Source organism: Falco cherrug, chromosome 3 (assembly GCF_023634085.1).
Source record: "Falco cherrug isolate bFalChe1 chromosome 3, bFalChe1.pri, whole genome shotgun sequence".
Lineage (NCBI taxonomy): Eukaryota > Metazoa > Chordata > Aves > Falconiformes > Falconidae > Falco > Falco cherrug.
Window position 1 is genome coordinate 11,541,495 of NC_073699.1, and position 72,089 is coordinate 11,613,583.

General features: G+C 43.4%; 1 protein-coding gene and 1 long non-coding RNA gene across 5 annotated transcripts; one reads left to right on the forward strand and one right to left on the reverse strand.

The window, feature by feature from the left end:
• Positions 1-3,070: 3,070 nt before the first annotated feature.
• Positions 3,071-55,444, reverse strand: BASP1 (brain abundant membrane attached signal protein 1). 4 transcript variants are annotated; one of them, XM_014284375.3, is made up of 2 exons: positions 55,220-55,444; positions 3,071-4,694 (listed from the first exon to the last, which is right to left on the reverse strand). In XM_014284375.3, exon 2 carries the CDS (start codon positions 4,683-4,685, stop codon positions 3,954-3,956), a length of 732 nt encoding a protein of 243 aa, XP_014139850.1. In that variant the 5' UTR covers positions 4,686-4,694; positions 55,220-55,444; the 3' UTR covers positions 3,071-3,953. The 4 variants fall into 4 exon arrangements, with proteins under 4 accessions (XP_014139850.1, XP_027668793.1, XP_055559538.1 ...); XM_027812992.2 differs by lacking the exon at positions 55,220-55,444 and adding an exon at positions 49,159-49,284; XM_055703563.1 differs by lacking the exon at positions 55,220-55,444 and adding an exon at positions 15,076-15,097.
• On the forward strand, positions 8,110-9,541 carry LOC129735486 (uncharacterized). Its single transcript, XR_008731178.1, has 2 exons — positions 8,110-8,444; positions 8,878-9,541. It is a non-coding gene; the product is annotated as an uncharacterized LOC129735486 (long non-coding RNA).
• Positions 55,445-72,089: the final 16,645 nt, after the last annotated feature.

Below are 72,089 nucleotides of genomic sequence, written 5' to 3' on the forward strand. Positions count from 1 at the left end.
TTGGGAGCCACTGTTTAGATCCTGGCAGTCACGCAGTCACATACCTAGAAGTGCTGCCACATAACACACCAACACATTCTATAATGTTTTATATTACTGTTTCTTCATGGAAGTGTCTGTCCTGGACAGACACATAAGTAAGTGTACAGAAACTAGCTACAGGGCAACTGGTAAGCATCGCTCCTAGGAAGCTATTTCATTATGAATATTTTAGCATAACTTTAGTTGTTTTTTTCATCTCAAAATGTCAGTATAAAAATACCAGCAGATACATTTCAAGTACAGGGGAGAAAAAAAAATAATAACAAAAAAACAGAGGTTAAGCTGCTGTACATTTAACAGCAGCTGCATTTCTCCTTGCTGTGAAAGTGAGAGCAAAGTGTGAGCAAAGCCAGCAGCATTGACCTTCCTGTTGTCAAAGGGGGAGCAACAGATTCTTGACAGTCTCCAAGGCAAAACAAGGGAGACCTTGCAAACATCTCTCTGCAGGGGCTCTAAATAATAGCAAAGGTTCTTTCCCAGGGTTGAATTTCTCTGTTCCTTTGGCACGCTTTCACCAAAGGTCTGGGTCCTTTGAGGTTATCTGCAATGTGCTTATGCTCAAAGCATTAACATGCCTGTTAGCTCTGTACCCTTAGCATAATTTTGCTGTTGTTAAAGAGTGATCATAACTCAGAAAAAGGATCTTGGAGATGAGATACTGGACTGAGGTGAAGAAAAGCAGGGCTCTAGGCTCTAACTCCTTCTCATGCTACTTCAGGCAAGCAATATGCTTCACATTTCTATTAACCATATACATTTAGTTCATAAACTGTCTGAACAGAGATGATTTCTTACCTTGCGTATGTAGGTATACAATAACAGCACCATCAAGCAACAGCCTAAGCCAGAATGCCTTGGCACTACCAGTTACACACTAAGCATTGTAACTGCTATGACAAGGCTAATTTTGCAGCCCCCTCTATTAATAAAAGAATTAAGAACATTATATGGCAACCTTCCTTTTTATATTTTGAGAATACTGAACACTTATTTAAGTGCATCAATCTTCGGCTACACTGCCTTTCGGCTTCCCAGATGCAAGCACATATTTCTTTGGCCACATGCTACTCATTTCCAGCCACATGGGGCACAACATTCCCTTGAACCGTCAACACTGTCGGGAAGAAACTACCATCAGGAAGCAGGTCGTGAGAGCTCCAGCACGTGTGTAAAGTTTGTTGTCAACCACTACAGAGGCTGCTGGGTTTGTATACAGCTGTGGAGCACAGGGGTATTTTTAATTGCCTCAAAGAATTAAAGTAAGACTGCATTCAAGATCTTCTCACCAGCTTTAAGTATGCCAGCTGAAGAAAGTTCGGGGGAAAACAAGGCATGTGTTAGTTATCAAACTACTTTAGTAATAAAGATAAAACACTATTTTGAACATTATATTGCAAGTGAATGGGCATGATACCAGCCGAGGTGTGATATCGTTAATAGGCACATTTGCATACCATCCTAGTAAACAAATTACATACCTATCGTCCATTGGCAGCAACTTCCAGCCCAAAAGCACAGCACAGATTTAATCCCATCAGCTTCGGGTTGATTCGGTACTACATCACCATGAAGTACTGCCAAGACCCCTGCGTTCCTCCTCTCAGTCCTGGACTTGTCTCATGACAATTCATGGGGGAGCTGTGGACAGAAGTACTCCCTTTCCAGGACACATCTACACTGGGTATCGATGGCAGAGGGCTCTCACAGATTTGCAGGAAAGATGCTGTAGATGGTGACAGCTATATATGCACAAAGCTTGGTAAATTACTGCAAATGTGTTATCTGCCTAACCCCTTGCAGTGCTTTAGATATTTAATCGAAAAAAGCCTGCGTTCTTTTTTAGCCATAGTACTTAGCTGACCTTTATCTGAGCAAAAGAATCCACTTTATTTTGACATGTTATGCGTGAAATTGACTCCTTCCCATTAAGGACACAAAAGCCTGATGGTGGTGCAAGATTCATGTAAGTGGATGACCTGATCTAAACCCAACAGAACTACTCCTGCCTGTTCCAATAAGCTTTCCACGGGCGCATGACTGCATGTCAGTACCCCCAGGACGGTGTAGGAGCCTTGTATTTCTGAGTAAAATAAAGGATAAGAATTAGGGAAGTCTGTAGGGTGAATCACCCGCAGTGCATGGAGAGAGAGTATGTGAAATAATTTATATCATTTTAAAACACCATTTTCCTTATTTACTAAATACAAGTCCACTCACCCCTTTGGTATGTGTACATGCTGTGTTTCTATTTACCTTTGCCCACTTCTCTCAGAACTTCTGCTCAGCCTAAGAGCTTACTCATGGGCAGACCAAATACGCTTCTTTAACCAGTTTTGGGAATCCTGGGCTCTGCACTGAAATCGTTTTCTGTATCCAGCAAGGGCAGCACTCAGCAGAAATTGCAATTATTCAGCAGTTCTGCTGAATAAAAATGGGGCAAACGGGCAAAACTATTGAAAAATGTTGTTTATGCTAGGCTAAACTATGCTCAGCTACACAAGGTTACCCATATTTGAAATACACAGAATTAGCCTTTTGTTGCAGCTGCATTTCATCTCCTTCACAATGGCAATGGGGAAAAGAACAAAGTGTATCCGCACTAGGAATTTTAACAGGAATAGGATTAAATTTAGTTGCCTCATTTTAAAAGATCACTTTATCAAATCCACTGCCTTACTCCCAGTTAAAACCCAGTCAGCATGCCTCTGGCTCTTTAAAATAGCAAGAGAGCATTTTTTTTTTCACATGTTTAAGACAGGCAAAAGTCATTTCTACTTTGCCTGGGATAAGACATACATGAGATGTACTGTTCATTCACTTCTTCCAGCCTCACCTGTGAATGCCTGTGCCTGTTGAAGTAGGAGTTTATAGCAGCATAATTCCAGGATCACAAGGTGGATGGTTCTTTCTTTGCCTCTACTTCACTATAAATAGGAAACACGCCCCGATGTAACGCTTCCTCAAGTGTAAGAATCTCCTTTGCCTAGTTCCCAAGGGGTAAAAGTGAAGATTTAATCAGTCTTTACGCTTTTATATTTTTTAAATTATTTAACTTTTATTACTGTTGCACCATTTATACAATTACATATAATTTCAATGCATCCATTGTACATTTTGTTTTTTCATTTGTTTTCCAATGAGTGTGTGTTGGTGTCTGTGACACAGAATGGAAGAGAAACTGGAACTGCAATGAACGCAGACTTTTTCATTTCCACTGACCAATAAACAGAACTACAGGTGCACCCAACCACGGACATGCATTAACTCGTCATGAGAAATCTAGGTAGGCTAAGTAGGATGAGAATGCTTTTTACTCCCAAAAAATATTTGGAGAGGAAGAATTGGAGGATTGGCATTGAGAAATATGTGGACAGCTAAGTGGGTTTTGTCTGAAAGTTGGCATTCATCCACTGCATAAAAAAAATATCAAAATAAGAAAGGCTGTAAATAAAAAAACCACAGAAAATACTGCTTTCATAAAGATCTGATTGCCTTGGCACAAACCTAGTGGGCAGAATCAAACGCATCACTCCCAAACCCCATTACAGAACAAAAAGAAGATTTTGATACATTGGTGGAGTGCATTTACAGCAGTTCAGATACAAAAGATGTGCTGTACTTTCAGACATCCATTTATTTTACTTTTTTTTTTTTTTAATCCAGGACTTGTGTCAAGTTGGCAGAAAGTATATTAGATATTTCCCCACAAAAATACTATTTGGATTCTCCCCCCTCCCTCCCTCCCAACTTGATGGGACATCCTTTTCATTTTTTCTTTTTTATTTTTTTTCTCCTTTTCTTTCTGGGCAATACATATTTGTTATTTCAGATCTGAAACGAGTTAGTATAGCTGAAAAAATAAAAAAAAGACACAGGTTGTTTTAAGTGGTTGTTTCAACAGGCTGTCCAATTTAATCTTGCACTGCTATGGTTTGATCCGAGTTAGTCGCTGGAACTTCAGAAGGTTTCACTTCCTCTGGTGGGGCTGCAGGGTCCGAGGCCTTAGCAGTGGAACTAGGTGCTGCTGTTGCCGCGGGCTCCTTGGAAGAAGGCGCAGCCTCGCTGCTGCTAGGTTTTGAGTCTGAAGCTGGGGCCACTTCACTTTTAGTTTCTTGGGCTGCAGGCGTTGCGGGAGCCTCAGTCTTTTTGGCTTCCCCTTCCTCTTTGCTCTTGTCATCTGCTTTACTGGGAGCTGTGGCTTCTGAAGGCTGGGAAGCTTTCGCATCGTTGCTAGGCTCAGAAGTTTTGGGGGCTTCGCTACTGGCAGCAGGAGCTGAGGCTGCAGTCGGCTCCTCTTGCTTGGGTGCCTGTTCATTGTTCTTCTGTGGCTCTACTTTCCCATCAACAACAGACTCTGACTTCTCTGGTTCTGCTTTCTGGGTTTCTTCCTGGGTCACTGTTTTCTCCTTCTCTCCTTCTTTTTCTTCCGTCTTATTGGCAGCGACCTGAGTATCCTTTTCGCCCTTCTCCTCCTTGTTGTTCTCCTTCACTTCTGTGGTCTCTGTGGTTTGCTGGGCATCCTCAGCCTCCTTTGGAGTCTCCTCTTCCTCAGTTGCTGCTCCTTCAGCCTTCTTGTCTTTGTCTTTAGCTTTTTCATCATTGACACTGTACCCCTTCTTCTTCTTGCTCAATTTGCCTCCCATGTTGGAGCTCTGTAACAGAAAAAAGAAGGAGGCGGTTACCCAATGCCCAGCATTTACCACTGAGAGAATCAAAATCACATCAGCTGAGGCGCAAGAGAAAAATTAATGCTGGCTCCTGAAAAGGAGACTACATCAGGTTTGGTCAGACACTACCAGCTGAACACAGTGATGATGCTGAGTACCACTGCTGCTGAGCTTACGTTCTGGTCAGCCCTGCAGCATTTCAGCCAGCAAACCCCCTTCTGCCACATTCCCCTACGAACAGTCCTTCTCCAAACCCCTCTAACCCTCCTTACTTTGCAGGGAGGGGAGGGAGAAACAAGGTGATGGAGGACTAACCTCCTGTGTCCTGAGAGAGGGATGTAAAGGGTGGAAGTAGAAAAAAGCTGTATTTATATTCAGATTGGGCACAAACTGAATCCACCCCTGCTTAACACGAAGTCCACTATCACTCTAGCAAAGTCTATGAACAAGCTTTTCATTAAGGTTTGGAAAAACCAAAGCAAGCCTAGACACAGTGAGAAGGCTGATGCAGAAGACCACATCTACTGATCCTGCTGTCACCACCTGTTACCCACATGGCCAGCTCCCACTGTAGGTACAGCCCGTGCGCAGGGCTGATGGTACCCCGAGGCCAGGGGCATGTGCCTCCCTCACCCGGAGGGGTGCGGGTACCAAACTCCAGCAATCCCAGAAGCAGGAGCAGCTCCAGAGTGGGGACATCCCCACACACAAAGCCCCACTCAGCCCCTTCCCACCCCGCAGCTCCCACAGGGATCACCCGCCAGGAGCCCCTCATTCCTGCACAGAGCAGCGCCTCACCGTCCCCCACAGCGGGATGGGAAACAGAGCTTGAAACACAGCAAGCCTATGACCATTCCTTAAGGCAACAGAAGCAAAGACAGGCACTCCTAACAACAAGCTTACATGTGGCACGAGGCATAACGCAATAAAAAATGGGGGGGGGGGGCAGAGGGGTGCATGTTTTGTAGCCTCTGCTCACAATGTTCAAGCATTACAAGCGATCAAGTACACCTTTTGTGTGGGAGTCTTAACTAAGAATATACAAAATATTTCACAGTACTGCAAAGCAAACTTTGTCTATTAAAACAGTAGGAGACACTTACAGATACATTGGATCATTAATGAACCTCTATGACTGGCTAAAAATTACACTTCTGGTATTACAACAAACATATCATTCATAATCAGTTAAAGGTTAAGGAAAAAAACAACTTCCTAGTTTTGTACTATTTGAAAATACAAGAAGGTGATTGTTTTTCACAGTACTATCAAACAAATGTTTAATTTAAGACCTTCTTCAGGAGAGATGAATCATTCCAATTTTCTGTTTTGCAAAGTTAGATAGACTTACAGGCCCTCTATTTTTCACACACTGGCCAAAGCTGTGAATAAAAACCAGTAAAAATTCATAGGAGGGCTGAATATTAAATAATTTTAAGTACCACTAAGAACTAGCTGCCTCTCAGCAGAATTTCTGGTAACACAGACAGAAGGCGCAGGCCCAGCCCAAGAGCAGGCTTTCCACAAGTTCGGCAAAAATGAGATATTACGGTCAGCAGAGACCTTTCCGATCTCAGCTTTCAGAGAGAATAACAATTTGCAAATACTGTTGAAGGGTTAGCACACAGCACTGCAAAATGGTAATGTTACTGAAACACTACTTTGCTGTCTGAATTTTTATGGGGAACAGCAATAAAAGGATTAACTTCCACAGAGCCACAGCTGAGCAATCTAATCTCTACCTTTATGGCAGAGACACCAGCTTTTTAGGTATTTAGGGCAGGCTGTGGACATTAGTTTGTTATCTGACAAATTTACAGGCTTTTTGATACTCCATAAATATTGTGCCAGCTTATCGTTTATGTACAGTTAACACCAAACACTTTGAAAGGGCTTTTGCAAGTCAGCAGGATCAGATTTATAGTGAAATAATGTGTGTATCCCAATTTGCAATCCCTAATTAAGCCTGCATTTGTTTCCCAGCAAAGCCCAGGTGCCGACAGCCTAGTTTCATTTGCTATGTCTTCTGTATTTTTCCAGATTTTTCTATTTCATGGATAGTGGTAACTCACCACAGTTCATATTTTCTTCCACAAAAAGCTTTTAACCTCAGATTCAGCTGGCCACAGAATGAGTATGCCAAAGGACCTTTAATTAGCAGAGAAGCATGCATATGAAAAATGTGCTCCCAAACTATGAAAAGAAACATGCACTGTCTTTGCTCAGAGGTATACTGTGAAATCGCTGTGTCTTAATTTGCATCACAGCCAGCTGGCTCAAGATACTGGAGCAGAAGATGGGGAAGAGGTTCAGAGACTATCATCACGCTCTATTAGTAAATATTTACTATTACAAATGGACTGCCACCTTCCAGCATAGTTTCATCTACTTTATAACAGAATTGCTCTTTGTGAGACCAAATCTCACATCTCCTTATCTGAAAGCCACCTAGATCATCATCATAACAGCTATGCCAGGCTATCATGCGAAAGCACAGCAATCATCAGGGTCATCGCACAGCACTGCAGGTAGCAACCTTAGGATGTTCCTTTCCCCCCACCTCTGAATTACAAATACTCCTCGCCTCCCCACCCTCCTGATAACATATCTGGGCTCCCCTGTCACATTCTCCAGGAACAGCCCCTACGTGCTCCACTGCCTCAGACAGATGCTGATCTAGTAGTCCCTGTCTCAACTGTGCAGCAGACACAAAGCAGACCTTTAAGAGTATTTTGAAATTACAGCCAGCTATACCTGGAAGAAAAGCAGCATGTTGATCAAGTCACTTAAACACCTCTGTGACTATGCTGGATATTGTTGCAGAGATAACCCTGCCTGGTGCCACAGGAAAGCGAATCGCAGTGAAATGTCTCAGGAGTGAAACAGACAGCAAAGCGCGTGAAGGCCCTGAGGTATCTATTCATACGGTGCTAAATCCACTCTGTATTACTACCCACATAGTAACACTTGCAAGAGTACAGACCTTTTTGCTCCCTGCCACCAAAGGGCTAAAGCCTAACAAAAAGGAGACACCCTGTCCGTCTCAGTGAGACTGATGGCCCTGGCTCTGTTGCTCAGCCTCTCCCACCTTCCCTGCCTCTCTCATAACCCCCATAACCACTGCATCTACCTCGTGTGAATGACAGACCCAGGAAAAAAAAAATTGCCTACAACTGTTTACCACACAGGCTAAAACCCAGTATGGCTTCAGTTATTTGCACTACTACTGACAGTAGTAGTTTTGAACTAGCTCTAGCAGCTACCAGCTGACTGCAAAGCACTTTGTAGCAAGCATATCCAAAACAGAGATCCTTCAAATTTACGGTGCTGAGCATCATTTCTGCAAAATGGCACAGCACTTGATGGCTGTGCCTCTTCACTACCGGACAGAAAAGGGTCTAGAGGCAGACAGTCTAGAAGCAGATTTTATACAAGAAGTTGCAAAATATCAGTTATTTTCACAGAACTTTGATGAACCAGCCAGTGCATCAGAAAAGCAAGGTTAAATGTAATGCTCCGAAGTTATGATAGACTTCATCTACTTCTCAGCATGCTCAGTGTCCTTTGACAATTGCTCTTGTCATGGAAGAAGAAACAGACTCAGAGACCACTGTGGAGAATACTACAACAGGAGCAATGATTTCTGCAGTTTCTAAGAGCTGCTGTTCCTCGTGCTCATCCTAAAGTTTCCATTCTCCTGCAGAAAGCACAAAGAGAACTGGAGAGCTTGAACAGGTATCTTTTTTTATTGTATAAAAGAAATAATCTGACAATATTTGTACTGCAAAATATCACATCTACAGGTCAGCTAGAGCACATTAAGCATTTTGAAAACTGAATATTCATGATAATCAGAATTTATTGGGATAACAAGTGTCAAAAAAAGATTTAATGTCCATAAGACCATAATACAGCAGGAAAAAGAACTCACAGAACATTTCAGATTTTACACCTGAAGACTGAGTTGACTTGATGGCGATGAGTCCCTGCAACACGGGCAGCATATACTTTTGTACAGTTTGGGAAAAGTACTATTGCAAAGATTTATATTTCAAATTGTGCTTCTATATTGAAAAAGATCCTAGAATTAGACTCTTACTATTTCTCTCTTTTGTCAGTAAAGATTTGTCTGCCCCATTAGATTTCTTATGTGCTTATAAATTTCTAGGTGTTTCATTTAGCATACGCTTTCACACCCCATGAAAGGGTCTGACTGTTACAAGAATGGACTTGCTATCACCCTCATTCTCAGCACAGAGAACAGCGCATCAGGAAAGGACAAAACCACAGGTATCACCTGGATATTACAACAGCCTGACTGCCAAAGCTAAACTTCCAAAGCTCCTGTTCAACTTCATGCAAAGTGTGGGGGGAGCCTGCTCCGCCTCCAGAAAAACGAGTTCAGGAAGACAATAGGCATCTTCTGAAATTCCACTGCCTTCAGTGCAAGGTAGGCACGTGTGGTGGGTCAGGCCAGAGTAGCCTTTGCACAAGCCTGTTCCCACGCAGGAGTTATCTCACATCGCCTGCAGACAAGTGCTGTAAAATGCACATCTCTCCCAGGGCAGGGTTTCAACACTCCCAATCAAAGGAAATACCAATCCCAGAAACCACCCCACTCTCCAGCTGCTCAAAATAAATAAAAAGATCTTGAAGAAGCCATTACATCTCTGAACGTCATTGATTCACCCTGCACGTCCTTTTAAAAACAAAAAACAAGAACAAAACCAAGTTAATAAGGGACATATATAGGAACTTAAGGAAACAAGGAATTTTCAGCCATGATTTTCAAAAGATTTTCTGAAACTTTTATGAAAGAAAAAAAAAAAGAACTTACTACTTCTCAAAATATGCAATTTCACACTTCCCATTATGCACACACACACACTCAGAGACCTCCTATCTCACCAGCCCAGGTCAATCAGTTTACCATGTTAATGTTAGAAGGTGTCTGTAGCATACCCCTAGGTAGAATTAAGACTTGCTAGTCTTGTCTTGTAGCAACAAAATCATGTTTTTCTGTTCTTTCTCAATTATCCTTGCACATCTTCCTTTTCTTCTGATGTTACTTGTAATTAACAGAACAGAAATGGCTAGGTCTCACTCATGTTCAAGCCTCTTCACACTTCAGTAGTAGTGACCTCCCCTCTCCCCTCCCCTCCCCTCCCCTCCCCTCCCCTCCCCTCTCCTCTCCCCTCCCTTCCCTTCCCCTTTCCCTTTCCCTTTCCCTTTCCCTTTCCCTTTCCCTCTCCTTTTCCCCTTCCCTCTCCCTTTCCCTCTCCCTCTCCCTTTCCCTTTCCCTCTCCCTTTCCCTTTCCCTTTCCCTTTCCCTCTCCCTCTCCCTTTCCCTTTCCCTCTCCCTTTCCCTTTCCCTTTCCCTTTCCCTTTCCCTTTCCCTTTCCCTTTCCCTTTCCCCTTCCCTCTCCCTTTCCCTTTCCCCTACCCCTTCCCTCTCCCTCTCACTTTCCCTTTCTTTTTTTCCCTTTCCCTTTCTTCTTTGCCCTTTCCCTTTCGTCTTTGCCCTTTCTCCTTCCCTCTTTCCTGCCCTACCCTATCCTCCTGTTCCGTGTTCCCTATGTTTCAGAGCAGCAATGGGAACCAGCTCTCCCACAGCCGGGCGGGCTGCGGTGCTGGTGGGCGAGAGGCAGCAGGAGGCACACACCTGACACATCTCTCTTCGGCAGAGATGGCAGGGGGTGGCACACAGCTGTGCCTTGAGGGGTCGAGCACCTCCTGCAACGCCACGTGTGGGCTCTGAGCAGCACACCACCTTCACACGGTAGTTACATCCAGGAGTAACAAAATTGCTAGTTCATTAGATGCTCACAACAACACACAATCTGTGGTCTCCCCATGCCCTTGGTTGTTCAAGCCGAGTCCTCAACACTGAACAATTTAGCCCGTTTATTGCTATGAGACACACGATAATAAACTGGGAACATCTCAGCTTGGCATTTGTGCTGTTTTCTTCATGGAATACAAGTAGTTTTTTCTCTTTCCCTCAGCATGTGGACAGCCCTGTAACTACTGTTCATCCTCTTCTTCCCCAAAGCCTCATGAATCTCAGGATTTAATGAAGGAGTGTAGAGTGAAAGAACAGTGAATGCTTCAAACACAGAAATTGGGCTCACTTGATTTTCTAACCTTGGTCTTTAAAAGAAGCCAATTCCAGTTTTGGTACTGTCTCGTTTTCTTTTAATATGCAGCCAATAAAGGGATTCTAAGAAATAATATTACCAAGTAAGCGTTAACTCTCAGACAAATTTCAGATCTATTTTCCTTTGGTAAGAAGTAGAATACTTTTGATGAAAATTTCTTTGAAAGAAAAAGAAAAAAGGAACTTAAATTTTTATATTACTTTAAAATTCCTAGGGACATGTACACCACACAAAAATGGGAATGATTATGTTCTTTTTTTAATAGGGTAAAATGATATTTGGCATTTTTGTCATCATTTCATTACTATATCTAAATTATGATCATTGATGATAGACTCCAATTATGAGAGTTACAATAACCTAAGCACACTGCAGGCTGATATAAAATTCTACCTGGCTATTTAAGAGCTTGTACATGAGTAAGTACTCGAGAAGCAAAACTACTAATAATACAGGAAGTTATCAGAAAAGTTAATAATCACATGACAATTATTTTGAGAGGAAATTAAAAAATTGTACCTGAGCTATTACTATGATTCATGTGAAATACTTGAGCTCTGAGGTAAGTATTAATTAATTTTCCAAGAACAGCACAGGAATGAAGACCAGCAGTTTCATTACAGGCAAAGGTTTTGCCAAAATTATCCATTCAATTACCATTAACCTGAAACCACAGGTACTTCACATGTGTAATTCATCTTCGTACCCTGTGTGGCAAAAAGCTACCTAGCCAGGCAGAATCCTTGCATAAATGTAATCCATTTTTTTATCAAAGAGTGATGAAGATTTTGCAGGTTGCATTGAAAGGAACTGTGAGACTTTGGACTTGCAGCCGCCTGACTTGGAGAACTGTACAGCTAAAGAACCGTGAGACACGTAGTGACTGAAGGTCCACTACCCAGTCTGACTGTGGTCAGACACCAGCACTACTGTAGCTGTAGTGAGAGCTTTAGGAGAGTCTGCAGAAACAAATACATCAAGATATTGCCTCATGCAGTCTGTGTGTGTGTGTCACCTTATATTAAAGACACTTCAGTGAAGCACTGACCTGTGTGCTGCTGCAGAGCTGCTCTGTAGGAGCATGCTCCCAACTGTATTACACCTCACTTCTTTAAGCCAATACGCCTTAGCTTCTCCAGCTACAAAGCCATCTTGCAGAAAACATGAGCAGAACATGGACCAGTTCTTGCCTTCCCGAGTCAATGAACAGCATGGCAGAAATGCTCTGCTCTGTGCATCTCCCCACTCAGCCTGGGTAAGGCTGCGCTTTGTAGGCAGATACATCTTTTATTAGATGAGCTCATATGGATAGAAATAACATCACCCCTGTTCTCCTTAGATGATTTTCTATAGCTGATCCATTTTCATGTTAGCTTTATTTGATACTTCCTTATTGCTGGTTGCAAATCAGAATCATACTGTTTTGCCACAATTATTTTTTTCCCCCAGTGATCCAACACAACACTACATTGCCCAGCTGCATTAGATACAACTGCCAGTGCCTCCAGTTTCATCCAAGGCAGCTCTTGCAAGGCTGTTTTGCACTGTTCGTAGCAGAAACACAAGCCATATTAAAAACTGAACAACACAGAAGAAGCATAACATAGATTATTCTTACAGTGCAGTGTATGTGTTTCTCAGCTTGTGTTCAGTTCATCCAGCGCTCTGATTGCTTAAATGAAAAATGTTGCCATCAATTTCTGTTCGCCTCATCTGCCCCGTTCGGTCTCCCTGGTTGAGACCCAGTTCATGTTCAAAGCATTCCTCCTATATTCAGACTAACTGCATATGTTCTTTTTGTTGAATAATAAAAGCAGCTTGCAGACTTGCTCATGCAGGTACACACATGCAGCCAAAAGTCAGCCTGCCCCAAACTGAGATCTTAATCACGCTATTGTTAGGCACATGGTTGGAAGGGGAAACTCTGCTGTAAACACCTGCTTTGCAGAGACTGAGATTAATTTTAGAAGAATGCCTCTTGTAGAAACAGTTTGAAGGCTACAAAATAACCTGAAAGTCTCAGCCAAAAATATAAGCATGTACCTCCTCCTTTATTCTTTCTTAAGTTGCCACATCACTTTGGGGTTTGTGCATGACTCCCAGGGAAGCAGTTTAATAAATATTTTACACTAGCCAAAAGCTTTCTAATCTGTATCCTAGAATTAACTTCCTAAATAGGGAATTACGTAAATTTCAGAGGTGGTTACTACCCACATCTTTCAGACTGTTCAGGTCCCAGGAACATGCACAGCCAAGGGAGAGTCGAGATACCACACATATTATTCCAATCACGGCCAGCCACTTTTTGCCTCCCTCAAATTCTTAAGACACCACCACCATCTCTAATTACAAAAACATGAAAGGTGATAAAAGCCTAGATAATGGGACAATTTCCTTCTAATTCGCATTTTGCTTGACTTTCGTCCCTCCAGCGCTATCTCTGTCATGGATCTCAATACCACGAACATGCTTGGCTTGCAGACCCCTGAGCTGTTTTATGTGCCTCCAAAAAAGACACTCCAAAAATGTAACAGTCAGATGCTAGAAAGCGATGAAAAACATTAGCCTCCTCCATGCTGCAGTCCTAGTGAAGAGCAGATGTGGGAAGACCTCATTCCTGTACACTGGAAAGTGAATTTTTTCAAGCTTAACACCTGCGGCTTGCATTTCGCTAGCCTCTTCCTGAACAAAAACCGTAACAGTATGAGGCACGTGAAAAGATTTCAAATTCTTTTTTTCTATTCGGAAAAAAAATATTACTGTACAATCCTCATTTACATTTTTTCTTCAGGAGCAAAGGTTCTCGGTTACTGTTTGCATAAATAGAAAATTCACCTGCCATTTCCTTAACAATGACATGGAGAGCCACATTCACTTTTTGAAACAGGTCTTAGGGTATTTAACTAGGGAACTGTCACTGGGGACAATTATTTATGGAGATCTACGTTTACATTATATCTGTTCAACATTCCACACTTAAAAAAAAAAAAAAAAGTATTACTTTAACACCCATTTAACAGGTCAAACGAGTTTTAACCAAAGTTGTGACTGTCCTTTGAATATAAATTAGAGTATGCTGTAAGAAATGGATACATTAACTTTGAGATCTTGGAACTACCAGTTTTACTTTGAAAATGGGTTCTCCACGTGACTGCTAAATTCTTCAACATTTTCTTCCCCATCTCTAGGCTGCTTATGGTGCTGCTCACTGGAAAAAGCACTGGGCATATACCCCAGCTGTAAGAAATGTCCTGTAGCTAGGAACACGACTTTTAACAGACAGCTCAGACCTATGATAGATCATGGCAATCCTTAAGACTATGTATTTTCTTTCTTCTGTTTGCATGACGTCCTCACTACAGGCAATGAAACCACATTTATAATTATGAACCAAATCCAATTCTAAATTTTGGGTTTCTTTTTTAAATGCAAGCCACATGCACTGTAACACACCATTTCTGACTGCAACACATGACTCCGCAATTATACCACAGAAAGGAAGAAAACAGGGAAGCCTTCCACATAACGCAGCACTTTCCAGTGCAGTGTGTGTTGTGGTGTTCACGAGAACATTGCAGGAGCTTCCTTCCAAAATATATAGTATCTAGTTTGCTCAGCAAAACAAAAGATAAGCAATTTAAGTATTTGTTGTTGATTCCTTTATTCCATTACCTATCTAAGTAACGGATCTAATTAACACATTGTCTATCTGCATTTATCAGTTTCAGCTCTATAGGAAGGTGCAGCAATAGCTTTTCCCTGTTTTTTCTCAAAACAAAATGACTGCACATCCCCTTGATGTTCCAGGAGGTACCGCAACTTCAGGTTTTGGACATTAGAAAGGGTTGATTGATTTTAAAAGAATAACCACAGTCCTCTTCTCACAAATGTCCATCACAGAACATGCAGCTTCTTCAGTTACTGGCGATGTGCCCACCTTCCCAGCAACCTCAGCCCTGAACACAGCAACAGCATTCCTCAGAAATGAAGGTATATGCAACAGTCACGGGATTAAACCAATTTCATCCTCCAGTTTATTAACTGCTAATGACAGTCAAATTAGTAATTTGAATATTATTCTGAAAATACCTACAAGTTTAACATTGCATTAGAAAGTTGAGTACGCTTACATCTTCAGGACAGTATTACACATCATGCCTCTGGTGGAATTTAAGCTCCTGCAAGCAACCAACACAAAACCTACTTACCACCTCAGCAGCACGTACAGGGTATTTTAGGCTGATTTCCTGAAGAGCTGTTGCATTTCTCCTTGAAATAACAACTTTTGACTTTTAGTCTTGTGTAGGAAGTTTCACTTCAAATGAAAAATTCTGTACTGAAGTCAACGTATACAAGCCCAGTCATGTTTTGGATAACGTCAAAACTACCTGTAATTAAACCTGCAAGACTTTGGGCTGAATTACAAGTATTTTTCATTTTGTTAAGAAAAAAACTCCTTCATGACCACAGTATCAGTGTCAGCACCTTATCAGCTCTCAGCTTCTCACAGCTCTGTCGCAATAATGTCTTGCAGTAAAGACACGCTCAGAAGAAATGACAGAAATGCAAGCCTGAAAGATCAACATCCTGATAAAGGTTTTACATTCATGTTCCCTGACGCTCATTTGTGCCATATACATTTTCCACCAGGCCGTAGCTTGGTCTATTACACCAAATTTGTCACTTTGGTCATTCCTGCTTCTCACACTAGCACAATACGTGGGGTTTGAAAACAGCATACATTTAACACAAAAGAAAATCTCATGTTCCAGACTTTCTTTTTTGATCTTATTTAGAATGCATGTTTATACTGGATTTTGACTTTTTTTTTTCCTTCCTCCCTCCATTTTTTAAACAAAGCATTACATTCACACTGCTAGGCCTACCAGCCTACCAGTCTCACTTTAGTCACTGCGGGAGGATTATCGAACGAGAACACAACAATCACTGGCAAGCAAAGAGCATTAAGCAGCTGATTTCTATTTGTATCTTTGTGGAGATACCTATCTCCATCTTTTTAACCACTACTCGTTTACACTCCTTTAATGGCTGTTCAAGATACCAAGACATCTTAGGCACTATTTCATTAAGACCGGCAGTATTCTCCAAAACTTGAGAAATGACAGCTATATTTCTTGACCCAGAAGAACCATAGGTATGCATCAATGACTGCTGTCACATGGAGCCTACTGCACTCCTTCGGTGCCGTATTTCGGTAATCAGCTAACACAGGTTCAGAATGTGTCATAGATGGTTGACAGGGAAGAGGCAGAGTTTGCTTTCTGGTGTCAGTGGTGCAAGGTCACAGAGGGGGCTGCAGAATAAAACCAGTCTCTATTGCAGAGTTTTGTCTTGTGTGCCAACACGATAATGGTTTACTTTGAAAAAGCTTTCCACTTTGAAAATGTAAAGTGGTTCTAATAATCCCAAAGTAAGAGCTATGCCAGGCAATAAGCCATACCATGCCATGTGTTAAGCTGTTGGATGTGTCACCATGGATTCAGGACTCCCAGATCTAGAGGGATTGCCCAAGTTTCTTTCTGACATCTTCACTGACTGTACTTTCTCTTTTCTACTTTCTCTTTTCTTTTACTTGGTTTTGGTTCAGGTTATATTGTGTTGGCTGACCAGCTCTGCCAGAGGGAAGGTTACCTAAGACTGGAGGCCAAGTCCATTTGGCAAGACATAAGGTGAGCAACTAGTGCCATCCACGAAATGCACTAAAAGATTTATATTCAAACTAGGAAAGGCAGAAATCTGATTTAATAATTACTCAGCCAGAACCATTCGAAGCCAGCAGCTACCCAAAAAGGAAAACAAACAATGCAGCAGGAATGAAATGAAAACTAGAAAACAAGAAAGGTGATCAGGTGCCTATCTCCATTCAATAAAATAACTTGTTTTTCTTTTCCGTTTAAGTATCAGTAGGAAATCTGTCCATCTTAGAGCTATCAAATTTAAACTCACTAAATAAAAGCAAAAGAAAAATAACTTTACAGGGATAGCTGTGGAGTTGGATGTAGTCTCTTTCCCTCCACCTCACCTAAGCACTGACTTCCATTTTGTGTCAATGAATGCAATTAATACCTAGTATGACCAAAATTAAATTTCTGCAGTTCAGAATGCATATCAATTGCCTTAGCTTATATGACTTTCAATGTAGAGTAGCCCTATACTAAGGCTATATGTATGCCCACGTGCAGTTCTGGTCAGCTCAGACCGCTCAGAAAAGAGATTACTTTCCAAGGCCCACATGCTGTATAGAAAGCTATTTATATAGAACTCTTACAGTCACTCCTTCAGTTTAAAGAGCTTTCAGCCCATTTATTCTAACCAAAGAAGGCAGGCAGACATCAATATAAAGTATAATTGATTAATCCTATTTCAGGATTAAAATGAGAGAAGTCTACCAAAGCAATGAAGACTTGAGAAATATGGGAAATGGGCTCTCATTTCTCAAGACAGAGCCAGAAATAAAAAGAAAAATATCACTAGCAAGGTTCTGTTAGCTCTTTCAGCACTAATGCCTGTCAGCAGTACCCCATATTTCAAACCAGCACTGGGGTCCCATTTTGCTGTCCCCCATATTAGCACATAGAATTAAAGAATCATTCAGGTTGGAAAAGACCTTTAAGATCATCCAGTCACACGTGGAATCTATCCATGCCACAGTACATTCACATTCTAGAAGAGGAGGGTATAAATGCATTTTAATGCTGTTAACAGAGCACGGCTACCAAGACTCCTGACAATAACTGGCTTTTCCAGAGGGCTTGTTTTGTAATCAGTTCTCCTGGCCAGTGAGGTAGCAATGGTCAGACCCAGCAGCACGTCCGTCTGGGGGTTTTCCCCCTGCCTGCACTAGCAGGTTAGCCGGTGGGGCAGGTCGCCTGCATTCCCCCACGGCATCTCACCAGGGAATGAGAAGCAAGTACGTGCCTCAGCCCCCCTGCCTCGGCTCTGGCTCCCGGGGACTGGCAGTTCATTTGCCTGGGGGGTGGGGAGAGGGAGCTGCACGTCATGAACTTTAAGATGTTGGCTGTCACGAGCCAAGAGACATTCAGCCCTGCAGAAATCATGTACACAGTTCTGCTCACTGCAGTTTTCTGGGTAATCCCCCCCACATGCACAGGTTGACCACCAAACTCACAAGTGCCAAGCAAGGGGCCAGGTCTAAACATGCCAGTGTAAAGCCTCATACCCATACGTGGAAATACCACTTTCAAAGGTCTCAGGCTATTTCAGAAAATGCTAAGGGAGGCAGTACCAAGAAATAAGTCTCAAGAAACACATAACTACTTTAAGAGTATTCGCAACCCCAGATCTTCATTTAAGTCTCTCACCTACCACAGTCTCTTACTTTCCTGTACTACTACTATTTTTAATCACAGGTAACTGGGTAAGCAATACCACAGTTAAGTTTATTCTCTGGTTTACACATAAAACAGAATAAAAAACTTTTCTCCATAATTGGCCGGTTTCACTGCCCCCTTTCATTTCAGCAATTCTTCACTATAAAAGGGCAAGTCTTCTATTTAAGCATTTATTATCTTTTTGCAAAGGAATGATTAAAAAAAAGGTTTCTTATCAAAGTCTATTATGTGTGAATATATGGGGCTAAAAAGACTGGTCCTTTCATGCTGTTGCCAGTGACTGCAAACTTCCGTCATGTCACACACTTCTCCTGACAGAATCGAACACAAGCCACTTCATTCAAACACAGAAGGAATTATTCCCTTTATTCAGGACAACCTAGACAAATAATGCAAAACTACCATCACACTTACATTTTGTCATACCCTGCCATTCACACTTAGCTTCATGTGTGAAGCCTGTCCCAGCTCTGCATCTTCCTGCAAATCTAAAGAACCAGCCTCATATCCCTAAAACCACAACATGCCCATTTGGAGCAGGAGTCACCTTTTCAAGGGGAAATTGCCATCTCAGAGCAGTGAGACAATACCCCTTGGTTTAAGCTTTTGGGAGCTGTCAATAGTACAAAGCATATCGTGGTAAAAATGACAGATGAGATATTCCCTTCCCAAGCCCGAAGGCAGACACATACTGCTGCAATAACACTGTTAACAAAGCGCAAAATGATGAGACTCTCTCTCTCCCTGTTTCCAGGGGTCCACAGCAGTCTGGGGTCTGAGGAGACAAGGGCCCCAAACCTGCTCAGTCTCTTCCAGTCACTGTTGTGTGGAAGGCCACCTCACCTGCAGCCCAACTCCACCGTCTGCAAAATGGGACAGTATCATTTCGCATCCTCGCCAAAGCTCAGCCTGATGCCAACAGGTGCTATAAAGGAGATACTTCTCCTCGTTTCAAAAAGCAAACCTATTCGTATGACTTCTTACCCCAAATCTGTTACAGAAGGCTGTTTTTCTGCATATTGGCACTGTACTGAATTGTATCAGACATACTGGAATAGCCTAAGGAGCAAGTCACTCATCTAGATTGTACGGTACTGTGCTAATATTGTAATATGGACCCATAAAGCATCTCTGAACATTTTCAGGTATTGCTGAAAGCTCCTTCTGGAACCAAGCTCCTTTGCTTTTATGCCTCTAGGCTGAGAACATCTGTACATGGACATTTTGATTTATAGTTCCAAATATGCACATTTCACTCAGTTTTGGTTCACTTGAGAAGGATTTTTTCTCAAGCTAAGAAAGCTCAGGTGTATCCAGCTGGATAAAGATGAAGCTACTGCTTGGCAGCCATTTAGTGCTTTATTAAAGACAGATGTAAGAATACAAAGCGATTTTGCTTAAATAGAACTTTTAAATGCTTAAAAAACTACGATAAACCCCTTTTAACCTGCTTTCATTAGGTTTTCAGGTGTTGGACTGAAATGTCATCGTCAGTGCTATGTTTAATCTATGTTTATTAATTAGATGCAAGTCTTTGTTAAAACAGCATCCATTTTAGGAGTAATTATACAAATGTGAACAGATCCAAGAGAAAGCTCTAAATGGGTTCACTACCTTTCCAAGACCTTTTTAAAGTTCACACAAGTCTGAAAATTCTGAGTTATATTTGTCACGTCCTGCAGAAGCTGCCTTTCCTACCTGTGGATCTGAGCTGCAGCAACTCCATTATCACAGTCACAGAAAGTAATGAAAATTAGAAGTGTCTTCCTTTAATGTGTGACTAAATATCAACTAGACGTAGCAGCACGGCACTACTGGAGATGATGCTCAACAGAGCAGGAACAAAAGGATCATCTGCAAGGAAGAGCAGGAATTAGGCATTTGAGGGGTGACAAGTTTCAGTAAATTCCCCTCTGTAGCAGCATTTTCACACTGTCTACTCAAACTAGTCTGTATTCTGGAGTTTCAGAAGCCTTGATAAGTAAATTAAGACCAGCAGAGCAAACCTGGCTAGGTAAATAATATCAGGGGAATGAAGAACAGCTGTGTAGGTCTCAGTACTGGCACCGAGGGGCAAGTGGCTACGAAGTTGTAGACTGCACTGCGGGCTCGAAGTCACAGGCTAAATTTGTGAACTTCTAACTTTGTACCCATTTACTCTGATGTTATTTTTTTTTTAATATTTTGATGTAATTGTTTTTTTCATTATAAGTAGACAAAGGGCATACACACGTTGCTGCACAGACTTCTGCTTCCACGCAGGTTACATCGTGGCAATTATGTAAACATGAGGCTTTTGAAAAAATCTCGTGTCAGTATCTGTTGAGCAGGTTCACCACCTATTTTGTAGTCACTGGTTGGAAACTAAATTTATCTTAAAAGCAAAAAAAGGTTTTGGATTAATTTCAAAAATAAGCACAAGTTCCATGTCAAAAGTTCAAATAACTGTCAAAGAGGAAAAAAAAAAAGAATATTTTAAGCTCATAGAAAACTGCTTTCATTATCATATCTGTCAGAGACCAGTCAGGAAAAATGTTATGTGTGCAAAATGATCTTAAAGTTCCTAGCCTGAGAAAGAAGTGAGGCTAAATTAACTAAATAATATGGGATCATAACCATATGACACTCAGTTTCAAATTAATTCAGTTTCTATGAACTCCTGTATTTTATCATAACTTTAGAGTACTTGGAATATTTTTTAAAGCATCAGCTCTAGTATTTATTACAAAAATAATCTAAGATTTCATTCCTAATCCTCATTTTAGCATGAAAAGTCCTGAAAGAGTCCTAAATCCAGAAGGCATTTTTTGTCTCATGGTTTCTTCCAACATCATTAATTTTAAATGCTTAAGGCTGGGAACACTGCGCACTTGCAAAGAGAGAAAGGTATCTGAAACATTCATTTAAAAAATGAATATCAATTTATTTCAGTCATTCATACCTGTTAGCCTGGTATTCAGTTAAATTAAAAAACCACAAGAGTCCTTTAATTTTTTTTTTAAATTTGTGGGAGTGTTTCTCCTTAGCATGTTTTATTCTGACAAGTTAACCTTACATATTCAGAAATCAAGACATCTAGCACCATGTGAAATAAATCTGATACAGGAGTGTACAATAAGGCCACAAGGAGGACAGAAGAATTGTGGATAGAAAAGAACAGTCTCTAGCAACTGGTACGTTATGAGTGCAGAGCCTGCCAAAATCAGTACAGACAGAGAAAGGAGGCACTCCCAACAATTCTTCGATTTCAAACCTACACGGAGAATCCAAAATTGCCCTAAAAAAAATAATTAACTTTAAAATGAAAAAGTCAAGAACAATTTCATTGTCTACAAGCTAACTAAAGTGCATCACTGCAAGATGATCTATGCTATTAGCTCTCCATCGACTAAGCTTCTGGAGTGTTTTGACATGAATTCCTTTCCTCATTTGCACTTAACTGGTATTTTTGGTGCTCTGAGTGGTTTTCCAGCTGAAGCACTATAACAATAATTTGATTTTTTTAAAATGTTATTTATAGCATAGAATTAATCCACAAATGAAACCATGGGAATTTGAAATTGGCTGCCTGTTAAGCCATTTCAACTGTTTTGCCTGGATGGTTTTGGCCATTTTTTTTTCCTATCTCATTCCTATTTTTAGTGACTGGCAAATAACTATTTGCTCTCAGGCTAGATTAAAATAAAAGTGGCTCTGAAATTTGTTTGGTGTAATGTGGTGATATATCTGCTATACCAAGTAATTCATACACAAAACAATGTGAAAATTCAGTATTGCTGAAGAGATTCCTTCATTAATTTTTAGTTCCAATTTCTATTTTCATGAGTTATATTTTCAAAATTAAGTGCTGTTGAGAGTTCTTCCTTATAAGCTTTCCCTCAAAGATAACTACAGATAACAGTGCAAAGCAACAACTCAGGCTTTACAAAATGCCATCATCATTAAGAATAATTTTGCAGTTTCACTCGAAGAACTACAAAGGAATGTTAAGGAATGCTAAACAAAAGTTAATCTGCAATGACCGCCTGTAATTTGGTACTTTCAAATAAGTATTAAAATACTACATTTTATATTTAGGAGAGTGAAATTTAGCCGGGATCTTTGATCACATCCCTAGCATTTGCCAGTACAATTCTCTTTCAATAAAAAATAAGAAGAAAGACAGAAAGGCTCCAGCACTGTTTGCTAGCCCTATGAATGAAGTCAGGAGCTGGATCAAAGAATTCTGAACCAGAGGCCCTGAAGCCAGTTGGCTTTACTGAACCTCACATTCAACAATTTATTTTTTTTTTCCAAAATCAAGTGGTTTATATGCAGCCCAAATGTATGAAATCTACAGTTACTCAAACATGATCCTCAGTTACCAGAAATACGCTCATACTAGCAAGCAGCAGCTGGAAAACATTAGTATCAACGGTAAACCTGGATGGATATCAATATCTGTGAGCTAATAGCCAGAGAAAAGAACTATTACAGTTGCACATGGCCACCTGCCTGTACAGCCTGAAAGTTATTAACTCTCTTCTCAACGGAGTGTCCCCCTCCTCAGACTGCATTAATCACTTTAAAACATTGTTTAGAAGGTTACTGAAAGCATATTCTTTGCATTTGCAAGGTGCAATGCCATTTCCCAACTGTAAATTGCTGAGACTGACAGCCTCTCCAGACGAGCCCCTCAGCGCAATGCTGTGGAGCAGAACGTACCACCGGGCTTATGAAGATTTGGCACGTGTGATTAAGCATATGGAACAAAAGTCTTAATGCTCAGCTGCAAAAACACGGGACACGTAATTAAATATTTCACTACAGCAGGAAGAAATTAAAAGCCCAACTATCCATTAGCACTTTACCTCTATCTTGGACTAATGTCTAAGAAAACATGAAGTCCTGTCTTCCCTCATGTGACATTATCAAGCAGTTGACGGTTCTGTTAACTAATGGACAGGAGAAGAGAGCAACAAGAAAGCAACTTTGTGCATGTATACATTCTTGTGTTAAAGAGAGATTAGACCACGACTACAATTAAATTTACCAGGAAACAAAGTACAGATCTTGTAAAAAGATAATGATATCTGAGAAAAGGGTATTCTTTCCCCTTATTTGGTACTGGAAAGGTACAGAGGAAAAAAAGAAAAAAGAAACAAGAATAAATGTCACTCTATGTTCCCATTCAGCTGTGGGGACTTCATTGGGCCTGTCAGCCTGTGCTTATTTCCAATCAATGATTATCCACAGAAAATGGGAATGCATCACAGAGCTGTTTATTTTCCATTTAACACCCCACCTGGAAAGATCAGCAATCTTGCAGCTCTGAAAGGCCCTGTGCTCCATTGCTGATCTTGCTAAGATTTGTGAGATGACCAGCACTCAAGGAAAGGCGCGATGCAGATTTACAGGCACTGTGGTCAGAACAACCAGTCACAGCCTGAAACATTAATATCGAGGTGAAGACACTTCCACAGAATTATTGTATCAACACTTCCAAGCTGTACCTTTGTTCTTGAAGCATGATATGGCAGGAAGGTTTCTGTAGCGCTAGCAAGACTTGCTCTCCGATCAGAGACTAGCATAAATTTGGTACAATAGGTTCATGGAAGTTATTATGCCTGTCCACCTAAATCCTCCCAAAATGTAAATTTTCACCTTGACTTTAACGCAAAAAGAAAAAAAAAAAAGAAAAAAAGTAAAAAAAGTAAAAAAAAGTAAAAAAACCCCAAGCAATCCTACCATCTTTTTCCCCTGAGATGCTACACAATTTTGCACCTCCACTGTACATAACTATTCGGTACCACTGGATCACAGCATGTAGCAGACCTAGGAGCCTGAACAACCTGTACTTCCCAATACCATTCCATGGAAAAGGGGCATAAAAATTGTTAAATAGTTCTTTCATTCTAGGCTATGTTTTAATTCTTTTCTACAGTGGTGGTTTAGATCTCAAAAATATTAAAGCATTAGGGAACCAATCTGGACATTACAAGCATAGTTGCCAAGAAAAGCTCATGTATAGAATCTGAGAGTTTAAGTACCAAGGAAAGTTGAAACACAGACTTAAATAAGACCACTAGCCAGAACATGAGCTACTGAAGTGTGAGTAATTATCGTGATTCAGTAAATTAAGTTACTCACTGCCATTGTCCATACTGAACACAGTCTAACAGCAAATGTGTAACAAGCAATGCCAGGAAAATGTTACTAAATTGGCTAAATTGGTCCTTACGCTTTTTCTTATTATTCAAATGTTGTGTAAGTATTTGACAAATGGTAGACATCTTTGCAGCCCCCAGAATTAGCAGTCATTTCAGAATGCCACTAATTATTTCTGAGGTCAATCTATGTCGATGTTAAAGAGTAAAACTGCTTTTATGTCCAACAGAGTTTGCAAGAGAAGGAGAAAGGATGAAAGGGCAACCTTTTCCCTTTCGAACATTTCTGAAGAAAGGATGTTTGTTATCTACTGCTTTGACAGGTACTGGCACATGGCAGATCACCTCCCTCGCACTGTCTTCTCTTTGTTTTTTCCCATGTTCCTCACCGAAGTATTGTCCAGTAAATTATCCTGGCATGCAGGGTAGTGTGGACCATCACACAGAGAAGGCGAGATGCCCTCTGTTCTAACCAAGACACTAAAGCAACTTATCTAGAGGGTCAGTATGGTCCATATTGCTGCTTAGCTCTCCATTGCCATGACAGAGCACCTTGGCTCCAAGCTGTCCTATGACTCCTCAGCATGGGAAGTTGCCTGTTCTCCTTTTCCTGGCACCAGTTAGTGTCATCTTCCTGTTTCCTCTGAACTGGCATGAAGCAAAAGACCCCACAAAAAAAGCTGGAGTTACTAGATGAAAACATAAAGAGGAGGAGATTCACTTTTACACTGTGAGGGAGGGGAGGAGAGGGACAGGAGAGAACAGAAAAATAGGTAAAAGGAAATATAGGAAATCTGTCCTCCTGTTCAAAAGGAGCAAGAATACGCTGCCACAAGACCAGCCTTCACCTCCTTTCCATGCAAACAAAAAGTAAGTACTCCCCACCCATAGCTGTAAATCAGATAAAGTCCCATTACACTAGCTGTTGTACACAGGTGTAAGATGTTGTCCTGGACTAGATAAGAAAGGTACAGCATCAGCAAAACACCAAAACAAAAAAAGCAAAACATCAAACAATAAAAGCTCTCTCAGACCAGTAGTAGCAACTCCAGCACTGGAGCTCAGCATCTGTTTGGACACAAGCCTGGCTCGCTCAAAGTGCCTGGTGTCACCGAGGCAGCGGCACAATCTGAATGCACCAGACTAGGCCCAGCAAGACATCAAATGAAATTTAACAGCAAAGTGTACAGAAAAAAGCAGTATACTTAAGTCATTCTTGGTAAACAGCCGTTCAGCATAGTTGGGTTGAGACGCATAGCTGACCTAGAAATCTGAGCAATCCACATTTGCCACAACATTCAGCAGGAAAGGGGAATAAAAATAGTTAAACAGGTTGAAAAAATTCTCACCTTGATTATAATCTAGAGCAGGTAAAAAAGAGTTCAGTTAGCAACGTTTTTTTTAATTTATTTTAACAGATATCAGAAATTAGAGGCAATAATCTATGCCTCTGTAAGTACTTTTATAACTGTATATATTGCTGTAACTACATAAACTGCACTATATGCTGGAACTGATTTCTTGGCATGTTTTCTATGACAAAGAAGGATAATAAATTTGACAGCCTTCTTCACCGTCACCTTCTACTGTATGTAACATTTTGGTTCATGCACTAACTTTCAGAAATTACTCCCCCACCACCACCACCCCTTCACTTACAGTGCCCCTTCACTCCTATGAAACACAGCTGTCAAGGACTTCAGTAATAAAGAAATTCCAGAATTCACCCAGTCTCAGGCATTTTCCTGTCTACGACACTGCTTACAACACTAGAGCAGTACTATGTGAAACAAGGCTGCCTTAAGAATATAGCTGCCACTATCTATTGACACAGGACACTTTTAAATAAGAATGTAGTAAGAGTCAGAGTTCAAGAATTGAGCACTCAGTCCAGCTGGATAACATACAAACATCTTACAACTCTGTCTCATTAAACAAGTTCAGGGAAAGGGCATGGCTAAAAATGAAGAACAAATGTCTTGATTTACAGATCTAAGCAGCATTTGCTGCAGTACACTAAACAGTCACAGAAGTCATTTTTAATGCAGCCTTTTTCAGTGAGAAGCACATAATGACACCACATCTACACTGCTAAGGAGAAACCCAGAAGGGACACGTAAGTCATTTGTACTATCTTGGACTGAAAGCCTTTATCGATAGAAGGTAATGACGGCAGTGTGGCTATGTACAAGATCTTGTTCCAGTTACTTAAATCAGGGTCCTCAATCCTTGCCCTTCCTTTCTGATCACTGCTGGTCCAGCAGCCACCTGCAGACAGCCCAGGAGATGCTCTCAACAACGACCGAGTTGCCTAACGTACTTTATGTCACTGAATTTAAGGGACTCGATTTCGTGCCTACAAGCAACAAAGTAGAAAATCAGAGACTACACGTTTATACTTACACAGCAGGGACGTGCTGATACAAATCAGAGTACTGATTTTACCAGTCTACCAGTAATAACTAACTGGTCCGTAGTGATCATACTGGTTGTTGAATAAAGACTTTTGTTTTGGGTGGGTTTTTTCTGCTGAAGTATGCACAGGCCTCCACAAAAGAGCTCTGTGTCGGGGCAATTGCTTCTGAACTGCTACTCCACTCTTTCTGAAGGTGCCCAAGCAGCTTTCCATACCATGTTTTATTTCTCTGCTACTGCAAAACACCATGCGGCACAGAGCACACACCCCAGATCCCACTGGGATGGATGCAAAGCACTGTGAAATGCATCTGCTATCGTGGAATCAGGGGAAAATGCCTGGGGTTGATTCAAAAGTGAGGTGCATTGATTTGGGATGTTGGGAGAGGGGCAGCAGCTCATTTCTCTTCAGCACAGTGTTAGTTAACTTTCTGCAGCTAAGCAGACAATCAGAAAAAAACTTGCAGGATTATAAGGATCATGTATCCATGGTGATTTTAATAAGAAATCTTACTTGCAGTAGAATAGATGGAAGCAAGAAACAGAATCAGGCTTCACGGGTGATTTATTTTAGTTCATCTCCAAGGAAGCAGGATGTTGCTGGTTTGATTTGAAACCAAAAATTGTAAGCCTGGATCAAGTTCTTGAGATTCAAACTCAGCTATGTTTTGCTCTCAGAAACCAGGACACTGTGACTGTCTTTATCTTGAATATATCAGTTCTATGGTATATTGCTTATAACTTATCAAGCCAGGTTTTGACAGGGTCATGCTGTGAGCACGAATACCATCAACAGAAGCATTTACTTCAACTTGCCTGTTTCTTTTCCTGTAGCTTTCTGAAAGAGCAGTATTTATGGTACTTCTGTCAGTCCCCGTCCCCCGTTGTGTCCGCCCCCCAAAGCCACCAATGTTTAATGTGCTCAGGTAAAGTAGCTTATTTTTATATATATATATATATGTATATATATACAAATTCTTAAAAATAATGTCATTTAAATATAGATACAAATGTAAGTTGTAACTTAGTTCAGTGCTCCTTTCTACACAGCATGCTGACATATGCTGCAAATTTCCTGTCCTTTCCTGGTTGAAGAATTGACAAAATTAGGGGTGTGTATATATATAAATATATAATAATAATAAATAATACATATTTTATAATAAAAATACATAAAATATATATATAATTTTATATATATATAAAAATTATATTTATATTTATATATTTATATATATACACACCCCTAATTTTGTCAATTCTTCAACCAGGAAAGGACAGGAAATAATAATATTTATATAAATATAATAAAATATAATAATAATATATAATATATATTTTATAATAAAAATATATAATATATATATATAATTATATATATATATAAAAATTATATTTATATTTATATATTTACATATATACACACACCTAATTTTGTCAATTCTTCAACCAGGAAAGGACAGGAAATTTGCAGCATATGTCAGCATGCTGTGTAGAAAGGAGCACTGAACTAAGTTACAATTTACATTTGTATCTATATTTAAATTACATTATTTTTAAGAATTTGTATATATATACATATATATATGTATAGATACATATATAGGTTCTACCAAGTATGAGCACCCCTTGTTTAGAAAGCTGCTTCTTGGATCAGCTGCTTAATGCCCTTATTCCTTGCAGCTGATTGCTACATTTTCTGAAGCACAGTAAGATTATTGTTACTGTGTATTTTAATAAGCCATTCTATCAGGCATTTTTGAATTGCTCACCACCACCACCATATTCCCTGAAATCTGTGACTAAGCTGCCCAGCTGCAGTTGTGTCCTAAGCAGTGAAGCTATTTGTGATGCTAGAGAAACTACCCTATGCCCGTTTGGTTTCCTCTGTTGTCTACAGCTGTATTTTACTCTGTGTCCTTGCTCAGTGAAGGAGGACAAAACCCCAAGAAAACTATGTCAACAAAGCAGAATTTGATACAAAGACTTGGAAGAATATGGAGAAGAGAGACCTGTTTGCCTTGAGACTGACTCTGTAGGAGGGAGATGCCGCAGATAGTTCTAAGCTTGAACGAGCTAAGACCAGAATGGAAATTATTTTAAGACTTCTGAGAAAAAGACTCTGACGAATGGCAAAGCAGCAGTGAAATGTTTGCATTCCTTTTGCAAGGTCCAATAGCCCTGTTCCCATAGCTACTGTATGTTGAGACAGATGATGTAGTTACAGCAACAGAGAGCCAACATCCATGTTCACTGTAAAATTCCCAAGTCATTACTTCAGCCTTCTTTACCTCCCTCCAAACTTCTAAAGGAGGTAAAAATTAGGCTTAGCTCATTATTTGAATGAAATAAAATTATGCTGAAAATATCAGCATTAAAAGACCCGCTGCAGACAACTGAAGCCGTAATTTGCTTCTTTGGCATAAATTGCCTCATCCCGTGATTCCCCTCTCCACACTGACTGGGGGCCACTGCTGCTGCACTAAAAAGAGAGCTGTCATTGCATTCCTCAAAGAGTGATGTTTGGCAGTCTGCAGCTCCTCCAGGTCCCACTGTATTCAAGTGCAGCACCCAGTCATTTATAAGCCAGTCCTTCCATCAGGTATAGTCAATTGTTTCTTATCTCCCATCACCCAGCATTTCCAACCCACTAGTATTTTGAAGAAATACTTCTAGTCAGAAAATCTGCAAATTTACATGGCAATTATTCACCTCCTCTTAATAGTGCTAGTTCCCTACATAATTAAAAGGAAACTCTTGCATCAAGCATAGAAAATGTTGTTTAAAGCACAGAGTCTTTTAATCTTCAGCATGTTGTTTGCCATGTGATTGCCAACTGGATAATATTTTGCAAGCCAAGGGCATGTTTTGTTATATGTATATACAGCTAAACAGAAAAGAGTTTGAAGTTTAACCTACTGCAATGATTTCTGCTTTAATGCCCCAATTCAAATCTCACCAAAAACAATAGGAGTCTCAGTTCGGGGCATTTATAGTGGGTCCTTAAGAGGAACAGTCAGCACAAACCTGGATTTCCTAAAGGCCCTACCACAGAAATATGCCCTATCATTGTGGAATCCAAATGTGGCGGTACCAGCAAAAGGCAGCACCCTGAACTCTACTTAATTTTGTTTCAGTGTCCTATATAAACCTGCTTTTTTTTCAAAGCTACATAATCTTACTCAAATGGACAGTCTTTGCTAGAACTGTAAAAGGATCAAGCAACACTTAAGCCGTCGTATAGTGTAAATTAATCTGTAACCACTGATTAGAAAAGTGCTGAAGCAGTTTTATGTTAAAAAGTCAATCCTAGAATATTCTATTTAAAAAAAAACCAGCTTCAGTGCTCAGAAATAATCTCACAGGAGTCCAGAAGGCAGCAGAATCTCAGTGTAAATATTTAAAGTTTTAATAACAAGATGTTTATGCAATCTCATAAAACCATGTGTGGCACAACTACCCAATGTCTACACTGACATTGCTAATTTTGGTTTGCGTGGACAGAAAGAAGGCTCAAGTAAATACTGCAGAGGATTGTTTTTCCAGACCCCATCTTTCTGTCAGGTCAGAATTGCTAAGGCTTGCAAAGACTTTCAGTTAATGGCAGGACACTTCTTTCCTGCCTGGGAGAAGTACAGCACAGGTAGCACATTACTCCTTCAGTGAGTGTCAACAGTTTTCCACTTAAAAATACATGAAGAAAGAACATAAACACAGCCCAGGTTTCAAGTTTTTCAGAGGACAAGATGACCACTCCGGTTCTGAGAAATGGCCATTTTATGGATGAGGCTGGGTTATTTTTTTCCCCTCCCGGCATTACAATGTGTCTTTCTCTCTCCCCAGGGCACAGCTTCTGAAAGAGGAAAGTTTCACACCACGGTGTGCGCAGAGCAGGTGTGTGTAGTGCACGCCAGCTTGGGATGGCAGAAATTGTGCAGGAAGTGAAACTACTGTAAGTTCACAAGTTTTCAAATACAGAGCTGAATATAGACACAAGCTAGCTGAAAAGTGGAAGAAAACCAGAGTGACAGGGTTTATGCAACGTAGCGAGAGACAGAAAAAGGCACAGTAAAGAACTTACAGGTTTTTAAATCACTTCACGCGTTAACCAAACAGGTTGGTATTTCATGCGTATTAAGTTTTTTTAAAGCAAATTTACAAATAATCTAATTTTTATCTAAAAAACTGTATCAGCTCTGAGCAGTCTAACAAAATAAGAGTTTGGTAGGTCACTGGGTCATCATTAACCTTGGTGTTGTAATACCTTTGAAGTACTGCAGCAGAACTTATTTATACATCTCAGGCTAGCTATCAGGCTGCACTGCTAGAGTCCTCAAATTTGGGATGATTGCAGGCTCCAAACGAATTAACAGCAGAAAAGGCAATCGGCTGCTCCACACAAGCAGCTGCACAGGCACCATTGGAATTTCAATCAGAACCAGGAAAGGCTTCCTGAAGGCTGCGCAGAAATGTTTGCCATCACCCTGCAAGTAACAGTTCTGAAGCCAAAAGCAAAAAGAGTAGGAGATTATCAAAATTTTATCTCTCAACATGAGATTCCACCTGCATACCAGGGTAGTGTGAAACATGCCTGGTACACGCCTAAGCAAGGAGAACAGAGGATTCAGAAGGCATGCATGTACTCTGTTGCTTCCAGACCTAAATGCAAACTGGTTCACTCCTCAATTTTAACATCAGATTCTGTAAGAATGAATGACCTGGGGGACCAGGACTGCCTCTTCAAGCTGTGTTCATTCTGTGAGACAACTAAACATTGTCAGAAACTGGCCCTACTTCATCTGGATTTAGCTTGCTCTATTGACTTTAAAAGACTCTGAAATGAAGAGTCCCTATATGACAGAAAACAAGCCTTGTTGCTGAGAAGTTCTGAGGTTCCAGAGAAACCTAAGCTTCCTTCTAGCATGCTGGCCATTGCAAAGGGATAAAGACAGAAATTCTGAACGAATACAACCATTTTGATATTGTGACAAACCCTGTCAAAGTGAAGTACAAAGCTGGAAAATAATTTGTTGTGGGATTGCCCCAGGCATGCTAAGAGAAAGGAGTGCTACTGCTACGTCTTCCTGAAGGAGAGATGGAAATCACCTCCGTGAATTGAATTCCAATGCCAGAAAGGTAGTCTGAAAACTAACAATAGGGAACAAATCATAAACTGTGAGTATCCTCAAAACTCAACACTCCCAAGATATTAGTTTTATGAAATACAAAATATATTTAGAAAAAGAAATCCTCCAAATTCAAGAGAACTTAAACTGCCACTCTATCGTAGAGACACTAGTCATTATTAAAAACAGTTACGGTGTTTACTGTACACAATAAAAATGCCAGATCCATTTCCTCTGTTCTTCATTAAAATTACTCCTTAAATTTTACACACTGATCCCTGGCATAACTTGAACAAGGCCTCCTGCCCATCTGAATTATGCATTCTGGTGCGTTCAGCATAAGCAGTGCTTTCTCCCTGTAATGCAATGGACTCTCATTGCAGCAACAGAGACTCAGCACAACAATCTGAAAGAGAAAGAACACTAACACCTCACAGAGTCAACCTTATGACTTCCATCCTGCATTTATTGTAAGAAATGCAGTAAGTTATTCTAGCCCACCTGCACTAGGAGAAAGAAGGTGTTTTACATGCAAGGACATCAGTGCCACAGCATTATTTGATAAATATCTTCAGAGTTTCTCAAGCAAACAATTGGCATCCTCTGAGTACTGTGTCAAAAAATGAAGTTTGCATAGATGGTAACGAGGATGCAAGTATAAACAGCAGGTAATCTGCACTCATCCTAGTAAAACTAGCACTCAGCAAGAGAATTGTCTTAACCAGTATTCTGGTAAGGAACCAGCAAATGAGAGAGGCAGCACGGAAGATCATCCCAGAGATACTCATCTCAGTAGCTGTGACATAGTTTAAAAGAAATTTGCAATTCTGAGTGATTCCACTTCATTGTATCTTCAGTAAATAAAAATAAAATAAAAAAATACAATAGTGATGTGGACAATACTTCTTAATCCATATTATTTTGGAAGAATCAGCCATGCCATGATGATGAAAAAGAACATTATTCAGACAGCTCTGTTTTTTTAATCTTTTGTTCCTGTGCACCAACAGATTAGAACAGGAAATCCTTAAAAGAGTCAAACAGATGCAAATAGAAGCTGTTTACAGTGAGTGGTCTGAAGTGTCTGCAAGAAAACTCATTATATTACTCAACACTGACAGTGGCAGCAGTGAGGTGATCATGAATGGTAAGGAAAAGAATTAGGAGTTCCTGATATGGGTGAAGTCAGTCATTTCTAAGAATGTATCCCAAAAGCCAAGGCGCAAAAGCGATAGCTGGAAATGCTCATTTAAGAGTGAAATATGTCCTAAGAAATGACAGCGGGAAAGGTTCGTAACAGATGTACAAGTTGCCAAGAGATGACTGGTCTGACACACTTTCTATGTTCTCATCTGTATTTGCAAGGTAAAAACTACAGAGCTTCATGCAGCAGAACAGGATTGAGCAAATTCAGGTCTCCCCACAGGCCTGCGAAACTCTGTTATGTAAGTTCTTTTAATTTTGTATACCTCAGTTATCCACTACTGCCAACATACAAAGTATAGAGGAAATTCTGTAAAACTATTTAAATGAAAGCGTTTGCCAGTAAAAATTAATTATTTTCTCCAGCAAAGGAGGTAAACCAGAGGGTGAGACTTCTGCTTTGAGGTATTCATTTCCGAAACATCCAATGTCTGGGGGTGGCAGTGAACTATCTCAGAGAGTTTCTTAACCCATGAGAGAATTTCAACTCGGCACAACTGAAGAAGTGGCTAATGGTCCATGAACATCTTGCTCAAGGATGGGCTACGCTTGTTATGGCCCTTGGTGCATGCCTACCAGGCTTCATTCACTCAATGGAAAAACCAATGCAATAGAATTTAGGATATGTAAGTGAAGATATCAAATAAACCTAGAGTAAGGAAGGACCAGTATTTTTGGAGATACTACAAGTACACAAAAGAATCATTGCCAGCTGGAAGACTGTGGGGCAGACAGCCTGCCAAAATAAACTATCCTGTGCCCTGGCGCAAGGTTTTGGCAAGTTTTTCTGTGTCTGTTGGAAGTATATTTCCCGTGAGCTCTGGCAACACCAGGCAGGCTCTCACCTAAGCGTGCCCGGACAGGAGTGAACAGAGGGAGAGGGGAAAAGGAGAGGAGCTGAGCGCAAAGGGGAGCCCATGGTCAAGCAGGGGTCTGGGACTAACTCGCACCATGTGGGAGCAAAAGAAGTAGAACTGGGATGGGAACTGACTGCAAGAAAAGCCATGAGATCCAAAGACACGAAGGTTTAGGAAAACGATGAGGAAACCTCGCAAGAGGGACTCCTAATGGCAGAGGTGTCTGTGCCAATAGTGAACTAGAGTGGGCTCCTCACATTAAGTCAACGGCTTTGAAAGAGGCCGCTGCTGTGACAAGGGATGGGGCAATCGTGCCAAACTGCAAGGGTAACATCCTCAGAGCAGGAATGCAGAAGTGCCAGACAGGGGAAAATCACCCTGGCAGTCAGGGACTGGGAGACATTACCTACTGAGTTAAGAGCCCCCAGCTGGAAACTATCTTTGCTACCTCATTTTGATTTGAGGTATGATGAAGATAAAAGTGGAAGGAGCGTGTTCAAGGCAGCAAGGCAATCCTTAATTCATACAAACAGCTTTTGGTCTTTGCTCCAGTCTCCAGAGAGCAAGAGCAAGGGTCTGCGCCTGCATGCTGCCTCCCAAAGGGCTGGCAAAGATTGGGTCAAGATTCAGGAGGGCTTGGAGGCAGCTAGATTAGGTCTGGCACGGAACAGGAGTTAAAATCAAGGAGTTTTGTACAGTCAAACTTCTTTCTACCAGTTCTTCCTCATACATGGTTTTTTTTTTCCTTTCCCATTATTTGAGCTAATGAAGTCCATTATGTTGGTCCAGCCCTGGAGCAGTTGCCCAAGAGGAGCAGAGGTGAAACTGTCTCCAGTACTACAAAAACCCCACACGTATTGGCAGACAGCAATGGATTAAATACAAGCACAGGGTTCATCTGTTTTTCCATTCACTCTAGTATTTAACTCTATTAAGGTTATTTTAAATACAGAAGTCTCACTCACTACTGTAGTGGGATATTTTTTGAAGTCATTCCAGAATATTTTTACTGTGCTGCTTGTTTTCTTTTTTTCCACTCTAATGGGAAAACATCACCAAAAAAAAGCCTCGATTTTAAGAAAACACGTCAATTCTTTTATGTCCTCAAGGACTTGGCAAGCAGACAGATTTGGCAAGCAGAGTCATGGCCAGGCAGCAGCTTTTAAGTTTATGGACACAAAGGCCAGTGACATAAGGCACATACACTCCGTATCACAGCTGCCTGCTACTGAATTTCCACAGTGGGTCAGTGACTTGACTACATAAACAGTGGAAATAAGAGATCAAATTGTCCCAACCAATCTATTAATAAAAATAGTCCTGTTGGGTATGAAAAATCAGGAATTGGCAAAAGACTAGCTAGGAAGGTTGCCTAGCTTAAAAGACAGCACAGCCCTAAGTTTGAAGGTACCACCTCCAGTAAGCTTGGCTTAAATCAATCTTCATTATCTACAACTTTTTGAAATATCATGCACGGCTTCACAGAACACACGGTATATTGGTATTCCGGCCTTACAAAGAGGAAAGGTAGTACCTGCTTCTAACGCACACTTCTTATTTTTACTTTGCTTCCAAGAAATCCTCAGTTTTCATCTCTATCGTATCTGAGGTACGATACCCATGTCCAAGTAAAGTCAGCTAATTTTCTTCAGTGGATGATTAGGAGCACTGAGGAGCCTGGCTTCTTCCACCCATGGTAGATGTCAAGGCTTTTAATGTTGGCATTTGTTTGTTTCTTAAGCTACTCAGTGAGAACTGCAACACTATGTTTTCAATTTTTATAAAACCTACAGAGCAGAGCAAAATCTTCTCTTACGTAATAATGATGTGTTTTCAGAGCACAACTAGCCTTTTGTTGTAAGGACCTTCACATACAATGAGCTAAGGCTTCAAAATACTATATAACCCAGGCACATAATGGTATTTGAATTCAAATAGCTGCTAAACACAGCCAGGTTACAATCCCCTATGAAGACCCAGGTCACACTGAGGGATAGAAAGAAACAACAAGAACGGAGGAGTTACAGCATCCTCTCTAACAGTTAGCTGAATATCTTAATCAGCAGTTTGGCAATGATTTATTGCTTGGCCTAGGCAAATTGCTAAAAAAAGCTGGGGTTTCATTTGTGGTCTAGGAAACGAAATTTCAGGTGCCAGTATCTAACTATCTTAAGACATAATAACATGATACAGTTTTCCTGGAAGCATGGCAAGGGAATTTCAAATTGCCATCAGACTTTGTCAGTGTGAATCCTTAAATAGTACCTGCAAGATAACCTCTGGAGTCTTGAAGTGCTCCACTGTTGTTGAGGCAGCAGCTGCTTAAAAAAACAAAACATACTCTGATCTTTGCTTTATTGTTGATCTGCATGATGTCCTTTTGGCTATTTTATGTGTTGTTCTATGCAAACAATTGGACTATTTGTCTGGGAATAGAAATACTCTGTATAGTGAGAAAATGGTCTAATTTTTAATTTTCTTTTAAGATGACGTGAAAATTCTTTCTGAAGCACTGCAAGTTACATGTACAGTTGAAATAGCAAATATAAACACTGTTCCATGAGAAACAGGAACCAGTTTCAAAATACTAATGAATTTTCCATGCATTGCTCCATCTGACCAGCTGCATTAATCTCACCATACAAAATGCGCTACACCTTCTCACCTCCCGAAACTGCAAGTGTTCTAGGCGTGAGAAAATGAAACCCATGTAAAACTGAGAAATTGCAAGCCCCTGAAAAACAGTTGTTTAAAGACTCTTATCAATCACGCTTGTAGCCGTGCTAAGTCTGGAGATCTTGCTCTTAGCTTAAACAGACACTAGTGACTTATTTGACTTTGATAATCAGAGTTATGTTTTTTATTTTAAGTACTTCATAGGAGCAATATTTACACAAAATTTTTACTTGTTAGCTAGGACAACGCACACAAGCCAACAATACCCCTGAAGCAATGGTTCAGTGCTAGATTGCGGAAATAGCAGAGCAACCCAAATGAACCCAGAATTTCAAGGGAGAGCTCTTTATATCCCTCTAATTGGGTGGACACATCAATCCTTGTTAGAGCACCTCAGTGATTCATTTGTTGTTTACTGAGGCATGTGCTGGAAGAGTCCACTGGCATGCCTTCAAGGGTCACAGAGAAGCCTCTTCCATTGAAATTAAAAATCTAGTTGTTTTTAGCAGCTTTTTAATAAACAGGATTTCCATTTGACCCACATTAGAAGCTTGCTTTGTTGAGATTTAGAAAGAAATGTTTGTCCTTGCAAAAGAGCACAGGGGGCTGTTAATATTCAGATTAGATTTCTGCAGTGATTAAGTATTATTAGAATTTGAGTTTCAGCTCAAAAGGAATATAGTTTCTTCCTCGTCTCAAGTTGTTCTCAAGGAGTCACGTTTCTTCCTCTCAGAGGCAGCGGCCTTTATAGGCACTAAAGTCTTTTTAATGAATGGAATTTCAATCAGACCTGCATTAGGTGCGAAGCTGGGGCGCTCCAACGCCTCATTGGGCTCAGGTCGGTATAAGACCATCAGCGGCACAGACGCATGCTGCCTCGCTTCACGTCAGCTATGCCAGGTGCTGGTAGTCGTGTGGCTACCCCAAAGCACAGTGTAGTCTATTTGTGTATTCACACTGCTGCTGGCACGGTTGCTGCAGAGTGCTGAGCTCCACGCTGCCATGCAACTTCAGCACATGCCTCGAGCTAACTCAGAACTAGTAGCGCATCACAGAGGCATCACAGCAACACCAAGCCGTGTAGACACACCACAACGTTCACAGGCAGAAGAGAAGGAAGCAGCTTTCAATGCAGCAGTGCCATCGTGCAGCTGGCCTGGCAAGGACAGCAGGTAAGCCCTCAGGCATAGCCCCTCACGCCCCCCACGCTGGGTAGCTGCACCACAAAGGCGGCACGTGGCATCACCCTGGGCTGGCCGGGCCAGAAAGCTTCATGAGATCACAACTTCACTCCAAATCACAAAGTGCTTTTTTCAGCCTGTTCTTGATGGCTTTTGGCATTTATATCAGGGGTGGTATGCTTAGCCTTATACTTGTTATCTGAGTAAAAGTTAAACAACATTTTTCATGAGGTTAAATTCCTTCATTCGATGTGAGTTTGTTTTACAGAAGCAAAACCACTAGAAAACAGGGGTTGATGTCCAGTTCCCTGCAACAGATGGAACACTGGTTTGCTGTAAGTGGCATTTATGCTGACTGTCTGTGCAGAAGGAATGACGGATGCATGACAGATTCAGTGTTTACAGTGCCATTGATACGTAGAAGCATGCAAATATAAGGTAGTGGGATCTTCGTCATTACTGTCATCTCTCATGTTGCAATTTTGTAATTATACAGTTGAAGTTAAGAGGGACTGTTAGATTTTACAAGCATTTCTGAAGAGCTATGTGCACAAAAAAGCCTTATAATGAAAGGTAAAACTGGCAAATTTAACACTGATTTTTTTAAAATGTTACTTTTATGTAGTTTAATTTGATTGAAAAGAATGGAACACAAACCCTATTCCAGGCAATGCAACGCTGCAACTAGTACCGGAACACTCAGCTGGAAAGAAGAACTATGGGGCACGATGGCAGTATAACGTACCGGTGTCCACGTTAGTGGAAGCAGTACGGTAAAATACATGTGAAATTCTATGAGAGATGGCTAATCATTCTCAGAAGGATTAAATTAGCTCCCACAGAGCTTTCTCATGAGTGTGGCTATGGTGGCTATAGGAGCAGAGCAAACTCCTGCCACTTCTACAGCTATGCACTATAGACAAATTCCCACTCTTATAATTGCAATATGAATGAGCAGAAAGCTGTGGATCTATAGCTGTAGATCTCATGGATTAGGACTGGTCCAACCGTTCTCCACTTCCAGATATAATCTGAGAAGAAATTTACTCGTAGTTGGTTTCTCAAAAATCCCCTCAGTAGTCCTTTCCTTTTACTGCATTGCCTCAGGACATGGTAGAAAAGACTTCACAGGGAGTTTCAGTAGGCAGAAAGCACCCAATGAGTTCCTGTATGAAAAGACCATATGATAGCTGGGCTCACCTCATAAAATACAGCTTTACACAAGAACAGAGCACTTACCTCACTATCCTGACAAGACTGCCTCGCATTTGGTTAACAGAGTCCCAACTTCCCCTCCCCTGAGCAAGTGGTACCATTTTCCTGCAGCCAAATGGTTGACATACTAGACATAAATATGAAAAACCAGTACAAAATGAAGCTCAGTTTTATAGCCATCTTGTAAGTACACTAAGTGAGAAAACTATACATATTCATAAGTTATGCTGAGCAGCTACCTACAGGATAAGACATTTCATAAAAAGCGCTAAGTTCCTGTTTACAATATAAACAACTTCTTAAACCAGCAGCTGTGTAGCAATGTGTTATGTGCAACACGCTTTGATTGTTGCTTTCCTGATCTAATTCTATCAAGTAGTACAACCTGTAGTCTGAATGACCTCTTTTGTAGTGGGAATCAGGAATTACAGATGAAGCAGTTAAGCTAAAATACCCTTTATCTTTTGAAGAAAACTGTAAGTGACTCTTATATTAAAAAAAACAAAAAAAACAACAAAAAAAAAACCAACACAAAACCCCAAACAAACAAAAAACCCAACAACAAAACAAAAAAACTCCTTTGAAGAGATCATAAATATGTATCGGGAATTAAAATGTAGTGCCCTTGATTAAAACTGATGGGAAATCCCCCCAGTCAGCATTAAATGAACATTAAGAAACACTTGGAAGTATGAACCCAAGTTTGAAGTCCAATATAACAGTTTTATCCTAACAACCTACTCACTATTTTTAATATTCAAATCAAAAGACAACATTAAAGTAAGAATTTAGTGAGCCTTCTGCAGCTGTCTTGCAGTGCCAGGATCACAATATCTCCTTGAGAGGTCTGGCTCCTGCCCAAGGCACAGAAGTGTCAGATGGTCTGAGGCATCCCTTGACTTGCCATACCACTTTACTCACACCTGAGTTTTACACATCAATCTCCATTCAGATGTAAACAAAAGGATTTAATCATAAAGCATAAGGGTTATTGCTTACTTTTCCAGGAATCAAAACAAATTAAAAAGAAAAAAAAAAAAAGGAAGCTCAAGATTTGAGGTGGTCTTCATTTATGCAAAACAGATATGGATGTAAGAGATGTAGATGGTCGTTAGAGGTCACAGTCTGAGTTAATTCACTTCTGATTTCCCACACTGGAACTCCCTTTTCAGTTGAGACATACGGTGATCTTTGGGCAGATTTAGCCCTTTGGCACTGAGGTAATTAATTTATAGATTTTAAACCAAAAAGCATTTTATTCAAAGACTTCACTATTGGTTTTAATCTACAAAAGTTTGTGCAATAATTTTTTTTTTCAATTCTGTAATGTGATGTTTCCATGTTCTAGTCATAAGACAGTCTTACGAATGTGGCTTTAGGTGAAAAACATACTTAAAGGAATAACATTGAAAATCCTTAAAATCTTGAAATGAAGGTATATTTAAGTGATACAGCTAAGCCAAATTAAATAGCTTGCTGTTTCAAGTGGGCTGGGCCCACTGCCCACTCCCTTTCCCTTGCAGCTGGTCTGGCTCTTAGCTGAGCCCTGGGCAAGGTGATTCAGCTCACTGAGCTGGAAGAAAAGGAGCCCAGCTAGAAAAAACAAAGCAAACAACGGAGAGCATGAGGCAGCCCACCCTAAGGAGCTGCTGTTTCAGGTCAGCTGTCCTACCTGCACCCTTGAGGTGGAAGTATCTAACACCATCAATGGGATTAGCACTCAAATAAGGAAAAAAATTCCACACATTGTAATGTACATTTAAAATTTCCATGCTATGTAATTTGCCTGTAATGTAAAGTCGCAGGACCAGCTCTGTGGTTAAGATTCATGCCAGGCACTAAACGGGCAGTTGGGGATTTGAACATCCTCCCAGAAACTTCTACAAATAAATACCGCAAAAAGGCAGAAGGGGTAGAAATTTAATTTGTGAATCCAAACAAAGACGCTGCCTTTATACTAGAACTACATGGTAAAAAGCTATCCAGCCTCCCAAAAGATTGGCATTTATGGCATTTTTATATCAGTTTTCTTAGTCAGACAGGCAAAAAATCAATCACAGGTTTGAACCCTTTACTTAAAGAGAATCACTTTATCTATAAAAGAGCCTGTTTCAACTCTTTTCTGTCCAGTTCAGACCTGAGCCTCAGCTTCCAACACCTCAGTAAGTGCTCTGACCGGAGATACTCTCTTGCCAGTTGGTGGTTCATATAGCATGGAGGAGCCTGCTCCATCAGCAGGGGCTCAGACTGACCCAACCAAACCTGCACAATAGTCTGCTGAATACGTTACTTGTTTTATAGGAGACAATTCTAATACCCCAGCTGGAATCTGCAAGAGCAAAAATTTGAATCTTGGCTGTCCACATGTTTTTTTTACACATTAAATGATTCACTAGCTGAGAATGGGTAAGTCTGTCCTTTTCTTTTCAGCTAGAAAAAAACCCTGTATGATTATTCCTACAGAATTTCATCTGCAAGAACTCAAACCTTTTCCAGTAGAAGACATTCCATTGAAAGATTCCCAGCCAGCTCCATTGTCATGGCCAAATCTCAAACCTTTTTATGGCAATCATTTTTAAAAAGTAAAAGAAAATAAAAATTATAAAATCAAAAGTACCTTTCACTTGACTAGAAACTGCTGATAGGATTTTATTTAAACTTTCCCCCTATCGGTATTACACTTCCCATTGGGTGAAAGAAATGCAAAGGATGTGGTACTATACAGGAAGCTATAAAATCTACTAAAATATATTCAAATTTCAAATAATTCACATTATAGCTTTTGCAACAGGGTTTTCTTATTGCTGCACATCCTCAGGGTGCTTTACCAATAGGCATGCAATATAGGCCTTTAATTAACACTCATTAGTCCATAGGCTTTGTATGCCGTTGCACGCTTTAGGTCTTATACCTCAAAACTCCATGAACTATATTAAGTGGCTAGTTGCCTTATAGCAGAAAACAGACATGTTTTTACTATCCTACTGTTGCAGACAGTAGTCTCAAAAGCATACTCTGATCCTGAAATACAAACCTGAGCGTTGATTTTAAAGTTCACGTTTATTTTCATTGGCCTGTCAAGTAGAAAAGGGTTTTGAAGAAGCAGACTAATTATGCCAGCTGTATCTGGTTTATACAGGTCCTCTATTTCTCTATGACAAATCAGCCCAGCTCTGAGTGTAAACATCTGCATGCAGATGGCAACTTGAGGATAAAAACTATTCTCTAGGGCATATCAACCCTTGAATGAAGTTCCAGCATGGTCATTTTTAGCACTTCACCTTGCTTACCTATCGTTCATACTGAAGAGCTCTGTAAGGCGGCTGATGAAGCAGGCTCAGCTGGATCACTTGCGAACAGTTTTACCGAAATCAGATGCACCACCAAAGCACAGCTGAAGGCAGCTCTGACGCAGGATGTTGACTCAAACCCAAGACAAGCAAGTGAAAATCCCATGGCCACCCTAACCCACCATCCTCATTCAATAGCTCCCACACAGAGATCTACTGCAGAGAAGAGGGCACTGCCTGGGCATACACCAGTGTAACACTCCCCACCTATCCTATTATATTATATACTACATATATATTATATTATATTATATTATATTATATACTACACCTATCCTATTATATACACAGCAGTATGCACTTGCATAGCCTAATATATCTAGGACACACTCCCCTCTCTCACTGCTGTAATTACTTGGTCTGGTTCTCGTGTACAGGTCCATGTACCGGAAAAAAAATTCGCTGCTCTACAGATTATTAAGCAGCCCTTTGTGCCAGTTTATATGAGCTTATTAATATTGCTAAGACCTAATGCCAGGGATTTTGTCTCTGACTAAAATAATCCTAACCTAAGGCATATATTTTCTGACCTAGCTACTCAACATGAAAACTGCACTGCTGCACACCCTTACCTTCTACAGATTAGAAAAATAATCCTTCTTCCTCTTCAGACAGTAGGAAATTCACCTTCAACATCAGCGCTATCCAAATTAACCTACCATCGGTTTCTCAAAGGAACCAAGGAGGAAGACAGGAAGAAAAGCAAGCAGATGACAGAACACCAGGATTTAATGTTTTGGTAAATGCTTACATATTATGATTGCAAACACAACCGCTGTTATATCACATAAGAGCATCAGACCCAGTCAGTGCTGCCTACCCAACCATCCAAATTACTGTGGAATTCTAGCGGCCCACAGCCCTGACTTTACTGGTACAACTCAATTACATTCAAAGTAAATACTCACTGATCAACAACAGAAATAAAACCAGAATCAAGCCCACAGCTCTAGCTCTGCTCCCAAATGCGCCTCCCTCACTGAAAGGTTCACTTTAAAAAATGCCAACACACTGCTGTGCATGGCTCGAAATCCATACGTTGCTGAATGACCTAACAGCAGCTAAACGAAGGTGAGCATTTCCTTACCTTTGATAACACCAAGATATAAGCCACTAGCCAAGAATCTGGTTCATTAAACAGATACATACATACAAATCCTGCAAGTGTTTCTTAAGAGCACAGCACCATTTCCAGTAAGCGCATATGGAAAGTAAATAAATCTCAGGTTGCCCTCAGGTACAAAAAGCTTGACTGATTTCAAACACGTACTCCAAAGTAGCCACAGCACGGATCGCCCCTGGTATTGAACCAGGAACTTCAGAGGCAGCTGCCCACCTGCACACAAAAGAGAGATTGCACAAAGATATTTGTTCAGCTACACATTAAATCTATTCAAACCCATTTATGAATACAGACCAAAGATTTCTTTAGAAATGAGGCTAATTTATATCAGGCTTAACCTTCAAAGCTATTGTTATTATGCCGTTAAGTTTGAGCAACCATGTGTTGAAAACGTGCGTATAGCCTTTGTTACACAGTTAGATTCTCCACTCATCTGTTGAACAACCCAGCAAACCCAGTCCCTGCAGCCTATAGATTAACAAAAGACATCCTGGTGTCACATCAATCAGCGTTACACAGCTGTCCTCAGATCCAGTCACAAAACTTCACCCTGGGCTTACAGAGTAAAATTCTCAAACATATCCACATGACTACACATTACTGTTCTGAAATAAAATTTAGGAACTGAAAAGCTTCAATCATTTATATAAGCTTTACCCCCCTTCTTGCACATCAGCCCGAATTTCAAGAATAGCCTCAAACCTACAGCACATCTCAGGAATTCTGTCAAAAGTGCTATGAGAAATCTGTTTAACCACTTGTGCCGTTCAGCATCAATAAATTAAATCTCCTTTTGCCAGCTCTAGAAAAGTCTTATTTGTATATTATTTTTTTTTCTAGCATATGCCATGTCCATAAAGCATCTTAGCAAAGAGTTTATCTTTTGTTCTCTATTTTAACAGAGCTCAGATATACTGCCAATAAATTAGATTTGGGAATGATTTTGTTTCAACCCTACCAATTTTTCTGCACTCAAGAACAAGCTCGCTTCGAAGGTTCTCCATGTACCTGATCCCCCAAACCGCAGGGCTGGAAGGTACCTCAGGAGAAGTCTAGATAGTCCCTCGTCTTGCCCCAGGGCAGAGTGAGTTACATTTAAGTGATGGCTTGCTGGCTATTTTCTTAGCTCTTTGAAAATAATTGTTCCCTTCCTTACACTGCACAAACCCAATGTGTTCATTTTCCCCTTTCATAGGTCCCGTTTGATCACTCTTACTATTTACATGTGCATCCACTTGAACAGTATCTCTCTTTTATGTGGCATATGACCCATGCAAGTAATATCTTTAAACGTTCAATGCATAGTATATGAAAGGAAATACTTAGATGCCCATTACAGGGCAGTTAAAAGGCAATTTATTCTGTTTCGGTTGCAAATTCTTAGCACAACTAGGGACCTCTGTTATTCTTGTTCTCTCCTTCTGGTCAACAAAATCTTCTTTATGAAATTTCTATTCACATATTCTTTATGGCTACCAAGTACCATCTTTAATAGAAATGATTCCACGGACAAAAAATTTTTACTGTGGTTTATTAATTTCAAATTATTCAAATTATTTTAACTCAGGTTACTGACCATCTTCCATCTGTTACAGAGCAAAGGGAAAATATTTTCCACATACAGTCTGAAGATATGTTTATCTACTCACACAGTAGAAATCCCATTTCTTGTGTACCACACAGTTACTTGCTAGCCTTTACCAGCAGAACAGAGAAAGATGCTTCCTTGTTTCCATGGAAGGCTTTAATGTGATTATTAGTTATGAGGTGTATTGCCAACATAAAAAAAATTCTACCATATTCATTAAGATGAAGTCTTTGTATTTTTTATTTCGGATAAAGGGCAGCTGGAAGGTATTCCCGGCTGTGACTCTATAACTTTGAAATACAGTCTCTTAGGAACCGTGAGCAGATTTAACCACAAATATCTAAATGTGCCTAGATACATGAAGATATATTTAACTATCTCCCTAGCTAATTAGATCAAGGAACCAGAATCATATGGCTAGATTAATTAAAATAAAACAGGGCATTTGTAATAATTAAGTTAGCTATTTGGTCTCCTTTCCAGTGCAGGGAACCAACAAGCATCGTTAGTGCAGTACACAAGGACTGGCACGTCAGATTGTGCATGCCCCATGGATGGTGACCCATCCCCTCGTTTGCAAGACAGCACAGAAAGCTCCCGTGGCCAGTCCCAATTATTTTGCTTGTTTTAAGAAGACCAAGCAGCCAGAGGAGCTCCTTCCCTAGAGGAGACCCTGAGGCTGCTCAGAGGAGAGAAGGTTTCTAGAGACAGAAGGGTGAGACAGGCAAGAGACGTAAACTGGGAACCTGCAGCTCAGGAACAAAACTGCAAAAATTCTGTGAGGAGCATGTAGCAGACAGCCAGACAGACCCCAAAGGTGTTGGGAAGAAAGTCTGGGACCAGGGAGGACTGTGGAAATGTGCTCCAGTGCAGAAAACCATGCGTACTTGAAACCAACATTAGTATTCAAAACTTGCAAGGGCACATAGGCAGAGATCAGGCTGTGAATAAATCTTTTATCTATTATTTTGGTTCTCTCATTGCTCGAGGTTTTGTCTGTTTAAAGGAGTTAATTAACTGAGATGACTATTTGTAATTCTAATGAAAATCATGTCCTTTCAGTTTTTTGGTCTTCTTTTGGAGTTCAATGTACAGGAGATGACCTAAATCAATCCAGTTCAGTTCTCCAGCCCCCTGCTCGGAGACCCTCCACAGCGACCAAAAGCTATTTTGTCTCTTCACTCTGTAGCTACAAGCTTGTACTTCAGAAAAAAGGCATATACATTTGCCATCATGAACTCATTTGGCCTGAACATGGCCCTCCTCTTGATGGCATTCATAATGAATTTGCACAGCAATCATGTTGTTGTCTCCATCATTTATAGATGTTATGCTTTATTTTGACACAATGAAAATCTCAGGCAATTAGAAGTGGATCCAAAGAAGGGTTTCTCTATGAAAGAAACTCAGGCCAGTAAGACTGTGACAGCTACTGGCCTTTATGCAATACGCAGACCAGCAAAGCCACAGCTTGACAGACAAGCTTTGTCTATTACAATAACAAATGTTTCCCCTAAAAGTGTGTTTTGGAAGGTTTTGCAACTCACTGATGTAGTTTAATTATGATGTTCCAGTAATTTGTTTAATGTCCTACAGGAATCAAACAAATCTAGTTCTTCTTGAAAGTAAGACTGACAGTGCAAGCTATCACATAAAGGGTTGGTTTGGGTTGGGTTTGTTGGTTGGGGTTTTTTTCATTTAGTCAAGAGCCAGTGCTGCTTGAAACTGAAACAGCATGTAAAAAGGAAACAAATCTATTCCTTTTCACTCAACAGAAGGAGAAATCACACTAATATTTCTTCAAGTGATAAGAAGTTAAAAGTGTTGAATGCTTTTGGCTGGCAGAGCTCCAAGATTTCCATATTGTTACAGGATTTGCATAAAACTTTGTTTAAGATCAAGTTCTCGTGTTGGTATGATCTCACTGCAGTGAACACCTAGATTTGGGAGCCATATCCATGGAAACAGTTGGGGTCTGGTAGCGTTAGTTTTAGGGTTTAGAATTGAAGTTTTGCAGGAAGTGGCTCCGCTCTCTTATCTCTGTTTATTACACAGGAATGACAGCACACACTTCAGCTTATGGCATAGAGCTTACTGTGTTCTGGGTACGTTCTGGCTATGTGCTAATGCACATATTGCATGTTACTGCATAATTAACAAGATGTTCTCTGAAGTAGGTTGGGTTAGTCCACAGCTGAACATACAGACTACTAAATGCCCTTCTATAAAGGGTGACCAAGGGAAATGCAGTATAACCACTGTGGCAACTGAACTGAAATACGGATAAATGATCTACAGGAACATGGCAAGGAAGGATACAAAGCCAAAGCTTGCTGAAAAATGAGTAAGTAGCTTGAAGACACCTAATTTTTTTATTATTTTTTTTACTGTGACACGTTTACAAATATGCACAGAGATAATAAGGTATATCCCAACATGTTAGAATACAAAGTTTCTATCAAGAAGCATACTGAATGGCTTCTTTACCCAGGAGAAAAATGTGCCAAGGAACTTCATTTTTTAAGTAGAAAGGAAATAAAAGCTGCTGCTGAGATAAATACTTCTATTCTCAGACTGCAAATTTACTGTCATTGTTTCACAGCAAACTCCTGGACAGACTTTTTTTCTTAACCATAAATTTGTCAGTGCAGAACTTCCTTTGTTCCCTGTCACTTCTGTGTTTTAGGTGGTGAGGCAGTCGGATGGGTTTTTTTTTGCCTCACATGGTCAATGGCTGTAGGAGAACATGCAAAGCCAGTTCGTTTCCCTCAACACCATTCTCCATATATCCACTCCAAGTTAGAACAGAGATGGCAGGTATTTAAAGACACAATATTTATCCTGTTTCAAGCAAGGGGGATCCTTTATATGTGTCACTTGCTGACTGATACGCTTCCTTTGCTCCATAATGCCTGGGTGACAGCATAGTTTCAAGAGATGCTTAAAAAAACCACCTGCAGGTGATTTGCAGTATAGATCGAACCCTTGGTAACGGACACTACCCCAGCACTGAAGGTCACTTTCAAGGCACCGTGCCGTAGTGGATTGCCAGTACAGCGTATTGGCAATCAGGAACGAGAGACACCATAAGGAGTGCCACATTCCTCCTGCCATCACCACCAATGATTTGTCCATGGATCTCTCAGTCACTGACTCATCCACAGAAGAGGATGACAGCTGAACTTTCAGTGACCTAATAATTATTCTAGTGCTTATTAAAAAATACTGTAATACTAGTGTTCTTTATCTCCGTTGATGCTTTTACTCGATTTTACATGCATAGGAGAAGAGCACACTTAGGTGAGCGACCGTATTTCAGTGCACGTGGCAGCTCTTAGTCAGCTCACATCCCAGATGCAGCTTTCTAGAGGCATCAGGATGCTCTTAGCCATGAATGCTGGCATTATACAGAATATGTGTGGACTGCAAACAAGGAAAGTTTTCACATTTCCACATTTGCTTTAGTCTGCTAGTTTAGGCATTTGAATTATAGGCTCAGGGGCTATCCTGAGCACTCAGGTTCACTACAGAGACCTCACAAGCTCCTAGTGAAAGCGTCTAGTGAAATGAGGTTACAAATCATCAGTACACTCTCCTCCATTTCAAGAAAAGTATGGAATGGAAAAGTCTGGAAAATCTGGGCAGATTTTCATTTTTACACTCTGAGGAGCTATTGCCTGCCTTGCTTCACAGGGCTTGTAGATCTGAAAAGGAAAGTGATAGTCAACAGGCAGCTGTCACCCACTCTTCAGTGAGACCAGCCATTGCCAGCACAGGCTGTACAGCACAGGCAGGTGCAGGGTTCACACACACACAGCTGAGCGATGCTGCTGCAGGAGAAAGAGCCCCGCTCTTTCAGCCCATCTGGTTCAGAAACCTGTTGGTTAGAGCAGCTAGCACACCTTCCCCATTCGCCTCAGCTTTTGCGGTGACGGCAAGAAACCCGGAAAAGCTGTTTTCACCACCTCAGAGCTCACTGAATTTCCTTCCTCCCACCAGCTCAGCACAATTAGTAGCAGAAGTCAACCATGCACTTACCAGTGGTGGCTAAAATACAAGCAACAGGAAACCGCATATGAATGGGGAATACCAACATCATCCAAGCACCACATCTAGGGGTGACAGGTTTCACCCTATCCTTTTCCAGACTCCTAGTTTTATACCATCAAGTTTGGGGTTTGGTTTTTTTTTTTTTTGGGGGGGGGGGGTGTTTTCTTACTCCCTGAATGACACGCCTCACTGCTTTGGGGAAGGATGATTACAGGAAGCTGATGTAGCAATTCTCAGGCTCCAGTCTATCTTGGACAAACAGATGTACCAAAGGGTTTCTGATGGTTTCACTCTCTCATGTTGATCACATGTTTGCAACTGGGTTTTCACTGTTTTCTACATTCTGCTCTGCGCTTGTTTTTTGTGTGCTTTTCTGAGGTAGATGAGAAAGCCAAGTATCAGTTCTATTATTGTTGATCCATTCTTTGTTTTGTCTAACTTTGCTTCTTCTCCATAGCTGACTGTCATCTTAGATTTGTCAAGCAGATGCACATCTCCAGCATCCTGCTATGTGACCATCTTCTACTTCATCCTAAAATAGTTATTAACGTCAAGCTGTAATTTTGAATATGAGCCTCTCCCTCACCAACCAATCACATAAGGAAAAGAGTAATAGCATAAAATAAATTCACAAACTAAAACGAGGCTCTATCCTTTGGCAGAGATTATGCTCTATATCCCATTGAGTATTTAAGGACTATTGAAACAGGTGGTGGCCAGAAGCCCCCTGATTTTACTACTTGTACAGAAGTGGCTTGCATTTGTCATGTAAAGTCATGATGGCATAAATTTCCATCATTCAAATTAATCCTATATGGGAAGCTTTACCATTATAGTTACTAGGCTTTTGCCTGGAGTAAAAGGTTGTGTTTCAATGCTGCATTCACATCCTCTTCATGCCAATGCTTCGGTACTACAACCACCACCATGACACCACTAGCAAACATCCAGTAACATATAAGTAGCAAAAGGTAGATGGTTAAGGCCTAATCTTATTACACATTCAGTGTTGTAACCTTTGTAAGGACAGCAAGGCTTTCATCAAAATGAAGCTCCCACCACCAATCCTACAGTTCGCATTAAGCACCGAGTGCATGCTGCTATGGACAACTGCTAGGGCAGTGTACATACAATTAAGTCTTTTGAAAAGACATTCAAATTCCTACAGGGTAAAAGAAATAATAATAATCCCTGGATCAGCAGACCATGATCATATGTGGCCCTACTTACCAGGCTAAAGTCTAAACTATGCAACATGTGACTAAAAAGCATGTGGCTTTCCCAACACTACAGAACTGATGAGGTACTTGGCAGTCTATACCCAAAAAGTCAGATCAAGTGCATATATATATACAGTGCACTTAATTCCTATTCTGCAGGACACAACACCAAACACATCAAATGAGATCAGCCTCTGATTTATATCCTAAGACAGAAGGTTTTTATTAATAAAACTGTTTCCTCAGAGTTAAATTCCATTAACCATACTTAAGAGGGAATTACTACACATCTTGCTCCCAGGCAAAACCTGACCATTCCACATGTGTTACAAATCAGTATCTCTTTACATTTATTGGTGTGCTGAAGAAAGTCAAAGGCTTTTTTTTCAGATTCTGGCAAGTCAGGAATCTTTCATGTTTGAGGAATCATGTTGCTATCAATCAGTTTCTATTCTAAACTTAGAAATTTCATATCAAATAACCAACAGCTACGTTTTTATACTAACCGAGTTTCTCCATCTTGAAGTAAGCAGCTTAGCTGGCATCACGCTTTTAAAACAAACAGCGGTGAGATACAAGATGCTGTAAGGAAAACTTTAAAGTCCTCTCCATTCTGCACGAGGTGTTTCCCCTCCCTCCTTCCCCCTGTGATTTTTTTTAATCTTGAAAGCATTTCCTACTAATGCATGAAACCTCTATTATGCTGCATATGGTTTCTATTTTCAAGTCTCTAATGTGTTCAGGAATTTCTTTGATTTCTCTAGTTGTTACCTCATTCTTGTCATTCCTGATAGAAACAGAAGCAGCAACCCAAGCCCCTTGTAAGTTCTCTTTCTTCAGTCATGAAGCTGTCTGAATGCATCTGTACAGTACTTCAGAATGGTCTGCTTCTACGATCCTTGTAGGAATGAAGGTCAGCCTTGAATATTGATTGATAACTCTTCGCTGTATTTGAATAGCATCCAGTTTTCTTATGTGAAGAACTCAGATTTTAACCATTAAATTTACAGTGCACCCAAGGACACTACATTTACACCTACAGACCTAAATCAAGACCTGGGATTTGCGCACAAATGTGTAAGTACAAATGTAGCATCTTCTTGCAGATGGATAAAAAAAAAAAAAGAAAAAAATATTCTGAAATTCTTGCCTTCAAAATTAGTGCAAAATCAGCTTCCAACAGCAAGTTTCCAAATAATTAGTAGCTCAATGGTAGCTGAATGCCTAAAAATGTAGCTGCACGACACTCTACCAAGATCTCACAGGAAGGCCTGTTTCTGCCCCGCAACCAGCTTCTGTCCCTCAGCGTATCCCATCGGGGCATGGGTTGATGCCTGCACCAGGGGCTGCTTTAGCATTATTCAGAAGAAAGCTGTCACGTACACAGGAGGGTCTGCTGAAGGAATTCATGGTTCACTGCATGAGGCAAAGCTGCCAGTGGAATGCACCACAAACACAAGAAGCTTCACTTGGAAAATACAAATTTAATCTGGAGACTTAACATTGAAAGATCAAAACACACAAATACTTAAGAACTATAGATAGCTCTAGAGATGGCTCTGAAATTACAGTGTGTACAGACTTTATAATCTCAGGGAAATTGTATGCTCCAACGATACGCCACTTGCTGAAATAAATGAATCTTTTATCACCAGGTTGCTTCAGTGGGTGTTGCATTTCAAATGCAAAGAAACGTGGAAAAAAAAAGGGGGGAAAAAAGCAAAAAAAAAAAAAGCACCTGATCATTGCTTCATGCAATAACTACAACAGTAATTTTACCAGTTTTATCTTTTAATGTTGATTTTATTTTAACATGATATGATATGCTCAGAGGTTCATATCAACAGAAAAAGCTGCTGCATGATTGCTTTTTGGCAGCTACATAAAATTTCCCTGAATTACACAATCAGCTATTTCATACATGAAGCATACAAGAAGAGACAGAGCCACCATGAATTTCCGAAGGCTCTGGGTTTATTCCATCCACAGGCCAGAGCTGGTGCTCTCCAGTGAAACTATAACAGCCAGACAAAAGGAAAATATTTACTGCCCACAGTCCAGTAGATAGGAAGATCACAAAGCAAAGCTTCTCCCTCACATGAAGTTCAGTGAGACAACTACAGGCAGCATGCAAAAACCTTTGGCCGTGTCCTTGCTTCTTCCTTTTTTCCCCTGCCCGTAAAGCTTGGAGGGTCTGCACAAAACAGACACAAAATCCGAATACAAAAGGATTGTGTGGGTCAAAGTATCTCCACTGGAGACAGCAGATGCCGCATCATCCCCTGGTGTGGCACTCCCACCCCACGCTCTCACCGCTCCCGTGCATAACGGGAAGAACAGCTACACTGGAAGAAAACCCGTGGCATTTGAAGCCTGGCCACTGGTCTAGGTGGTGCCTGGCAAGCATCTAGCAAGCAGAGAGGGGACACCGAGACAGATTTTAGGGCTCTGATGGCAGCGCTTCTTCAGAAGGCTCCTTAATTGAAAACACTGGAACTACCAAGTAAATCCCCATGTGAGGGGCCCTGGGGTGCGTGTCTTCCAGCCAATGCTCATCACCCCAGAGGGGAAGCAATAAAACCCACTGCCATCTTCTGTTTAGGAGCCCGCTTGCAGTATTCTTTTGTCATCTTTAACGCCAGCTTAACAAATACACCAGTTGTCTCTGATCCGAAACTAACAGTCATTAGCTTACAAAATTATCCATTTCTAACAGGCTTAAGCATGCTTGCCCTAAAGAGAAACATATATCCTAATTTTGGACAAGAGCATCTGCTGGGAAGGAAAAGGGGCGGAGGAGGAGCAAGCACCGATGCCAGCATCGAGATGCAACAAATCGAACAAAAGAGATTTCAAGATGTCGCACTAACACACACACACACACACACAGAGAAAATAAATCTTCCCCTTGAAGGATTGCTTCCCCTCGGCAGAGGGGGATGCTCCATGGCCGCCCGGGCCCGCAGAGTGCGGGTGCCCCCCCGCAGGCGCAGCCCGGCAGCACGCGCAGTCCCGCGCCCTGGCGGCTTCCCGGGGGACCCAGTGCGGCACGCGCGGGGCACCCCCGCGCCCCCTCTGACCGAAAGGACCCCCAAGCGGACCCGCCCGTACCGGCGCTGCTGTAAAGGGGACCCCCCGCTCTCCCTTTTCTGCACCGCCACCCACCGAAGGCGGTTTTGCGGAGGGGGAAGGGGGGAGCGGAGCACGGGGCGGGGGCGCTCCGGGGGCACCCCGCAGCCCCTCGCCCCCGCAGCCCGCAATCTGCCGCGGGCGGGGGGGCCGGGCAGCACCGCCTCCCCTCCCCCTCCGGAGAAGCCAGATTTTGTCTCGGCGAGATGTGGGGGGGCGCGGCTCCGCTCCCCCACGGCGCACGGCAGCAGGTACCAGCGCTCAGCCAGGCTCAGCGCGGAGACCGAGGGGTGTCGGCGCGCAGCAGGGACACCCCCCCGTACCCCCCGGGGCCGCGCGCAGCCCCGGCAGTGCCGAGGGGGGGCCACCAGCCCGGGGGGCGCAGCGCGGCGCCTTTGTTCCGCCACCGGCGCCGGCCCCGCCCCCGCCTCCGCGCATGCGCCGGGCAGAGACAAAGGCGCGGGCAGCGGCTGCGGGGCTTCACCCAGCCCGGGGCACCGCGGCGGGCGGGGGGGGGGGGGGGGTGGGTGTCCTGCGTGTCCGCCCGCCCGCCCGTTTGTCTGTCTGTTCGTCCGTCTGTCCGTCCCCTCGCACATGCCGCCGCGCCCAGCTGAGCCGCGGGGAAAGCTCCTTGCGGGAGCCGCGTTTGGAAGACGCGCGTGTGCGTGGGGAGAGGCGATACGGCGAGGGGGGTCGGGGGGAGAAAGAGGCGGCAGGTTTGCTTGGGCGGAGGGGGGATCGGAAAACGGGGGGCAAAAGGGAGGGGTCTGTGGGAAACGGGGGGCGGCATTCGATGAATATTCATGAACAGCCGCATCGGGGCGCCGAGAGCGGGGCAGCGCCGGCGGTCCCCGCCTTTCTCGACGGCCGGTCCGTAGCCCCTGCCCCGGCGGGACGCGGCAGCCCGAGCCCCCCGCGCCGCCCCGCACGGGCGCAGGGACTGAAATCGCCGTCGCGCCCACGCGCACGCGTGACCGCGGTGGCAGCGCCGCTCCCCGCTGCCCCACCGAGAACAATCGCATTGTCGCCAGCCACAATGGGCACGCGCCGCCCCGCGCCCCGCCGCCACCGCGGGCTGCGCTCCCCCGCGCCGCCCGCCGCCCCCCGCAGCGCGGCACCGGGGCGCCCGCCCCGCCGAGCCATCGCGCGAGCCGCCTGCCCCCCCGGCGCCCCCTGCACCACCCCCGGACCGGACCCCCGCCCAGCGCCCTGCCATCTTCCCAGCGTCGCGCGTTCTCTTCTCCGAGCGCTTCGTGGAGGGGTTTGGGGATTTTCTTTTTTTTTTTTTTTTTTTTACATGAGCCTCCCTTTGGAAACAGATTGAAGGCGCCGAAAAGAAATTGGGCACAAACCCCTATTACTCCCACCACACCCACCGCTACCCACCCCACCACCCCCTTCCCCAGGAAAGCCTTATCGGGCATTTAAATTTCAGGGAGTAGCCATCAGTCCGTTCGGTGCCTGGAGCCCGCGCCTGGGCGCGCTGCCCTCGAGGAACCGAGCTCCTCGCAGCGATCCTCCCAACCGTGCCGGGGCAGGCGGCTCCCCGCCCGCTCTGCCTTCCCCACCCTGCCCGATTCAAACGCACATCTCCTTTCCCCGCACCCGAGACACCACGGGGAGGGGGGAGAATGATAAAAATTACAAAGCTCTCGGGGTCTGCTATGTAAATGGCATAAGTGAGATACACTGCTTCTTACCTTTTTATGTTCTTCCTCTCTCCCTCTCTGTGTGTTTGTGTGCTGGGATGTCACAACGAGAGTCCCAGGTAGCCCAGAGCCCGCTCGGCTTGGTCCGAGTGCTGTGGCTCTCCCCTGCTCGCTCGCCGGGACTGGAGTGACTAGTGCCTGCTGGAGCAATGCCGCCGCTACCGCGACTGCTGCCTCTGCATTTCTCACTCTCTCCCCCTCCCTCTTTCCCTCCCTCCCCCCATCTCTGTGACAGTCTGTGGGCAGTTCAAAAGCCACACGCACTTATTTATTTATTTTCCGGGCTTTCAGGCAGGGGATGCGCTGCGCGGCGTCCGCGCTTAGGGGGCGCACGGACCCAAGGTTTTAAATATTAGCCTTGCACGCTGCGGGAGGACTCGCTCGGAGGTCCGCAAACGCACCTTGCAACCTTACCCCCCACCACCACCCACCCCCCAAAAAAGATATCTCAGGGAGGACCCCGGCGAGGAGAGGACGGGGAGCGGGAAGGGAGAAGCCAGCCGCCCTGCCCCGAGGAGAGCGGGACGGCACGGAGCCGCACGCCGAGGTGCGGGCGCTCCGCAGCCTCCGGGCTGTGTCCCGCGGGGCGGCGGCGGGTCCGGCCCCGGAGGAGCTGGGGAGCGGCGCGGCGGCGGGAGCGGGCACGCCGGGATGCCGCCGACGCGTGCGGCCCTTTCGAGGAACGCGAGAGCCGCTTCCCCGCCGGAGCGGGGCGGCACGGGCGCAAGAGATTGAAAAATCCCAGGCGTTTATGCTTTTGGCACGCTTAAGGAGAGGGTCTGCCCGTTAAAAACAAAAGGCAAAAAAATAGAGGAAGGCAACCCATTTCTCAGGAGAACGGATCTCTCCCGGGCGCTCCTGCAGCTGAAGAGCTGGCCTGAACATCGCTGGGGCTGCAGGTCTGGTATCCCTCCAGTGCTCCCCCCTGTTCACAAGCGTCCCTGGGGCCGCCACAGCTAGGGGCACTGCCCGCACCTTCCCACCTCCCTCTTCTTCCAACCCTGCCGCCAGCGAAGCCCGGCTGCGGCGGGGCCGGGCGCGCCCCACTCGTCGCTCCGCGCTGCGGAGCCCGGCAGCGGCGGCGGCTGATGCGCGGAGCTGGGGCGCCCTCTGCTCCCCGAGCGGTGGCCGGGCAGGGGCTGCTGGGCGGCCGGGCGCGGGTGCCCGAGCCGGGTGACCTACCAGGTGGCCCCGCGGCCGGTGGAGGCCGGTGAAACGGGCTCGCTGGGAGCGAACCGCGGTGGCGGCATCACCTCGGGGGCGCGCCGGCTCGGGGGGGCGGCGGGGAAGCCGTGCGGCCACACCACGGCTGCAAAAGCCGGCAGCACCATCTTTCAGCAGGGACAATGAAGGCTATTTCCCATTCATTCGGGGGCAAGGACCGAGTGAGAGACGCGTGGCTGGCCCGTGATGAAGGATAATTCCGGTCTGCATTTTCGATGGAGACGGAGCGAAAAGGGCGCAGGGCACGTGGAGAGAGCGGGCGCGGCGGCGGCGAGGGGGTCTCGCTGCAGGGACGTGGTGCGCGGAACGATGTGCGACGCGAGGAGTCCCGCTTCCCATGCATTCCCACGTTGGAAAACTTTCGGGCAATAAAATGCATTTGGGGTTTATGTGTTTCCCGCACCGCACCGTGCAGCCTGTGGCCGCGGTGGGCAGTCGGCCCGAGCCGCCGGGGGACGCGCGGGGCTCAGGGACGGGCGGGCAGCGCGGCGGGAGCCACCGATGTTCCCCCACGGTCACACAAAAGTCCCGGGCTTGGAGGGAGGGAAGGAGGGAGCACGGGCACGGCGGGTTCCCCGGGCGACTGCAGGGACAATTTCCCATATTTTCGTGCAAACCTCCACGTGCCAGCCTTCGCTTCCGCCTTTTTCCTCTTGTGGGGTTTTTGTTTGTTTGCTTGCTTTGTTTTGGGGTTTGGGTGTTGGTTTGTTTTTTTTTTTTTTTTTTTTCCTTAATTCTGCTCCGTATCCCCATTTTTTTCACCTGTGGTTTAACCCTCGCTCTGCAGCTGCGGGGCGCAGTGCCACACCTGCCCAAATGCAGCATCCCAGCCCTTCTCCGGCACGGTGCGGGGCTGGCTGCGCCCTGCCGCAGCTGGGGGAGGGAGGGCAGGCGGTACCACCCCCCACCCACCCCCCCGCACCCGCGACATCGCCCTGTTGACGGTAACGGGCTGCTGGGGGGCGGCTGCAGCGCAGGGCGAGGCAAGCGGCGTTTACCGTTACATTGGGTAATCGAGGAAAAAAAGAAAAGGGCGGGGCGGGGGAGCGCCCTGACACGTCTCGGCTCTCGGGGGGGGCTCCCCGCGGTGCCTCCCGCCCCCGCGCTGCCTCCGCGGCGCTCCGCGGGGAGAGGCAGCCCGGGCGCCCCGGGGCCGTGGCGGTTTGGCAGCCTCCGCGCAGCCTGGGCGAGCCGGGGTCCGCCCGCCCGTGTTCCCGGGAGCATCCCCGTAGCGGGAGCGGGAGCGCCGGCGCCTGCCCGTCGGTAGCCTGCTGCAAGGTCAAGGGGGGAAATCCCTCTCCCCAGTTTTCTTTCTGAGCCACGCGTTATTTGTGAGGTAGGGCTAGGGGGAAGTGACGGGCAAAGGTGGCCCCAAAATCCAGCCGGGAAGGCAAGCAGAGACAGGCAGAGCACAGCAGCACACCCACAGGGTAGCTCGGTCAGGGGCTGGGGACCTGGGCCAGGCTGAGATCCTGGGCCATGGGTAGGGCTTGGGGAAGCTCCAGGTTAGGCTGAGCAGGGACAGTCAAGGCTGACATTGCCCGCAGGGCCATGACATTTAGGCAGTCAGGATTGTCCTGTAAAATTGCCCACCCACTATAGATCCAATGTGAAATAATATAATAGCGGGAGTAAAAAGACCAGGTTTTAAGCCTGTATTTGAAGGTCGACTTAGGCAGCGAATGTTCACCTGCATGGAGTCAAGCCCTCGTGAGGGGAAAAACAAGTTACAGGGTTCCCAACTATATCAAAAGAATAATATTCCTGAGTGTGTACTGAGTCATTTGCTTGGGAAAGCCTGTACAACTGAAAGTGGCACAGAAATAGTCATTGCTGCTACCAGTTTGAGAGCGGTTTTGATCCTTTCGCTGTTTCTACCAACTAGAGGGCTGCAATAACCATGGTTTATCAGCTAGTATTCTTTTAAATATACCTACATGTTAAACTACGTATCTCCAAACAACCCCCCAAATTCATAATTTATCAAATGCTCCCTTTAGCTACTTTGCTGCATCGAGATATTATACATATCTGCATTTCTTCTTTGATAAATATGATAGATGTATCCAAACAGGGATTCTAAGCAGCCTTTGAATGTCTTTGTCATCACTAAGGGTGTGTAAAGTATCTCCCACCTTGTCATCATATGTCAAAGAAATTGAAAGAAAAAACTGCTATCAGGAAGAAGAAAAAGCACTGAACAGAGACATCTGCAAAAAGATGGAGAACCAGGTCTGTTCTGGAAGCACAGGTACATCTAGGCCCTGCTGTGCAATGTAGCAGTTCTGCGCTTTTCTGAAATCCACCCTGTTACCCTGCTGCGACAAACACTTAAGCTACCTCTCCCTTTTTGGCCAGCTCCTCTTGTAACCTCTTGCCAGTTACTCCGTCTCAGTGCTTTTCCCTCCAGCTTCAACCTTTCAGGCTCACCTTTGCTCAGCGCTGTCTGTCTGCCAGGTCTCACCTGCTGTCATATTTTCCTCTTTCCCATTAGGGAACAAATCCAATCCTAAATACTGTTTTCTCCTCTTTAATTTGTATTAAGTTTGTTCTTCTGATTAATAATGAACTCTTTGCTCTGTGATTATGTTAGGTCTGGCAACAGAGCCCCAAGCCACGGCTCTCAGCCCAGCATTACCACAGCATAAGTGCAAAGTACCCACGAGGCCACCCCCCCACTCTTATTCTCCCACCCTGCTGGCATTCCTCCATCCCTATCACCCAGAACATCCATTCCTGTGTCTGATCGCTCTTGGGTCTTTTCCCTTAGGAAAAGCTAGTATCAATCAGGAGCACCCACTCTGGGGAAATAGGGGCCTTCTGGTTTTACTCTGTAGGAAGAGAGGAATGACCGGCAAGCAAGAAAAAAAAAAAAAATCATCAAGTTAAAAATCCCACCTGTGCTCCTCTTTCAGAATCAGCCTAGCAAGAGAAACGCCTCCTCCCTCGCACTTACCATCACAACAAAGCAAAAGCAAACCCGGCCTCCTAACAGCTGCTCGGGGCTTTCCCAACCTGCCAGCCCGGCTCGGCCGCCCGCTCCGTTTCCTGTTCCCACGCTCACACCACGAGGGGGAGCATCTTGTTCGGTTATTGGCGAAGCCCGGGGGCTCCTGTACCGAGGCGAGGAGAATAACGCAGCTTCCCACAACTGGGGCTTTTCCCAAGCTCGTTTACCCCATAAGCATTTTCGCAATAACATGTTTTCTTTCACCGCGCAACGCATTTTTTTTTAACATTTCATAAGTTTATGATTACGGTAAGTTTTATATAAATTAATAACTAAAATGTAATTAATGTTGATTCACCTAATAGTCATTTATTCTGGGGAAAATAAAAGATGCCAGTGTAAGGCATATGTAAAATTTTCTATTTGCAGTGGATATCATTCTCCTCATAAATGTAAATACCAGCCACCTGAATTTCAAAAATGGATTACAATAGCATAGGCAAACAACGAGGTGCTTTTTCACAGATTTGCAGGCAAGGCACATAAAATAAATAGTTCTGATAAAATCCTAAAATAACAGCTTTGGTAAATCACTACTGGAACATCTCAATTCAAATTTAAGTCCTGACATGAAGACAGATGCAATCCTCTGATAATAATTTGAATCTTAATGACCCAAAGTTGTATGGTGGTAGGCATTGCTAAGTCTGATTTTACTCGACTGAGTGTTTCTGTTTATACCATAAGAAGTGGTGCTTCATGCCTGTAGCCAGGTAGGGTTATGTGGGTTGTGAACCCTGCTTTACCCCGATGGTCCTGGCTTCAGCTCAACCTATAACGCAAAGCGTGTGTGCCTCCCATGAGGTCCTGCACTAGCCATTCATTTTAAAAGGCTTCCCTGCTCCACAGAAGTCCATATGCAAGTTTTCCCAAAGATGGACATAGCTGCTGTTCTGACAGTACAACAACCTGGGTTATTTCTGTTTCTAACCCCAGTTACCCTAAAGAGTTGGGTAACCCATGCACAAAAGAAGCAAATGTGCTCAACTACTATAAGCTTCCCTTACAATCTATGTATGTCAGGCTTCTCTGTGACCATCTATAGGTTAGATCTTGGAATCTGTGCTGCATTTTCACTTGCAAGTTTCACCTAAGCAACAGCTGAATAAGATAATCACTGTTTGGCTTCTGTGGCCATAAAGATGTCTTTCAGTTGACAGCTGGAGTGACTATGTCAAGATACTGACAGTGATCAGAACTGGCTTTTCATGTAGTATTTTCTTCTGTTCTCAGTCCATTACAAGAATGTCAGTAATGCAGGATCAAATGTACTACTGACTGGATGATCTAACCAATGTGACAGCTACGATGTACCTCCTACAAGGTAGGAGAAGTGAGGTGCATAGAAAAGAGTGTAAATACCCTGAGAGAAGCAGAACATGGTTCTCTGCTCCAGTACTTGGTGTTCTGGTCTCTGCAATGAAGGCTGCTTATATACTTTATTTACTGGACTAAAACATTGCTCTGTTTGAAACAGAAGTTGCTGGATTCCTACCTGGAGAGAGAACTTCTGGCTGTGAACCCCAGGGCCATGGCCCTGAAGGTACTGTTATCCCTGACTGTCCCTGCCAAGTCTCCCCTGGGGCCTCCACCCACACTTGCCTATGGCCCAGGACCCTGTTTCCAGCTCAGCCCGGGCCATCAGTGCTCACCCCAGTAACGCCACAGTTGTGCCTCATCCCATCCCTGTCTCTGACCCATCTTCTGCTACCTCTGACTGAACCTCCTGGGTGGACCCTGGATCTGGTTTATCTCTTCATCTTGCCCCCCTCAGCTCCTTGCTCCTCTTCCCACATGGAGCAGCTCTGCACTCACTGCTCCGTGATACCCAGTTTGTCACAGGTGCCTCCCGGTAGCCCAGTTAGTTGTGTGAAGACGGCACAAAGTGCAGTTCCTTGAGGTAACTCCAACTGAAGCCATCAGGTTTACCTGGCACGTTGCTCCTTGCTGAAGGTGCTCATGACATTGGCACCACTGCTCTGCTTTCAGATTCAAACTGGCTCACGCAAGGCACTTCAGGAGCACCTGCATCTGTACTTTTGCAAACTTAGTCTTGTAATTAAAACTCTCCTAACAGTGCCAGCATCTCCTCAGTCAAAGCAGAGAAGGGAGAAGGTGGACACCCACCTCCAATTTGCCTATCCACAGCAAATATTCCTGACACCCGTCTGTTGTTGCTGCCACTCCTGTCCTAGAAGCTGGCTGTGGGAAAGCCCAGGGGTTCACTGCAGGGGAGAAATGTATAGGATCATTCAGGTGTCTTCCTACTGCGCTAGGTTGCAACACTCACTTATATACCTTGCCCGTCCTTTCCCAGCCTCTCCCGATGAATGGCATTTCTAGGTCAGGAACCAACTGAAATGAGGTGTTCTGAAGATCCCTGGTGATTGAAGTGGTCACAGAAAAGAGCTTAAACCTGCATAAACTGCAGCAGCTGTAGTCCTATACAACCACCCCTGTATTACTTCAGCTCCAAGGCACTAGATTTAAAGCTGTCTGCCTCTTGGCCTTCACTGCACTATTTACACCAAGCACAAGCTGCAAATGACTTGTGGAGAGTCAAATTAAATAACTTATGTTTGAGGTGGCTAAAGCTGAAAATATTTGTAAACATAGTAAGGGAAGTGGTTCCCCCAGAAAATGAGAGCCAGGCCATACCAATGCCTCCAAGCCACTACTCCCCAGCTAACCACCAGGCGTGTCAATAGCACGAGTTGTTGAGACTACTCCTATGTACAAAACCACCCCTCTGCTTCCAGCCAGGAGTCAATTGTAGAGATTTCTCTGAAACTGAAATGTTAGCAGTAGATTGCCGCAGAGAGGACCCAGTGCTTCAGATGACCAAATGCAAGTGTGAGCAGCTACGTGGCAAGTTATGTGACCACACCTAGATGGCCTGTCCTTCCCATACCAGAGATGGGTACATTCTCAAAGCATGCACCATGCGTTCAGCCACAGGATTCTCCATGTTGGAGCAAGACATGCTGTCTGCTTCCTGAATGCCTCTTTGAAATGCTACACTACTTTGATATTTTATATTTTTATTTTTATGTTTTTACGTGCCAAGTTTAGTTATCAGAGAGGGTGGGTGAAAGTACTTGAGCTTTAAATAAGCCTTGTAGTGTGCCCCACCAGCTGTTTGTAGCTGAATGACAGAGGATCTGTAGCCAGGCTGTACCTTTTGCTTTTATTGGGTGATTTTTGTGGATGCTACACATGAAAGAACATATGGGGAGTCCTGGCATATGGTAGGATGAAGGTTGTTACAGCGCATAAATCAAATGCTAACACACACAAAATGGTTCAAGCTTTGCTGAAAAACTTCAGAAAGAAGATAAAGGACAGTGGGATCAGTGGAGATCCAGAAGCTGATAACTGATTGTGCTCCAGCATGGAAATATCAGACATTCCCTGTTTATCAGCTAGAGTTCACTGACCGGTGTAACTGCATGACTTCATGTAATGGAGGCAGATGCTGCTTTTGCTTGCCCAGCAGGTCATATTTTTTTAGAGACCTGTAACAGCCTTAGTGACAGGCACAGGCTGCTATTGTCACACAGCAGTCTGTCCTTCAGTGAAGATCAGCTCATTGTGGTAACAACATCTGACCATGCGAACAGCACCTCCAGTTTCTATTTAGTGTGTTAAAACACTGAGAAAGAACTTTCCGATGGGATAAGACAGGCATCATCTTTTCTCATCAAAATCACTGAAAGATGCCCCACTGCCGGTAGGTCTGACAAGGCTCACAGGACAAGCAGCCTGTATGACTGGAAGTTGTAACTTTCTGTAAGGAATACTTTCCAAGTGTTTCTGGAACACCATCATTTCCAAGATGATCAAAGCCTCTAGCACCTTCTAGCAGAGCCGTGACCAGCAGGCCATGGTGTGACCTTACAGCCTAGACTTCTCAATGCACCCTCCGATAGGACTTCTGTGAAGAGGCATGTGATTTTGCTTCTGATCGATGAAATTCATAGATGCCATCTTGCATTGACCCCATCTGCTCTCTAGTATTAAGCAAACTTGTGTGTTTTAATTCATCAGTCAGGAAAACAAGGCTAATACCACACTGGGAGGTAAGTCATAGTTTAGTAAATGTATCCTGAATTCCATGAGCTCCTCAAGCCTGAGGCTGAGCTATTAATAAGCAGATTACAATCTAAATCATTAAAGAGGTTTTGTTTCAAATATGGTAGTCACCACATTAGCAGAAGGGCTTTCAAGCAACTTTTTCTTTGCATTGAGAAAGTAAACTGGGTAACGGCATTGTACAAAACAGTTACCAGTTAGCCTAATGGTGAATTGTTTAGAGTTTAAGGGATGCTTCAGCTCTTCTTTGTACCCTCCCCGTCCACCCTCTCCCCTTCCTTCCCTTACAAACCAGCACTTTGGCTTCTTGGCAGAGAGGATGTAGTACTCGGCACGGCCAGGGCAGGAGTTTGTACTGTTTCACCAATGCAAAGGGAATATGAGGGATCTACAGGTATTCATAACGGAAGTAAAATCAAGTCCTAATAAAAACTCAAAATTGCCAAAGGTGTCTTGCTTTTTCGTCTTTCATGTGATTTCATCCACAGTCTGCCCTGCTGCAGTTGTTAGATCTTTGTGACAAGGCAGAAACTTTCCATGCTCATACACATCTGTGCGTTGTAGGTTCTAGTCAAGCCAAATAGATCAGTAAGATCATGATGCTGGCTAGGCTCCTGTACAGCGCAAGGATCATAAAAAGCACAAGGATGAGTGATGCCCCCTATAGTGAGAATAAAAGCCTAAGAGGCGACAGGGCTGGATTTTGTGGGAGCTGCTCCCCTCTGTTGTATCAGTAGCTAACGAGGTGCACTTGGCTCAGGGGCTTCCTGCTGCTTGTCCCAACATAGCCAGCATGACCAATATTGTGCATCGAGGAGGATATACTGATGGCAGAACTGCACCTAGAGCAGATTTCTTCCTTGCAGGCAGAGAGGAAGGATGTTGGAGGGACTATCAGATGAGTTCATGAAAAAGCTTACCTACCCCTGATTTTTGGTACGGAAGCCATCAGTACTAAGAGTAAAAATCCTTATAGCTGCATTTAGAAAGAAAAGCTGACCAGCACACATCAGGGCAATCATATTCTGAGTAAATACTGCTTTTCCACAACAGATGCAATATATTTACTTTTGAGAATTTCGTGCTGAATTTGCAATGTTATGTAATGAATACAGGGCATAGCCATGTGTATGGTCCGAAGCTCCAATCTTGTTCAGTCTGCAATGTATATCTGGTTTGCTTGTTCTGCCACTTCTGCTCAATGACTGCTTCTTTTGTTTGCAGAAGTTAGTAACATAACTTAAAGCAAACACCATAGCTTTCTTTCTTTACATGTTATTTTTTAAGACCGTTTTTTAAGCAAGTTATAGTCTGGCCTGAATAATTAAGCCTCTGAGCGCAGATGAAATGCGATATTAGAGGACAAAAGCATAAGCCTCTGCATGTTGCTTTCTCAAACACTTTCTTCTATCGGTAGAAGCAAGCATTTGCTAGATTTTCCTATAGCATCATTTTGAAAATCTTTGCCAAAATTGCCAGGTACAGTGTAGGCCTTTCTCGTGGAGGAACTAACCTGTGGCCAGCAATTTATTTTACAGCCAAGAAGCAATTTGGTCACAAGAGCCACTAGATGCCCCAACCGGATAAAGAAACAGGAAGCTTGAAGGAAGGCTGTCTTCTCCTCCTGTTCCCTGTAACCACTGACATTTGTTGACTTTAAGCCGATACAGCTCGTTGCCAATGCCATGTGACAAATGAAAGATGCTGAAGATTTGCCTCTACTCTGTCATCCTTCTCATACCCAAAAAAGCTCGAACAAGATTTATCTTTGTTAGTAAATAGCAGGAACGTTGAGTCTACCACAAGGTAGTTCTGCTGTGAGGAGCCATGGGAAGAATATACTTCAAGCTCCAAGGGGACCTTGGGAGGTATACAGTTCAGTTTTCTGCTTAAAGCAAGACAATTGTTAACACCAAATTAGGGTCATCACAGCTTCATCTGGCTGAGTCTTGAAAACCTCCAAGGGCAGAGACTCTGCAGCACCTCTCATAGCTTCTTCCAGTGCTGCACTACCATCTTGGTGAAGGATATTTTTGTTAACGTCTTATTTGAACCTCCCAAGTCACAACATATGTCCCTTATCCTTGTCTGCTGTGTGCTTGCTACTGTGAAGAGAAGTCTGACTGTCATCTTTGTAACTTCACTTCATGCAGTCATAAGCTATTCAGCCTCCCCTTCATTTCTTCACCAGACTAAACAAGCCCAGATTCCTCATTTTTTCCTCATAGCTCATGTGCCCTGTGTGCCTGGCTGTCTTGACAGCCCTCTGCAGGGCCATCTCCAGGTTTTAACATCCATCTTGAAGTATGTTGGGGGTCCCAGAACCAGACACAGTGGTCCAACTAAGGCCTCCTTAGCAGCAGAGTAAAGCAAGGGAAAACCTCCCTTGATATTTTGGCCATACTCCCCCTAAGGTAATGGTTAGCTATTTGCTTTATTCATGATGAGTGCACATGGTTTAGAAAAGTCCAGAGGATATGCTCCTCAGCTGCCTCTCCTGATTGTCATTTTCCATAGACAGAGGCATCACAATCACATCAGCCATCTCTGCCAGAACCCACCTCCTCCTACCTACTTTCAGCTTCTCTGGGTAGCCCCTAAACTGTTGTGCCCCCTACCCACCACCTCCTTCCAACTATGTGCTGGTACACACAGAGCTCTGAGAGCAGGTTTTGTCTGTGAAGACAGAAGCAAAAAAGAATTTTAGTACTTCAGTCATTTCTGTGTTTGTTACTAGACTGTCTCCTCATTCATCTACTGACATAACTTTGCTGTGAACTTGCTTTTCTAGCTAACATTCCTGTAACATCTCTTATGGCTTTTTGTGTCCCTGGCTAGTCTTAGCTCGAGACCCACCTTCTGTTTTGTCCATCCCAATTTTGTCCCTATAGCATTTGTCCTTAAGCATTGCCGAGCAATATTGTTATACCCTTCTGTCCTTGCTTCTTTGTTTCCACTTCTTTTACACTCTTTTTTTGTGTGTTTTAATTCATTGAGAAGCTCCTGGCTTAGCCAAGCAGGCCTTCTGTCAGAATTCCCAGTCTTCCTGTACAACAGGATGGTTTGTTCCTGAGCTTTCACAGAGTTTTCTTTAAAAATTAGCCAGCTTTCCTGAGCGCCTTTTCCCTTCATGGCTGCTTCCCAGGGCACTCTGCCTAGCAAGTCCCTAAAAATAAGCCAAAATCTGCTCTTCTGAAATCCAGAGTCCTAACCCTGCTGCGTTCCTTCCCAGCTTATATTCAGATCCTGAGCTCTGTCCTCCTGTGGTTACTGCAACCCAAGCGGCCAACTGTGACTGCATTTTCCACCAGCTCTTCACAGTTTGTGAGCAGGAGGTCTAGTACAGCGTTACCTGTGGTTGAGCCTCTAACATTTCTATGTTAAGAGATTATCACCAACATAATGTAGGGGTTGGGGTTTCCTGAATACTTACATAATGCTGTGATGTCAATATTTAGAGGGTTGAAAAACACATGAGGATCGGAGTGTAAAAACAGGAGACCTTTGCTAGTCATTTCAGAAAGCCTCATCTGCTCTGTTGGCTTAGTCAGGTAGTTCTTAAATCCTCAGTGCACCCTCCTCCTCTGTTCCTGACACACAGACATGCTTAGTGAGCATGTCCTCCAGCTTTATGCCGGAGCACCGGACAATCAAACTCTTCACAAGCTCTTCTCCTCTTCTTTCCTGCTTGTCCTTCCTAAACAGCTTTTACTCATGCCTGGCCATGGGCTTCAGTCTCTGTTCACCAGGGATTTGTGTTACAAGAAGGAAATACAGGATCTACATTAAAACTGTCCAATCTTAATGTCCGTGTATAGCTATCTTACTGTTCACTTACACAACTTAGGGAAAACCTGCTGTGTTAAATGTTGTTTTGCGTTTTGGAGGGAAAAGAAATCTAGGGCCTTTCTCTTTACCCTCCTGAAAACAGGGGTAGATGAAGCTGTGATCTGAAAGGGAACAACACAGCTGTTCCCTGTGACATGGCTCACAAGCACACAAGGTGTGAAATGAGCCAGGATGAGCCACCAGAAAAGCCCCAGCACTCAGATCCAGTTTTATATCCACACCGGCACTTGCACGCATGGAAAATAAAGGAATGGTTAGAACATCAATGACTTCACCTGCACTGTGATACTATAGTTATGTGGCACACATGAACATTCAGGCTGAGGAAGAGCAGAAAGAGAACTTTCTCTCAACTTCAAAGCAATAAGCACATTCCTTTAACTCAGGAAACTCTAATAAAAATGTAAATATATCCTAGTTCCTATTGTATTCAGTAGTGCCTATACACATGCAGCAATACAGTTCACAGCGATCTTTTATAGAGCTCCAGCCAAGCTAAATGCTTTTGAAATGTTAATGAACACGATGAATCAATTCTTCATAACCCAAGACACTGCTATGCGCTCAATATGGGGAAAGCATCCTTAGGAAAGGCTGGCTATCCCCCTTCACATGGGAAACACATTAGGTTTGGACTGCAGAGCTTGTGAGTGGGTATCCAGAGCCATCTTCAGGTTAGTACTCGTGTGGATTTTGTTAGATGCTTGATTATTTATAAAGCAGCTAATTTAAAGTATGTTTCAGCTACAAGCAAGGAAAATTATAGTTGTAGTCCATGTAATAATCTGTAAGTGAGACTGTATGTGGCTTGTGGATTCCTCTTGAATTTGTGATGCCATAGTCTCAACGTGTCTGGCTTCCTCACCACTGCAAATAGGAATGCAGCATCCTTATGGCGAAGGTACAAATGTATGTGTGGATAAGCAGATATCCCCTGTAAAGTTAAGAATCACTAATGTCAATTAAAGTGTACTTTAGATTACTTTGGATTTATTGTCTCGGTCTTAGAGTGAATGACAACTGTGGAGAATGCTATTTTCTGCGTTTGCTGTTCGCTGACAAGTCCAAGAATTCATACTGTGACAAGAAAAAGAGGTTTCTGGACTCCAGGGTACAGGACAATGTTGTCAGTACCACTGTTGATGCTCTATATGTAGCAAGGTCTGTACAGAATTTGCATAATTCAAAATCTAAACCTTTCCCCCACCACCTCCACAGCTTTGAACCTTTTGTGCAGTTTTATCCAACAGTGACAGACAACTCCCACCAAAAGCTTGCATGTGTTCATTAAAGAAATGGTCTACTTTTTCTACTATTTTATGGTCCCCCTGGCTCTCTCCTCCCTGGGTGTGTTGCCAAGGCTGCTTTAATAGCATGGGCAGGAGGGAGATGGGGCTGGCATTGATCATCTTGGTGGCCCCAGGACAGCCTGTTTCCTCCCCACGCAGGAGAACCAGCCATCTGTGCCAGCATGGGGCTGGCTGGGTGCAGGATACCCTGTGGAGCTGGGGCTCTGGTCCGCTCCGGCCTGAGCTGGAGCGTGGAGAGGCAACACCCCACTGGTTAAGTGCTGGTTTATTTTGGTTGCTGCCTCTCAGGTAAGTCCCTAAGTACCACTTAACCACAGGGACCTGTGCCATGGGTTCCTAGGGGATCAGCCGGGCTCTGTGGGTGTTCCAGCCCTTTAGGACAGCACACCCTGCTGTGTTTGGCTCTGCAATGGGTCCTGGTGCTGGGCACAAGCTGTCCTTCTGACTGGTGGCCCATGACCAGGAACAGAGCAGGTTGGCTGGCTGTGTCTATACACAGGTGAAGGAGCAGCTCCATTGTCCTGCAGGTTGGGCCCTGACAGCATCACACACAGTTTTTGCAGACCTATGAACACACAGGACATGGGCAGCATCTTTTTTGGTAGACGTAGGGACAAATAGCAAGGAGCACCAGAACACGCTCAGATGGTGATTTTATGACCACCAAAGCTGCTGATCTCTGTTGCAGAGCAGGGAAGCTGTGGCAGAGCAGAACAAGCACTGCCACCCACCATCACCTGGTGGGGTTGAGGACAGAGCCAAGGAGAGACCCCATACTGGCTCTGCAGATTCTTATGCTGTGTTTGGCTGGAAAGTTGTTCAGTAGAAAAGGGCCTGAGGGTGCTGGCTGATGGCCAGCTGAACATGAGCCAGCAGTGCCCAGGTGGCCAAGAAGGCCAACAGCACCCTGGCTGGTATCAGAGACAGTGTGGCCAGCAGGACAAGGGAAGGGATTGTCCCCTCTACTCAGCACTGGTGAGGCTGCACCTCGAAAACTGTGTTCAGTTTTGGGTCCCTCACTGCAAGAGGGATGTCAAGGGGCTGGAGCGTGTCCAGAGAAGGGGAGCGAAGCTGGTGAAGCGTCTGGAGAACAAGTCTTGTGAAGAGTGGCTGAGGGAACTGAGCTTCTGTGGTCTGGAGAGAAGGAGACTCAGGGGAGATCTTAGTGCTGTAGCAGTAGCTACCTGAGAGGAGGCTGTAGGCAGGTGGGGGTCAGTCTCTCCTCCCAGGTAACAAGCAACAGGGCAAGAGAAAATGGCCTCAAGTTGTGAGGGGCAGGGAGTTTAGATTGGATATTAAGAACAATTTCTTCATTGAAAGGGTTGTCCAGCATTGCAACAGGCTGCCCAGGGAAGTGGTGGAGTCACCACCCCTGGAGGTGTTTAAAAAACACGTAGATGTGGTGCTTAGGGATGGCCCTAAGTGTTTAGTAATGGACTTGGCAGTCCTGGTTTAACAGTTGCACGTGATGATCTCAAAGATCTTTTCCACCCTAAATGATTCTATGATCCTACAGGGACTCCATTTTTGCTCCACTTTAGGGAAAGGTTGCAATGTGAGCTTGTACCTCAGGGACATCAGAAAGCACTTGTATGAGCATCCTGAATGCCTTGGCTTAAAAAAAACTTTGGACACGTTTTTAGGTAGAGAGTGGAGTCAGCAGGCAAAACGTTATTAAAGGCATGTTAAGAACGTCTCTCTTGTGGCACATGTACATAGCAAGTCAACGTCTCACATAAATGACACCAGATGTGCTGCACAGATGTTGGATTTTACTACACACATGCTTTGCAGTTGCTGTGTGCACATGCAGCATAACACGTGTGTGGTAGACACTGAACATCAGCTGCAGGGATCTGGAAAACAAACTTCCACTTGTTACAGTAATTTAGATTGCTCAGAGCCCCTTGTTTTCTTGAACAAAGCCATTTCTCTTGATATTGTTGATCTAGCAAGGCCCGCAGAAGGATCACTTCCTTCAAACACCATGGAGCTCTGCAGTGCATAGTTCTCAAAGTTTCCCAGTCGGCTCCTGCCTTTTGGGTGGGAATCACAAAGCACCAGAAAGCACTTGTGTGCTACAAATATCACCTAATGCTGTCGAAGGAGATCAAGGCTACGTAGTTCTAAGTCCAGGATGGTGAGTGGTCTTCTTAGAGTCTTGGCTTTCTGCAGCATGTGAACACTCTCCAGTAGTGCCTTAAGAAAAATAAATGATTTGTCATTTGTTTGATCTCCCCTTCAAGAAAGCAGGCATAGCTTTCAGGTTACCTTCCTGGGAATAAGCAGAGCAGCACTGTTTGCTGCACTTGTGTGTCCTGCTGCAATGGAAACTGGGGAGCCACCCAGGTGATTTAATCTTGGTGACAAGTACCTTCGGAGAGAGTAGATCAGCACTGTTCTATGCAGCAGGCATTGCTAGAAATGGCATTATCAGAAAGCTTCATGCTTCTGCTCATTTACCAAACCAAAAATCAAGCAGAATCCCATCAGGGCCAATTTTGACCGGAAGGGAGCGACTCATTTCAACTATTTGCAGTGTGAATGAACTTTTGAAGGAGTAGCATGTTTATCCTTAGGTCCTACAAAAATTTCAGTTAGTGATTCCAAATTTCCCTCTGTCTGAATCTGATAAATTTTGTTTTCTATTTTAAGCTCAGGCAAGTGGGGCCAAAATCAGCTCTCCAGTAATGCAAACATCCCAGGCTGCATGCTGGGGTGAGCAGTGGTCCTATGTTCCTAGCGCAGGATCTGATAGCTACTTCTAACTCCCAGTTTTGGGAGTACTACAGAAGATGAGCAGAAGAATATTGTCTACCTGTCCTCTTGCTATGCCCAGGCTTACCCTACCTTATCTTGGAGTGGGACTCCTAGAAAATCATTGTGCCACCCACTCAATCCTCCACACAGAGGAAGTAAGCAGCAATTCCCGTCTTCTGTTTCTTGGCCAAATGAAAGCTGTAGTGTGTAGTTTGTAAATATAGTGCAGGAGTACTGACCACAGAATATTTTCTGCTTTTTTTCCCAAGAATCATGTAATCACAGAATGTCTCAAGGTGGAAGAACCCATAAGGATCATGGACTCCAACTCCCTGCTTCTCGCAGGACTACCTAAAACTAAAACATTTGACTCACAGCATCTCCCAGATGCTCCTTGAACTCTGACAGGATTGGTGCCATGACAACTTCCCTGGGAAGCCTGTTCCAGTGACTGACTACCCTCTCACGGAAGAACCTTTTCCTAATGTCCAGTCTGTCCAATCTGAACTTCCCCTGATGCAGCTTCATGCCATTTCCTCATGTCTTATCGCTGGTCACCAGAGAGAGGAGATCAGCACCTTCCCCTCGGTCTGCCCCTCTTGGGGAAGCTGTAGAC

Excerpts from the sequence above, each read along its gene's own strand:
- BASP1 (XM_014284375.3), bottom strand. The coding sequence starts at position 4,685 with ATGGGAGGCAAATTGAGCAAGAAGAAGAAGGGGTACAGTGTCAATGAT.